The sequence below is a fragment of the Pavona decussata genome, unplaced genomic scaffold, assembly GCF_977016875.1.
Source record: "Pavona decussata unplaced genomic scaffold, jaPavDecu1.1 SCAFFOLD_100, whole genome shotgun sequence".
NCBI classification, from domain to species: Eukaryota; Metazoa; Cnidaria; class Anthozoa; order Scleractinia; family Agariciidae; genus Pavona; species Pavona decussata.
Genome location: NW_028145515.1, coordinates 3,661,783 through 3,733,871, shown reverse-complemented (window position 1 = coordinate 3,733,871; position 72,089 = coordinate 3,661,783). Strand labels below are relative to the sequence as shown.

At 39.0% G+C, this 72,089-nt stretch overlaps 5 protein-coding genes and 2 pseudogenes across 5 annotated transcripts; all 7 read right to left on the bottom strand.

The window, feature by feature from the left end:
- Positions 1-10,958: 10,958 nt before the first annotated feature.
- LOC146472403 (octopamine receptor beta-2R-like) lies at positions 10,959-12,551 on the bottom strand (annotated as a pseudogene).
- A 10,568-nt stretch (positions 12,552-23,119) lies between these two features.
- Positions 23,120-24,028, bottom strand: LOC146472402 (beta-1 adrenergic receptor-like). Its single transcript, XM_085119846.1, has one exon. The coding sequence runs from the start codon at positions 24,026-24,028 to the stop codon at positions 23,174-23,176; it is 855 nt and encodes a 284-aa protein (XP_084975972.1). The 3' UTR covers positions 23,120-23,173.
- Positions 24,029-33,061: 9,033 nt separating this feature from the next.
- LOC146472401 (histamine H2 receptor-like) lies at positions 33,062-34,917 on the bottom strand. The gene has a single exon (XM_085119793.1). The coding sequence runs from the start codon at positions 34,915-34,917 to the stop codon at positions 34,057-34,059; it is 861 nt and encodes a 286-aa protein (XP_084975919.1). The 3' UTR covers positions 33,062-34,056.
- Positions 34,918-38,441: 3,524 nt separating this feature from the next.
- LOC146472400 (beta-1 adrenergic receptor-like) lies at positions 38,442-39,565 on the bottom strand. The gene has a single exon (XM_085119845.1). It carries the CDS (start codon positions 39,531-39,533, stop codon positions 38,679-38,681), a length of 855 nt encoding a protein of 284 aa, XP_084975971.1. The 5' UTR covers positions 39,534-39,565; the 3' UTR covers positions 38,442-38,678.
- A 10,629-nt stretch (positions 39,566-50,194) lies between these two features.
- LOC146472399 (histamine H2 receptor-like) lies at positions 50,195-51,046 on the bottom strand. The gene has a single exon (XM_085119523.1). The coding sequence runs from the start codon at positions 51,044-51,046 to the stop codon at positions 50,195-50,197; it is 852 nt and encodes a 283-aa protein (XP_084975649.1).
- Positions 51,047-54,765: 3,719 nt separating this feature from the next.
- On the bottom strand, positions 54,766-55,977 carry LOC146472398 (octopamine receptor beta-2R-like). Its single transcript, XM_085119844.1, has one exon. It carries the CDS (start codon positions 55,943-55,945, stop codon positions 55,112-55,114), a length of 834 nt encoding a protein of 277 aa, XP_084975970.1. The 5' UTR covers positions 55,946-55,977; the 3' UTR covers positions 54,766-55,111.
- A 13,917-nt stretch (positions 55,978-69,894) lies between these two features.
- On the bottom strand, positions 69,895-70,747 carry LOC146472397 (trace amine-associated receptor 3-like; annotated as a pseudogene).
- Between the last annotated feature and the right edge of the window lie 1,342 nt (positions 70,748-72,089).

The following is a 72,089-nucleotide window of genomic DNA, read 5'->3' as shown; positions in this document are numbered from 1 at the left end:
TTTTATCGCAGTGAGTACAAAATTTCTTCAGTCATTGAAATTTACGTTCTATTTTCTTTTTAATCACGTATGTAGTTAGGAGATTCGTTGGAGGAAACGCGAGAAACAAATCTTTTTTTCATGCAAGAGTGTTACATTTAGCTGTCAAAACATTGAAACCCGCGATTGAACAGACGAGTATAAACATCACAACCTCGGCACGAATTTTGATATTTTTATCTCACCCTTTGGTCATTGAGATCTACATTCCATGAGCTCTCTAATCACGCATGTAGCCAAGAGATTTTTTAAAAGAAAGGCGAGAAACAAATCTTAGCTTTATTTTTGCAAGAGTGTTACATTATATTTGAATTAAGGCCGCGATTGAACAGACGAGCATAAACATCACAACCGCGGCACGAAAAATTTTGATATTTTTGTCACAGTGAGTTTAAAGTCTATTCAAACATTCAAATCTACATTCTATTAGCTTTCAAATCACGTTTATTACTAAGAGATTCGTTGCAAGTAACGCGAGAAACAATTTCTTTTATGGAAGTGTCTGATTGTGATTAGCCGTTGTAAAATTAACAACGGTGAAAGACACGTAACGCGCGAGGTAACATTATCCGCGAAAAATTCGATACCCTCTAAAAATAACTTCAGAGGGATTACGATGGGGATAGGGCCTATATGGGGGATTTCCTCTCTTACCTTCATCCTCTCTTGGTGCACCCAAACAACTTTTCAATTTTGGAATTTTAAAACGCCGCCGTAAAAGGGATATTTGTGTACGTTAGTACATTTTGATCGGTTCGGATTCTTTAGGGGAATTTCTCAGTTGCTGAATGTACCAGCTGCTGTTCGCTATCCGGCCAAAACTCCCAGCTAACTTTATTTTGCACTCGAAACGATCTTTTCAGTTCTGTCCTTCGAAAACGAAAGGGATTAATTTACACATGTTTACTTAAGGCTGACGTGACATTTTACGAAAGATATTACACTCTAGTTTTTCATCACAATTAGATGTTAATTGCTGTGGTCATTTAAGGCCTTCCAAACAGATATTGAGCAAAAAGATCCATTGAGTGTCTTTCAGTGAGTGGGTGAACCTAAACCAGATGTCCAACTGATGTGAAAGACTGGTAACGTAAGGGGATACAGAGGGTGGGTAGGGGGGGGGGGGTGCATTCATATCCCTAAATTTGTGTTATGGATGACTGTGGTTCCAACAAAGGTTTGTGTGCTAAATTCAATATTTGTAGCAAAACATTAGTTACTTTTTCGAGACTGAAGCCTGTATTAGTCAAAACAAATGCAAGACGGTATCGTAATGGGGTAGGGTAGAGCGAAATCTCACGATTCTGCAATTGGGCATTTTGACTAAGACAAAACTGAAATAAAATTCGACTAGCAGACAAAGTGAGACAAAGATTTCACTCGTCTTAGCAATTCAGTAAGGAACGTTACAGCGACAAAAAATCTCCAGACTTTTTTGCATTTCTTTCAGACTTGATCTTCATTTGGCCTGGAAAACTAGCGTTTACAGATTTCCACATTTTCCAAGAATTTTAGACTGTACGAGCCCCTTGGTCTCTCTTCTTTGGACTAGGTTTCGAGGATTTCAGTTTTTGAGAACCTTCAATAATTCACACTATTAGCAAATATAACAAAAGCAAAGCTAAATAAATATTTTAACCGGGTTTTCAACAAATTGTTGTCGAAAACGCCAAGCAATTTTATACAAAGACGTCAGAATACTGTAAATTTATGACGAGTTTACGTAGAGCGAATACGAATTAGCGTATCTTCCCTAAATCCAACTTTACTCGTGATTTCTAATGCGATTGCCGAGCGCGCTAGTAAAAATAAAAGAGAAACCCACAAAACAACAAGAAAAGAAAACAAATAAATATTCAAACAAAACACACATGGTTTCAAAAACTTTGCATTATCGTCGCCAAAATTCTAAAATCCCATCAGTTTCGAAACCCGACAAACGGCTCTGGACTGAGACACCTGGTGCCAGCCTTGTCCTCAGTCGTCCTTGGCGTGGCGCGCGGCCGAACTTGAAGTCATATGCTGAGCCACATGCAGCCCAAGCTCAATATCAGAGAACCGTTGAATTATAAGGATTTATATGGGAATACAACGGATTTGTGTAAAATGGTAGAAGATAACAGTGTTTTGTCAATAAAGTTAACTCACCCTGTTCCGTCTTGTATTCTTTGTCATTTATCAGCTTTTCAAGCCGATTCGGAGCGATTTCGGTGAGTTAGCGTTATTCGGGTTTCCACTGTTAAGTATAACGAAAGGCCGAACTCTATTTCAGCCATGCCCAAAGCGAGAAACGGAATAAATCCGTTGAAATCATCTCTGGTGTCCCAATTCCTTCATAGAATCAAAGTAGAGGTGAATAACTATCCTTCTAGCGCATTTCCGACTCGATTGAAGCCGTATCACGCTTGCTAGAAAGATTTTCTTTCAAGTCGGCTCGCTTCTGAAATTTTGAAAGATGCGCGGCCAGAGGGCCATGAACACATTGAACGTTCCATGACAGGACGCAGGCGGGCTCGACTGTAAGTTCCGCAAAGGAATGCTAGTAGAATCTACTAGCATTCCTAACATTCCTCAAATTAAGACTCACCCGGTTTCTTTTCTTTTGGGACTTGCAAGGTGTCGTAATCTGTTTTTATGTCATGGAGGATGTAATTAAATCGAAAACAAACCAGGCAGGGTATAGGAATATGATCTAGACTACATGTCACATCAAGAAGTGCCAAGAAATAAAAACGTGATCATGTGAAATTAGAGTAAATGCAAATGTACAATGTAATTGCGCTACTCGAAATGGCGGAAGCGGCCGACTAAAATAGCTCGCAAAGGCGGGCTATTTAGTGGCGCAGAGATACTCATGAAGAAAGGTTAAGGCAGAAGAGAGGAAGGAAAAAAAGAAGACGTGAGAGGGAAAGAGAGGCAAGAAATGCTGTAACGGGATCCTGCAAATGATTTGACAGTGTAAATATACGGTTTCTATTACGAAACAATCACGCGCATAACAGGACACAGGCGTTCTCTACTGTGAGTAACGTGGTGCAGAATTTACTAGCATTCCTAGATTATTCTGTTTTGAGACCACAAAATTGTATGCCGAAAGAATATGATCTAAATTTAATCATCGAGCGAATGATACGTTTTCTGAAATGAAGTGCAACATTTTTTCCAGAGTATATTCAAGAGGGCAGACATAAATCAAGCGCGCTATTAAATCACCTTGAGACACGGTTAGAAGATACATAAAAAAAGACATTGTGAGCTTGGGAGTGAAATCCTGAAAAAAGTGATCGCACGAGTGTTGTTGTCAACACAGTACAATGACAAATGCATTAATTATGGTGAATCTTGAAGAATATGCATATTCATAGAACTACCATAGTAAACAGTTCCTCTCCATTAGTTTAAATTTACTTTAAAGTATTATCATATTTGTAAGAAAAAAGTTGAGCCGGGTAAGGGAGTCTTATGTGGACAAAATTATCAGATCCCATGGCATTTGGCGAGCGGTCCTGTTAATGTTGTGACAAGTTGTCTCTCTTCACTTATTATCTGCGATACCAGATACACTAATTGTCTCGCGATTTTTCGAAGAGGCTAAAAGAACCCGAAAATTGAGTACGATATTTGCACCGGAAAAAAAGTTAACTTTTAGACGAAAGCAAAATGCACACGCACTTTTCCATAGAAGAAACACCAGACTGGCCCCGCAGAACAAGCGTTATTTTTCGTGTGTGTTTCGCGGACGAGCGCAAAACGCGAGGAAAAGGCGCACTACAAGTCACGCGCGACAGGAGTTGTGAGAAGAAAAGAATAGACATGTACATGTATATGCATACCTCTGTCTTGTTCCATCATATTAACGATGCTATAGTAAACTGTACAAGGAGAAACAACCTTCAGTCTTGTGGAAAAAATTACTTGATTTTATTTTAGAGCGTGTATGTAAGGGGGGAAGGGGGGGGGGGGGTATCCACCATTCTGATCGATATTAATTTGCCGATGCCTGGCTACACTGGTGACTGCATTGTCACATCATACCATTTAAAATTAAAGGCTGTGTTTCTGTATTAGCGTTTTTTTACGTTACATCAGACCGTGTCAGGTGGGTCACCCGCCGTTCTGATGGATAAAAAATGAAAGGCTGAGTTGCTGTATTAGCGTTTTTTACGTTACATCAGACCGTATCAGGTGGGACACCCGCCGTTCTGATGGATAAAAAATTAAAGGCTGAATTGCTGTATTAGCGTTTTTTACGTTACACCAGACCGTATCAGGTGCGTCACCCGCCGTTCTGATGGATAAAAAATTAAAGGCTGAATTGCTGTATTAGCGTTTTTTACGTTACATTAGACCGTATCAGGTGGGACACCCGCCGTTCTGATGGATAAAAAATTAAAGGCTGAATTGCTGTATTAGCGTTTTTTACGTTACATCAGACCGTATCAGGTGGGACACCCGCCGTTCCGATGGATAAAAAATTAAAGGCTGAGTTGGTGTATTAGCGTTATTTGTTTTGTTACACGAGACTATGACACCGATATCAACCACGACAGTGGCTGTGCATTTTTTTTCATTTTGCATTTAATTATTTTTACGAGTTTGCTTCATAGTCACTTCCTTCATTACTTCACCAGCTATATAGTTGCGTGTTTTTTATTGCTTTTTTGTAAAATACTGACCTCACTGATAAAAGTGTTCTATATAGTCCCCTGATTATGGTTTTGTCTGGTGTGAAAATACATATACAATTTGGACATTTCGAGCACAAAGTGGATTTGTCGTGCCCTCCGTTCTGAAAGTGAGTATCGATTGTTCCATTTCATTGTAAGTTCAGGAGTATAAATTTTAAGGGCCGCTCTGCTACACTATGAATGTTATGGCGCCTACCCCCGGAACAATAACCCGGATGATGCACAATGCAAGATCATGTTGGTCGTGTTTATGTTAAGCGTGAATATTCAAAATTGTGGTTGTCTAGGCAAATGCTCTTCTGTGATAACTTACGTCTTCTTGACTAAGCGAGACTTACCTTGGTTCTGTCCCTTGTATTTCCTTTGTTTCAATGCCTACCATTTCGCGTAATTAACACGCGCCAATTCCAAAGCAGAAGAATACGTCTCTCGGGTTTTGTCTTCGCATCTGTCCGGTTTCGCTTTCATTAGCGGCTCTTAGCAATCGCTTCCTTTTATTTCTTGCTTTGAGCATCTTCCTTTTTTTTCTCTCTAATGAACTTCCACGCGACTTTCGTGGCATGATCGATCACAATTTCGGAAGGGCGCGCTTCCTTCTCGTTCCCGCTAAACAGTGCCGTAATATAATTACGCGATCGCATTTCAAGATGCTTGTATATGTGCCCGCGTTCAGTTCCACACAGTGATAGTTATTATCCAAATTTGAAAAGCCAGCGGCTTATCGCAAAACAATAGAAACATTAGCTGGGAATGTTGTGTTCCGGAAATGAATGTACAACTAGTAGATCTAAAGGCCCGGTCAAAAAGGATGGCGATTAGTTTCCGAGCTTTGTGCACAGGACGCATCGTGCGAAATTCAGGCTAATATTTTTTTCATCATACAATTGCAGCGAAATTCGCGCAAATCGATCTTGTTGATTCATTACAAAACAAAGTACGTGGCCAAGCAAAGCGTCATAAAATCTTGGTATTTTGCCGACGGGTCCCTTTTATATAATTAAAGGTATATATACATATATATATTTTTTGATCGGTATGATCAACAATTGCTTGGTACCTCTCATCAGACGGTACGTACATAAGCACTGGCAGGCCACAGGCTTATTTAATTCGAATTTATCCTCGCCATCTTCTTATATGAGGAGTAATGCGGTAATTTTGTATCGAGTTACGATATTCAAAAACACTGTCCAGATCGCAAAGAAAGAAGTGAGAATAACATGAGCTGTTCATTCTCTGTCATATTGAATGAGATTACAGACGCCTCAAGGAACCACAAAGATTAAATCTCTGCGTGACGTCGTACTTACAGTAGACTTCCACTGCGTCCTCTCATGAACAGCACGCTGGGTAACAAAAGTTCCCTGGCACGGGTGGAACAGCGACCAGTTGTCCACAGGCAAACAGGTTCTCCTCGTGTCCTTTTTAGAACACCGTCAAGGGACCATTGTTTCCATCGACAAATCAAAATTACTATCGGAAGTGTTTCCCAAATTTAAGGGCACGATCTATTCAACCTAAATTTCCGGTACAGAATCAAATATATCGACAACCTGTTTTCCTTTTTCCCGGAAATTTGGAAATTCCGGGAATTTTCGGTTCCATTGGTCATACCATTTCGCCAGATGCTCAGCCCAAGTTTCTTACGGGATTTACAAATTACACTCGCGTTTTCTGAATAAATTTGCGATAATTTCTACTCATTTAGTTTGTGTAATGTGGCCGAACTATCCAGGAGCTAACGTCGTAGGAGCGGCATTTTTATTTCTGCGTAGTCCGCCGTTTCTGTAGTCGTTGAACGAGTAGAAATAATCGTGAGGCAGCATAAATAAAATAAAGTTATATTTTCAGGTGTCTTTTTCGTTATCGCTGGGACCTGCGGAGACGACGACGACCACAACAAGAACGTCAGAAAACAATAGTTTTAATTAGCAAAACACTGGCTCTGCACGCGCGTTATCAACTTTGGAACATCTCTTTGTCGACCTCTACAAAACAACGATGTGTAATCACCATTCAAGGTTTTATGGAGAACGTGGACGCTTGATGATTTATTTTCCTTTCCCTTTCTGAACTTTAAAGTCGCTCCTACGACGTTAGCTCCTGGATAGTTCGGCCACATTACACAAACTAAATGAGCAGAAATTATCGCAAATTTATTCAGAAAACGCGAGTGTAATTTGTAAATCCCGTAAGAAACTTGGGCTGAGCATCTGGCGAAATGGTATGACCAATGGAACCGAAAATTCCCGGAATTTCCAAATTTCCGGGAAAAAGGAAAAACAGGTTGTCGATATATTTGATTCTGTACCGGAAATTTAGGTTGAATAGATCGTGCCCTTAAATTTGGGAAACACTTCCGATAGTAATTATGATTTGTCGATGGAAACAATGGTCCCTTGACGGTGTTCTAAAAAGGACACGAGGAGAACTCGTGAACAAATCTGTTTGCCTGTGGACAACTGGTCGCTGTTCCACCCGTGCCAGGGAACTTTTGTTACCCAGCGTGCTGTTCGAACGTTCAATGTGTTCATGGCCCTCTGGCCGCGCATCTTTCGAAATTTCAGAAGCGAGCCGACTTGAAAGAAAATCTTTCTAGCAAGCGTGATACGGCTTCAATCGAGTCAGAAATGCAATAGAAGGATAGTTATTCACCTCTACTTTGATTCTATGAAGGAATTGGGACACCAGAGATGATTTCAACGGATTTATTCCGTTTCTCGCTTTGGGCATGGCTGAAATAGAGTTCGGCCTTTCGTTACACTTAACAGAGTAAACCCGAATAACGCTAACTCACCGAAATCGCTCCGAATCGGCTTGAAAAGCAGGTAAATGACAAAGTATACAAGACGAAACAGGGTAAGTTAACTTTACTGACAAAACGCTGTTATCTTCTACCATTTTAAACAAATCCGTTGTATTGCCATACAAATCCTTAAAATTCAACGGTTCTCTGATATTGAGCTTGGGCTACCTGTGCTGTATATGGGTTTTTTCTTGCTGTTGGCCATCAAGACAGCATGAAGGATCAGTTGAATAAAGCTATCCTGGCAATGCTTTATTTGCTTTCATTAAGGTGGGGGTAAACGTGAATTTGAATGGAATTTTAAGAGGTTTGAAGAAGAGATAAAAGAAAGAAAATGATTTTTAAAACACCAACAGACAGTTGATAACCACGCAAAAGCACCCCAGGTTGTTGTGGACTATTAAACTTGGTATCCGTCTATTAATTATTAACTACAAATTCTAATTTCAAAACTTCACTAAATCTTCTCTATTTCTTATTTCTCTTAATTTTACCAATCCTCCTAGAAAAACTATCTCCTCCCTAATATACCCAAAATTCACCTAAAATTTCACAAAACACCCCACAACATAGCTTTACGAGATAAGCAGAGAGTTTTTGGATTGCTTTAAACGTGAACGAGATATTTCCATTAAACTGACTTTAAGCGGCGTGGAAACGGCTTTCAGGCTTACCCCCGCCTTAAGATATACATAGTTTACTCAAGAAAGGTGCCCGCTCATCCTTCTCTTTTGTCCAATCTTATCTTTCAGCTGTTAACATATTCATATTATATTAATTTGCATTACCCTTCCATTTAACACAGTCCCGTCCCGTTAGAAATTCCGTTTCATGGCTTCTGTGTAATCCTTCCACCCCCCTTCTTCTAGCTTCCTACTCACCATTTTTTACCCGCTTTCCCACCCCTCCCTTAACAGATTTCTCTTAACTCAACAAACCGCTTCCACACGCCATGGCGGCAAACTTCGAGCCCTCCGTTGAGTTTCTGAATGTTTACAACGCCATCTAAACCTCATATTTTATTTATTAATTTATTTATTACTAGCTATTACTCGGGCCGTAAGGCGGCACGAGTTAAGGTTTCGGTAGCATTATCAAATTATTTTTTCTTTTTGGAGTCGCGATGGGCCGAGAGATAAGACTTCGGGCCACGAGTTATTGTTCTCGGTCTCGTTTTCTGTACTCGGCTGGTACGAGTTACGTTTTCGATCGTGAGGAGTGTTTACAATATGCGAGCCAGACGAGCGAGGCATGAGCAAAACATGCGAGGCATGCGAGGCATGAAAAACCCCAACATAAACTGCTAACCGTTAAGCTAACCGGGAGCTATTTAAGCTAACCTAAGTGCTATTCAGGCTAACTGGAGTGCTCTTTAGGCTAACCGGAGTGATTTTTAGGCTAACCTGAGTGCGACAAGGTTAGTTTTGTTTAACCGAAAATTTGGCAACTAAATCAGGTTATGCATGTCGACCTCGCCAAGATAGATAAAGATGTCTCACATTTACTATAGAAGAACAATCAATGTAGAAACGATTTCTGTCTTCAAATGAAAGGTGAATAACAAATGCTTTCCCCTGAATTTCATTTAAAAATATAAACAGCGAAACATTGAAAAACGTACAAGGATATAAACGTACGCGTGATGCGTAACGTTACTCTAGATCTCCGGGGCAGGGGGAGGAGTACTCAACAGATGCTTGGGTAGGGAGGTGCGGCCTGGGAGTTCAAACCCTGACCCTGTTTAAGACACAATTCTCCGATTTCCCTATCCCGTTTCGCGTTTAAGACAGAATTCAAAATTTTCAGGTCCTTTCTAAGACATTTAACCCAAAATCACATCCTGTTTAAGACTAGAATGAAATAAGAATACACTAGTTTCTCACTGTATTTTAATGCATTGGCAATTACAATCTGTTTAAGCCATTAGGTCATGTAGGGATACCCTGTTTAAGACAGAAAGTGATGAAATAGATACCCCGTTCAAGACAAAACACCCTGAAAACCATACCCTATCGGGCCGCACGTCCGCGTTAAGGTCACATAGATCATACTGAAAATTACGATCCGTCATTGACCCGGCGTCACATACATATTAGGACCGTACAAATGGTTTCTGTCTCTAAACGAAAGGTGAAAACGTAAGGATTAAAACCCGGGGATTATAAAAAGCATTCGTATGACAAATGTCGTTTTCCCCTGTATTTCATTCTGACTGCAAGAAATGCAATTCTATCTGGTGGTTACTTATTGCCTCACTATATTTCTGTATCTATCTATTTGGTAGCCTGCGAGCAAGCTCTCTTGGGGGTGGGTGGCGGGAGGGGGAAAGAGGATCAATCCCCAAGAGAGCTTGCTCGCAGGCTATCTATTTGGGGAATTGGCGATGCTGGAGGTTATCACTGATAAAAGATTGTAGGCTTTACGCACCACACAGTCAAATATGGCCCGAGTATAAGCTGGAAACAGCTTCTCGTTTAATATATATTTCTATTTACTAAAAAAGCTAAAAAGCTCTTTAACAAACCGGGTATTCATTTTGAGACGTGGTTCTAACTTCTGAGCCAGTGCATATTATTCTGTACAGGTGATTTCCAGATATTAATACTTTACTCACGGGCTTTTAGGCAACTCTCCCCTGGTTGCAATCGCGTGGTTTTACCTTTAAGTTTCAAAATTATAAAGTGTCACCATTCAAATGAAAGCTACTAAGCAGTACTTTCCTGTGGTGCTGTTTAATATACTGTGCAAGGTGGTTTTTAGTTTTAGTGGTTTATTTGCCTTTCTTTCTAATATATTTACAATTTATTGAGTGGTTAGTGTATAGCGAGGTGACCTCTAGAAACCACCAGGCTTATAGTTGAGGCCACCTTGTACCTAAAAAATATATGCTTATATAGTTTGTGCAACAAGTGTGCGGCTTTGCCAATTCAGTGTGATTATTTTATTAAAAACTCTAGCAGTTTATACTTAAAGTTGGGAAAACTTGTCAGAGAAGTGATTGTAACAGGAAGGGAATTCCAGATCTTTGGGCCTTGGTAAAGAATTGTAAATTTTTTCAGATTAGTTCGGCAATGATGCACGCGATAGTTGTTGGCAGTTCTGGTGCTATAGCCATGAATTTGACTGTTTGTCAAAAACAAGTTGAAAAACAAAGGAGGCAAAAGGTTGTTATGATAACAGTACATAAATTTCGCTATAAGAAACGTATTGATTTGATAAATGTCTAAAATTTTTAATTTGGAGAATAAAGGAGCAGAATGTGCTCTATAGTCTGAATTGGTAATAGCTCGCACAGTCCGCTTTTGCAAACAAATTCTATTTAAGTTAGTTATGTACGTAGACGACCATGTAGAATTACAATAGGTAATATAAAGATAAATTAGCGAGTAGTACAAAGTACGTTTAGTAGCACAAAGTAAGGTTCTAACTTTTGATCCTGTCGGTGAACTCGTAAAAGTGTGACCATATATTTAGATAAAAGCTACTGAGCAGTACTTTCCTGTGGCTAGATTTACATGTACAGGATCCCTGTAGTATATTTTAACATATAATTCTTTAATTTTTCTTCGACTAATTCTGTATGTTTCTACAAACTTATGAAACTTACTATTAATATTTATTACCCGGCGCACCCAACTGTTCATTTCCGTGAAATCTGTTGGAAGGCCTTAATCGCATAAGAAATTCGGATTGAATTCTAAAATCTAGCGTTTGCTTGGGTATAAACTCATAAAAGTTTAGTAAAAATTAAAAATTAATTCCTTTTAACTTGTTGTCGAAGGGATGAAAAATGTTGTTAAGAGATCTAAATAAGGTCTGCTAGCATTTTTGGAAAAACCAACCCGAGCAGCTTGTAAAATTCGGGAGATCGGGTTCTGTTCCCTAAAATTTTCTGCGACTGAGAAATTGAGCTAAAATATTCGAACAGATCAAACTGTGTTACGTACACAAATTGAATATGCCTTCTAACGCTTGTAAAAGGCCTTTGAAAAAAAAAAACACATTTGAAGTATTTCACTTACAATTTTAACGTTGGGCGCCCCGATATAACACTCAGTATAGTTTAAGAACCAATAATTACTATAAACGATAGATCATCTAGTTTTCCTTAGTGTTTTAATTTTGTAGAAGACCTCAAACAATTCATTGTGTTCATTTGTCTCGCTTGAATGTCACAACATAGGTCACTTTTTTAAACTCGTTATTTATGTCTCTCTTGAGAAGAGCATAAACAAAAGGGTTGACAGCGGAGTTTAAAACCAAAATAGGCAGTTTATATTCAACGTCGTCACAACTAGCGCTTCCGAAATAGTCAAAGAATGATACGATGGAACAACGTATGAAAATACCGTAACAAACAAGAAACAGCCCCACAACGATTCCCATTATTTTAACTGTAGCCTTCTCGTGAGTTTTAAACGGAACACGCTGGTTAAAACGTAACTCGTTAGCCAACATGCGTGCTGCCCGAACCCTACGCTGCTTCAAAACAACATGTACCATGGATCCGACGCAAAATATTAACATAAAACATGGCAAGAACTCAAAGAGTATCATGACCAGCCAAGTAAAAATATCAGCAAATATAGGCTTTGAAAAAATAAGTAAAGATAATGCTAAGATGTCAAAAACAACCGGAATTGCCCAAGAAAGGAAGATCATTTTTTAACGCGTCGGCTTGTCATGAAGGTCAAGTATTTTATAGGCTTCACGACGGCGATGTAGCGGTCCAGTACTAAACTGCATAAGTTCGTCACGGAAGCGTAACCGAACAGTCACCTTACCAGCTTCGGCCAAGACGCTCCAGCTTGAGACCATTTGCACCTACTACCGCAGAAGAATGGGAGTGGAATAACGCTCAATCCAACACAGAAATCTGCCAACGCAAGTGAAACGACAAAGGCGTTGGTTTTGGTGCGGAGCTGTCGTTTGCCGCAGACAAAGAAAATAATAAATCCATTTCCAGTGCTTGCTAGAATGGAAAGAAACCATCCTAGAATCCAAAACCAGGTATCCATTTGTTCAGTTAAGGCCCTTTATCCGTCGATGCTATCAAACGGTCGTTCCCGCAAATGAACGGGACATGATGTGAAAGCCATGTGCCCTTCTGTGAATTGAACTTCCTTGGCCGCTCAGTGTAGATTCAACTCATACACACAGCGGAATATATTAAATGCACATTCAGCTGTTTCGCGACTTTAATTGCTTCTTAACATTTACAAATTAGAAAAGGAAGAGCTTGTCCAACGTTTTTGATTGTGAAGATATTAAAAATACGTCAATGACAAATTATTATCGATAAAAGTCGTTGTTTGATCACTTACCGGCTGACATTTTCACTCCTTTTTAATTTGCTCCACCAATGAAAGAACCATCGCCCACCTTGGTTTCTCTCTGTGTTGCTTTTTATCTCTTTAATTACCAAATTAATGGTGGAATTAGTTTCAAAACTGAGCAAGCAAACTTGGCAGATAAAAATTTTCAAACCTACCTGATAAAAATGTCCAAGGCTTCCCAACCAACAGGTGGACCTAAACAACTTCCTCAATTTCGAGATTTTAAAACGCCGCCTTAAAAGTGCGTTAGCCCAGTTGATCTGTTCGAATGTTTTAGGTGAATTTCTCAGTCGCTGAATTTACGAGCTGCTGTTAGCTATCCGGCCGAAAATCGAAGCTAACTTTATTTTGCACTCAAAACGATCTTTTCAGTTCTGTCCTTCATAAACGAAAGGGATTAATTTACACATGTTTACTAAAGGTTGACGTGACATTTTACCAAAGATATTCCTGCCATACGGTCCGCGCGTCTAAAATTTAAATCAACCAATCAGATTTCAGCAACGGGTCAAAACTGAGTTTTCATACGTCATTGATATCTGCGCTCTGTGATTGGTTGTGCCAAGCAAGAGAAATTACATGAAGTGCTTATTGAAAGCGCAAGCAAAATATTTAGTATGGCCTGAACTGATGTTTTCTGTTTCGTCCTTTTGATTTTACCATATTCACGACGTAGCACGGCGACTATAAGTATCGATCGATTTACTGCGTCGTTTTGTTTTCGGTTGAATGACCAGTATAGAGCGATCTTCGCCGCGTGAGGTTCACAGTAAAGACTCCGACGCTTTGGCCGACTGGACTCGAATTCCCTCTCCCGATTTTCGCAACTTTGACCAGCATTGGATCCATTACTACTCTGGAGATCTCGCAATTTACGGACAGCCGTTGTTTACATTCTGGTTGTGAAAGATGCTTTTCAAATTGTTCTTACATTTCGGAGAGACTGATCTCGCCGGGTGGGAACTGTAGTGTTTAGGAGTATAAATCTTTGAGAGATTTCCAAGTCCTCTGATTGTAATCCTCCTACAGCACTAGTATTTTAAAACTCAAAAAGACACTTAAAGTGTGCGGCTATTTTCAGTGTCTGTAAAATGTTGAAAGGCAGCCCAGCAATAGCTCGGAACGGAATAAGAAGGCTACATCGATCAACTGTGGACTGGACTCTTCGCTCACCGACCAACATATGTGATTTCATTATAATTTAAATAATTTCATTAATTAACTTACTAACTTTGTGGCTAGTTTTATTGTCATTTATTGTCCCTACATTTTTTGTTGTGGTAATTGGTGATCTGTCTCAGTATGAGGTGTTTTTACGCTAAAATTTTACAGATTATCCTTATGGCTTTTTTAGACATAATTTGTTTACTTTTAATTTACCGATTTGTGCCTTTAAATTGTTGTAAGTAAAGAAATTATATAAATTGAATAACATTGGTAAATGTATTGCTAGTCAGATCCATCCCTTAGACAGGGTGCGTGGGTGGGAGAGTGTCAAATGCTAAATGTCTTGAAGGACGGTGCCTACTATTGTTACTGCGCAAACAATAGTACGCACCGAGATACTCGGGTTTCGTATGGGTAGTGCTCACTAATACAGGAATATTTTTACAAAGTTTAAAACTATGTGGAGAAAACAGAACTTAGCAAGTGCTCTTGGTATCCCATTGCATTTAAAAAAAAATGTTTGCAATTGGCGGAGCCCCAAACATCAGATTGAAAGGGGGGAAATAGACCCCCCACCACATTTGAGCTAGAGTAAGAATTTAAGGATGCCAAACATCAGACATTTTAAACAAGTTAGTGAATGCCATGAGTAAGAGGTGGAAGGTACGTGTAGGGCGAGTTTGAGATAAGGTAACAAAGAAACAACAAAAGTAAAAAGCCAGACAAAATATTAGAAGGAAATGCACGCCTGTGAAAAGTTCAACTTTTATTAACCGATTGACTAATAAAAAAGTGCCCTGAATAACCTATTTATTTTTTTATTATTGTTTTTTTTTCGTGGATCTTGTTGACTTTGTTTTCAGGGTGTTTATTCTCTTTCTTAGTTATATTGGAGCAGTTGTCAATTGGGACCCAGCTCTGTTACTTCCCCCTGCCATACCCCTCCTTCTTTTGTACTTGTTCTGTATCTGTTGTTGTTGTTGTTTTTTTTCTGTATATTTTGTTGGCTTCTGTGGCAATTCAATAAAAATAAGCAAAACTAAATAAAAGAAGAATGACTTTGGCAATTACAAGAGACTCGAAACAGTAGATGCAACACAGTAAATAGCCAAACATAAATAGATTCCATGTGATTGATAACATCTACAGTATATTTCATTGAATGAGGGATGGTAAACAGGAGCATGTGGAGAAAGCTACAATCAGTTGGGAGGCCGATAATGAGGTTGATGGGAATACTGGCTATGAGATGAATGTGTTAATTACCTGTCATAGCTGTTTCTAAGTAGCTTTTGTGGAGTACTGAAGGATATATCCTTGCAAAATCCCATCAAGGATTGGGCTTCATGATGTAGCCATTGTCAGAAATTTGGCATTAGCTCATCACATCCACAATTGTAGTTTGGGTTCCTTGTGCTTTGAGTTTCAACCATGATAAAAAATAATGAAGTGCCAAGAGTTGTCTGGACATGTAAGATTGATAACAATTGCTGAACACTTATATTAATATCAGTTAATATAATATGGTTTTCTTTAGTGTTGGCTTTCATAATGAGGAACAACAAAAAATGTTCAAAAACTCTGGGTCAAGAGGAACATATAATAATTGACAGGATTTAGAATTTTTAAATTTTAATATTCTTGATTTTTTGAAGTCTACTTGTCTGACAGGTGCGCAAAGTTTTAATAATAAGGGAAATAACGCGGATTTGGGGCTTAAACTTTATACTGTTTTGAATCAGGGTTCGGATTATCTTCATAAATCTGAATAACAAGAATAGGAATTAAGTCTAAATTTATAGGTGAAATGTCTAAATGTAAATAGCTGAAATTTTAACAACTAGCTACTAACTACTATAAACTAGCAAGAGAGTGATTTGAAAGTCTGGCCCGCCTCGATTAGCACTCACTACCTGCGGGCCAATTTACTACCTAATTGTTCTTCTTGGTTGGATTTTTGAATCTGAACTTGAAACTCAGAGCAAGAAGTAGATGTTTATAATATTTTAGCAAATATTAGAGATAAGCTTACATGTTGTGGGAACTCAGTTCCCAAATCTGGCCTGGAAATGTCTGTTGTGAGACTCAGATTCTCAGCTAAGAAAGATACTGACGGCTTACTCGCTGATAACTCACAACAAGCTCGGGGCGGTGACTCGAAAAAAGTGAGTAACGCATGCTATCAACCATTACAACCAAATGAAAAATAGAAATTGAAACTTTTTCGGGGATACATCATGAAGCCGCAAACTAAATTTAATAAAAATCATGCGTATACAGTCGTGTCAATAATTTTATTCTGTATACTTGTATACATATTTATTAATTGATTTAGTGTTATATTTTATATTTAAACGCATAGAATAGCGCAAACTGTTTAAGGAGTACCTCATTTCAAAGCACTGCCCGCGTCGGACGGCCGCGGTTGTCAAGGTTTTTCGCTCTGCTTCTTTTTAACGCTGTGAGGTGTTATTCACTAAGTGAAGCTAAGTGGCTGTGTGGAAAGCTCAAGAATGTTGGGGAAAGGTATCTAGTGGTTTCCGTTTGCTTTAGGTTGGAGAAATAGGCCATTCTCGAGAACTCTGAAGCGGCTGGAGCGGTGATCGAACAACAAATTTTATAGTATTATCATTTAGTCGACAGTGAAGTGTCACTTGCTAATGACGTAGGATAACCAGTTTTGACTGCCGCTCGTACTGCGGGCTCAAGCTCCGTATGGCAGGTTAAACTCTAGTTTTTCATCACAATTAGATGTTAATTTCTGTGGTCATTATTTTAAGACCTTCCAAACACTGATATTCAGCGAGAAGATCCATTAAATGTTTTTCAGTGAGTGGATGGACCTTAACAAGATGTCCAACTGATGCGAAAGACTGGTAACAGAGGGGGAGGGGGGTGGGGAGGTGCATTCACATCCCTAAATTTGTGTTATGGATGACTGTGGTTCGAACAAAGGGTGGGATGTAAAATTCGAGACTTTTTTCAAACCATTATTTTCTTTTTTAAGACTCAAGGTTATTAGTCAAAACAAATGCCAGAGAGTATCGTAATAGGATAGGGTGCAGCGACTTCCCACGATTCTACGATTGAACATTTTGAATAACACGAAATTAAAATAAAAATCGACTAGCAGACAATTAAGTGAGACAAATCTTTACTCGTCTCAGCAATTCAGTAAACACTGTAATTTTTTACAACGTTGAAAAATTTCCAAACTTTTTTACCTTTCTTCCAGACTTTATCTTCAATTTCCATACTTTTCTCAGGCCTGGAAGACCAGTGTTTACAGATTTTCACGTTTCTTCAAGAATTTTAGACTCTCTAAGAAGTCCAGTCTCTCTTCTGTGGACAAGTTTTCGAGGGTTTCAGTTTTTTGCGAACCTTCAATGATTCACACCATGAGGCAACATAACACAAGCATGCTTAATAAATATTGTAACCGAAAGCTGTAAATTGATAACGAGTTCATGTAGAGCGGGTACTACCGTATCTTACCTTACCTTCCCTACTGGCCCGGCTGTATTAGTCACAACACATGCCAGAGAGTATCGTAATGGGGTAGGATAGAGCGACTTCTTTCGATTCTGTGAATGAGCATTTTGACTAAGACAAAATTAAAATAAAATCCGACTAGCAGACAAAGTGGACAAAGATTTCTCTCGTCTTAGCAATTCAGTAAGCAATGTTACAGCGCTGAAAAAACTCCAGATTTCTTTGTCTTTCTTCCAGACTTTATCTTCATTTGACCTGAAAGACTTGTGTTTACAGATTTCCACATTTTCCAAGAATTTTAGACCCTTTACGAAACCCCCCGGTCTCTCTTCTGTGGAATAGTTTTTGAGGGTTTCAGTTTTATATATATTTCAACGATATTTCAACGATTCACACCATTAGCACAAGCAAAGCTAAATAAATATTTTAACCGGGATTAGACCGAATTTTTGTCGAAAATGCCAAGCAATTTTATACAAAGACGTCAGAAACCTGTAAATTGATAACGAGTTTACGTAGAGCGGATAGTAATTAGTGTATCTCCCTAAATCCTACCTTACTCGTGATTTCTAATGGAATTGCCGAATGCGCTAGTAAAATTTGTGTTATAGATGACTGTGGTTCGAACAGAAGTTTGTATACCAAATTCAAGACTTTTTTCAAACCATTATCTTCTTTTTCCCGGAAAAAGACTGATTGCCGAGCGCGCTAGTAAAAATAAAAGAAAAACCTACAAAACAACAAGAAAAGGAAACACACACGTTTTTTTATTATTTTTTTTTGTGGGGGGGGGGGGGGGGGATTGCCGAGCGCGCTAGTAAAAATAACAAGACAACAAGACAATTAAAAACAACAAAACAAGAAGAAAATCAAACACACACGGTTTCAAAAACTCAGCAAAATTGTCGCCCAAACCCTAACATCCCATCAATTTCGAAACCCGACAAACGGCTCTGGACTGAGACACCTGGTGCCAGCATTGTCCCCAGTCCTCCTTGGCGCGCGGACGACCACACTCTTTGTTTCTTTTCCTTTTTTCTTTTTATTTATTTATAAGAATGTATAAGTTTGGGCATTGAGGCTAAACGTTCTTAATTTTTTTTTTTTTTTGGCAATTTGAGGCTAAACATTATTTAGATGATTTTAAGTTATCTGTTAAAGTATTTCTATAAATATATGTGGACGTGACCACGACACCTGTTATTTGGGTTAATTGACAATATAGACTGAATTTTTACATGTATTATTTTGTCCGTATTTATACTGTTAATTTCAGAAACATTTGGTCGGAATAAAAATGTTGTTCACTGACTCTCAGCCCTGGTAATGTTCCTAGTATGTTCTTAAATTTTATTTAATCTCAGCCTCAAGGTTTTTAAAAAAGGTTCTTGTATTTAAAAAAAAAAGGAGTGTAATTAGGAAGACGCATTCAGACGCGTTACGGCGCTCGGTTCCAAGTCTCACACAGGCAGCTCGACTCGCTCGAATATCGTGATTGGGCTTGGTAACGACACTGAGCTGGTGCTTGTAAAGCTGTATGTGGGTTTTTTTTTTTCTGTTGGCCATCAATGAAACAGCATTAGGGGTCAGTTGAATAAAGTTATCCTGGCAATTATCCTGGAAACAGAACCTGTTGCCGCAAATTTAAGAGCTTCTGTTGGCTTTCTGAAAATCCCAGCTAACTTTGGGCGCGTTCTTTTGGGACTATTTCGGAATAGGAATACTCGGAATAGACGGTATTACGCCATGGGTATTGCGTTTCAGATTTTAGGAGTGTATTTTTCAAAATTGAAATTTCGTGTACTCTGTCAATAAGAATTGCTATAGAATAGCCCCAAAAGAATGCACCCTTAATTTTCCACTCGAAACGATCTTTCCTGTTTGCCCTTCGAAAAGGAAAGGGTTTAATTTTTACATGTTTACGAAAGACTGAAGTGATATGTTACCAAAGATATTAAACTCTAGTAAGTTTTTATCACAGTTAGATGTTAATTTCTGTGGTGATTAAGGCCCTCCGAAAAGATATTCATCGTAAAGAACGTTTGGGAGTCTTACAGCAGGTAAACCTAAACCAGATATCCAACTGATGCGAAAGACTGATAACGAAAGGGGGTACAGGGAGGGAGGGGAGGGAAGGGGAAGGTTGCATTCACATCCCTAAATTTGTGATTTGGATGAGTGTGCATGGTTCGAACAAAAGTTTGTAGGCAAAATTCGAGACTTTTTCAAACCATTACTTTCTTTTCCAAGAATCAACGTTATTTGTCAAAACACACACCAGACAGTAAAGTAATGGGGTAGGGAGGAGCGACTTCTCATGATTCTGCGATTGTACATTTTGACAAAGACGAAATTAAAATAAAATCCGAATAGGAGACAAAGTGAGACAAAGATTTCTCTCGGCCTAACAATTAAGCACTGTTACAGCGTTGAAAAAAAATTCCAGACTTTTTCGCCTTTTTTCCAGACTTGATCTTCAATTAAATTACTTTTCTCAGGAAGACTAGTGTTTTCAGATTTCCACATTCTCCCAAGAATTTTAATTTTAGACTCTGAGAGAACCTCGGTCTCTCTTCTGCAGACTAGTTTTCAAGGTTTTAGTTTTTGCGAACCTTCAATGATTCACACTATTAGCAACATAACACAAGCAAAGGTAAATAAATGTTGTAACCGGGTTTTGACTGAATTGTTCTCTAAAACGCTAAGCAATTTTATATAAAAGCGAGATCGGGTACTAATTAGCGTATCTTCCCTAAATCCCACTTTACTCATGATTTCTAATGGGATTGCCAAACGCGCAAGTAAAAATAAAAGAAAAAAACACAAAACAACAAGAAAAGAAAACCAATAAACAATCAAACAAAAGACACGCGGTTTCAAAAACTCAGCAAAATTGTGGCCCAAATTCTAAAATTCCGTCAGTTTCGAAACCCAACAAACGGCTCTGGTCTGAGAACCTGATGTATGTATGTATGTATGTATGTATGTATGTATGTATGTATGTATGTATGTATGTATGTATGTATGTATGTATGTATGTATGTATGTATGTATGTATGTATGTATGTATGTATGTATGTATGTATGTATGTATGTATGTATCTATGTATGTATCTATGTATGTATGTATGTATGTATGTATGTATGTATGTATGTATGTATGTATGTATGTATGTATGTATGTATGTATGTATGTATGTATGTATGTATGTATGTATGTATGTATGTATGTATGTATGTATGTATGTATGTATGTATGGTTTGGACAGGGACAGCCTTCCCTCAGAGTTTCTTAAGTTGTAAGCAGAGTGACGCTGAGAGAAAAGACTTTGTAGATATTCCGGAACAAGGTCATTTATGGTTTTATACATCATTAAGGCTTTTTGTTTCTTTCGCCGAAGAGATAGCCTCTCCCAGTCGAGGATGGAGAGAAGGTGATTTGAGCTTGTATTAAAAGGTAATTTAGTAATACCTCTGGCTGCACGATTCTGTAACTTTTTGAGATTATCACTCAACTAATCACTCAAACAGTCTCAAACGGGGCTGCAGTAATCAAACTGAGGCATATTTAAAGCGTTATAAATTTGGATTGCAGTTCCTTTGGATATAAAGGGCCGCACACGTTTAGGGCGCCTAAAGCTGAAGAGACTTTCTTGCAAATCTCTTCAACGTGTTTACCCCAAGAGAGTTGGGCATCTATGGCAAGACCCAAAGATTTGGTCTTATCGACTCTCTTGATAATTTGGTCATCAATTCTGATTTCTACATCGTCACATTGGGCAGATAGTCTTTTTCTTGATCCAATAATCATTGAGTGAGAGAGGGTGCGACGATACTAGCAGCCAGTTTCAACAATTTACTCGGAATCATATCAAGACCGGCGGCTTTCTTTTCATCAATTGTCGACAAAATGTTAGAAACAATGTCAACACTAGAAATTTGTAGAGAAAACGAATGATTAGTGGGCTCTAAATAAGACTCAGGATTAACATCGACAACAGGAATTTGTTGTGCTAATACTTGCGCAACGTTTGCATGAGGGATGAGTTGAATAAAGTTATCCTGGCACTGCTTTATTTACATAGTTTATTAGTACAAGAAAGGTGCCCGCTCATCCTTCTCTTTTGTCCAATCTTATCTTTCAGTTGTCAACATATTCATATGAAAATGTGCCGTATATGAATTTGCATTACTTTTCCATTCAACAAAGTCCCGTCCCGTTAGAAATCCCGTTTCCCGCTTCTCTGTAATCCTTCCACCCCTTTCTTCTAGTTTCCCACTCAGCATTTTCTACCCTTTCCGCGCCCACTAAGAAAAGCGCCATTTACTGTTTTCATTTTTTCTTTAATTTATAATTGTCGTTAGGTAGATACATTGTTAGGGGATTAATATATAATTATATAGCTGATGGAATTACCGTCTCTAAATAAAGTTATAGTATCGTATTCCTCCCTTAACGGTTTTTTCTTAATACAGCTTAGTAACAGCGCGGTAACGTCTTTGCAGTTGCCTATCCTATTTAAGATGCTGTTTCAGTTTAACCTAGGGAAGAGGTTTCTGGAAAACATACTTGTTGTTGGGTTAAGAGGGACTCCACAAACCGCTTCCTAACGCCATAGTGGCAAACTCCGAACCCTCCATTGTTTACTACGCCATCTAAATCTTATATTTTATTTATTAATTAATTTGTTTAATATGAATTTTTATTAACTGTAAAAGCTTAAAAGCTCTTTAAACACTCCCGGTATTCATTTTGAGACGTGGTTCTAACTTCTGAGTCAGTGCATATTATTTTGTACAGGTGGTTTCTAAATATTGATACTCTAGACTTATACCTTACTCAGGGGCTTTTAGGCAACTCTCCCTTGTTTGCAATCGCGTGGTTTTACCTTTTAGTTTGAAAATTATAAAGTGTGACCAATCAAGTGAAAGCTACTAAGCAGTACTTTCCTGTGGTGCTGTTTATTAAGCTGTACGAGGTGATTCTAACTTTGGAGCCTGTGGATGAATTCCTAAAGTGTGACCATTCAAATGAACTCTACTGAACAGTACTTTCCTGCGGCTAAATTTGCATGCACAGGATTCCTGTAGTACATTTTAACATATAAATTTTTGTCTTCGGTTAATTCTGTATGTTTTTACTAACTTATGTAACTTACTACTAATATTTGATAACAGGCGCACCCAACGGTTCATCTCTGTGAAATATGTTGGAAGGCCTAAATCGCGTCAGAAATTCGAATTCAATTTTAAAACCTAGCGTTTACTTGCGTATAGATCTCCTAACAGTTTTGTAACATGGAAAAATTAATTCCTTTTGTTGTCGAAGGGATGAAAAATGTCGTTAAGAGAGCTAAATAAGGTCAGCAAGCATTTCTGGAAAAACCGACCAGAGCAGAAAATTCGACTGTGACTGAGAAATTCAGCTAAAGTATTCGAACAGATTAAATTGTGGTAGCCCACACAAATTAAATATGACTTTTAAGGCACGAAAAAGGCCTTTGAAAACAGAAAACAGAAAACATTTTCTCTTGGGCGCCCCGATGTAACACTTAATATAGTTAGGATCAATACTCAATATAAACGACAGATCGTCTAGTTTTTCTTAATATTAATCGTAGAAGACCTCAAACAATTCATTGTGTTCATTTGGCTCGTTTGAATGTCACAACATAGGTCACTTTTTTAAACTCCTTCTTTATGTCTCTCTTGAGAAGAGCGTAAACAAAAGGGTTAACAGCGGAGTTTAAAACGAAAATAGGTATTTTAAATTCATCATCTTCACACATTGCGGAATAGACGACATATACGATGGTACAACGAATGAAAATACCGTAACATATAAGAAACAGACCCACAACGATTCCCATTATTTTAACTGTAGCCTTTTCGTGAGTTTTAAACGGAACGCGGTGGTTAAAACGTAACTCGTAAGCCAACATGCGTGCCGCCCGATCATGCTTCAGCACAACATGTACCATGGATCCGACGCAGAATATTAACATAATACATGGCGAGAACTCAAAGAGTATTATTCCCAGCCAATTGAAAATATTACAAAATATAGGCTTTGACGAAATACGTGAAGATAAAGGCAAAATGTCAAGAACAACTGGAATTGCCCAAGAAAAGAAAATCACTTGCTTAACGCGTCGGCTTGTCATGAAGGTCAAGTATTTTAAAGGCTTCACGACGGCGATGTAGCGGTCCAGTACTAGACTACATAAGTTCGTCACGGAAGCGTAGCCGAACAGCCATCTTACCAACTCCACCCAAGGCACCTCGGTTGGCGTGCGCCATTTGCAGCTATTACCACAGAAGTACTTTGAAGGAATAACGCTCAACCCAACACAGAAATCTGCCACTGCAAGTGAAACGACGAAGGCGTTGGTTTTGGTGCGGAGTTGTCGTTGGCTACAAACAAGGAAAATAATAAATCCATTTCCAGCGATTGCTAGAATGGAAAGAAACCATCCTAGAATCCAAAACCAGGTTTCCATTTGTTCAGTTAAGGCCCTTTAGTCGCTCCCGCAAATGAAACATGATGTGAAAACATCGTGGTCCTCTATGGATTGAACTTCCTTGGTCTCTCACTGTAGATTTAATCCATACTCACAGCGGAATATATTAAATGCACATTCAACTGTTTCGTAACTTTAATTGCTTCTTAATGTTTACAAATTCGAAAAGGAAGAGCTTGGGCAGCGTTTTTGATCATGAAGATATTAAAAATGCGTCAATGACAAATTATTATCGATGACAGTCGTCGTTTAATCACTTACCGGCTGACATTTTCACCCCTTTTTTTTATTTGCTCCACCAATGAAAGAACCATCGCCCACGTTGGTTTCTCTCTGTGTTGTTTTTTCTCTCTTTAATTACCAAATTAATGGTGGAACTAGTCACGAAACTGAGCAAGCAAACTTGGCAGATAAAAATTTTCAAACTGTACCTGATACAAATGTCCAAGGCTTCCCAACCAACAGGTGCACCAAAACAACTTCCTCAATTTCGAAATTTTAAAACACTGCCTGAAAAGGGATATTTGCGTACGTTAGCCCAGTTGATCTGTTCGAATGCTTCAGGTGAATTTTTCTGTTGCTGAAATTTTTAGGATATAGAGTCTGTTACCCCGAATTTACGAGTTGCTGTTGGCTATCTGAAAATTCCAGCTAACTTTATTTTGAACTCGAAACGATCTTTTCAGTTTGTTCTTCGAAAACGAAAGGAATTAATTTTCACATGTTTACGAAAGACTGAAGCGACCTGTTACCCGGCAAAGATGTATTGAAATCTAGTAAGTTTTTACCACAGTTAAAAAAAAATAATAATAAAAAAATTTAATCACAGCTAGATGTTAATTTCAATGGTGATTAAGGCCTTCCGAAAAGATGTTCATCGAAAGGAACTTTTGGGTGTACATGTCTCACAGGAGGTAAAGCTAAACCAGATGTCCAACTGATGCGAAAGACTGGTAACGGAAGGGGGTACGGGGGGGGGGGGGGGTAGGGGTGCATTCACATCCCTAAATTTGTGTTATGGATGACTGTGGTTCGAACAAAGGTTTGTATGGAAAATTCAAGACGTTTTTCAAACCATTATCTTCTTTTTCCAGACTCAAGGTTATTAGTAAAAACACATAAAAGACAGTATCGTAATAGGGTAGGGTGCAGCGACTTCTCACGATTCTTCGTTTGAACATTTCGACCCAGATGAAATTAAAATAAAATTTGACTACCAGACAAAGTGAGACAAAGATTTCAGTCGATGTAGCAACTCAGTAAGCACTGTTACAGTGGTGAAAAAACGCTAGACTTTTTTTCATTTCTTCCAGACTTTATCTTCATTTTCATACTTTTCCCAGGTCTAGAAGACCAGTGTTTGTGTGAACCTCCGTCTCTCTTCTGTGGACTAGTTTTCGAGGGTGTCAGTTTTTGAGAACCTTCAATAATTTACACTATTAGCAAATATAACACAAGCAAAGGTAAATAAATATTGTAACCGGGTTTTAACCGAGTTGTTGTCGAAAACACCAAGCAATTTTACACAAAGACGTCAAAAAACTGTAAATTGATAACGAGTTTACGTAGAGCAGGTAGTTATTAGCGTATCTTCCCTAAATCCCACTTTACACAAGATTTCTTATTGGATTGCAGAGCGCGCTAGAAAGAAAACTAAAGAAATCTGCCACCGCAAGTGAAACGACAAAGGCGTTGGTTTTGGTGCGGAGCTGTCGTTTGCTGCCGACAGGGAAAATAATAAATCCATTTCCAGCGATTGCAGGAATGGAAACAAACCATCCTAGAATCAAAAACCAGGTGTCGATTTGTTCAGTTAAGGCCCTTTATTCACTCCCGCAAATAAAACATGATGTGAAAACCTTGTGGCCTTCTGTGGATTGAACTTCCTTGCTCTCTCACTGTAGATTTAATTCATACACACAGCGGAATATATAAAATGCACATTCAGCTGTTTCACAACTTTAATTGCTTCTTAGCATTTGCAAATTAGAAAAGGAAGCTCGGTTTCCCTTTTTGATTATGAAGATATTAAAAATACATCAATAACAAATTATTATCGGTGACAGTCGTCGCTTGATCACTTACCGGCTGACATTCTGACTCCTTTTTAATTTAGTCCTCCAACCCTTCCACCAATGAAAGAACCATCGTCCACCTTGGTTTCTCTGTGTGTTAGTTACGAAAGTAAGCAAGTAAACTTGGCCTACAAAATTTTTTAAACTGTGCGTGAGAAATGCCCAAGGCTTTCCAACCAACAGGTGCACACAAACAACTTCTTCAATTTCGAAATTTTTTAAAAAACGCCGCCTTAAAGGGATATTTGTGCACGCTAGCCAAGTTTAATCTGTTCGAATGCTCTTGGCGAATTTTTCAGTCGCTGAAACTTTTAAGAAACAGAATCCGTTACCGCGAATTTAAGAGCTGCTGTTGGCTTTATGAAAATCCCAATTAACTTTGGGCGCGTTGTTTTGGCACTATTCCGGAACAGGACTACTCGGAATAGACCGTATTTGTGTTCTTTTGGGAGCTCCCGATAGCAGAATGAACAGAAGAAAGGTGAACATGGTTTACTCGGAATAGACAGAAAACGTGTTCTTTTGGAAAATTTTTGGCGGGAAGTCCTATGCAGCCGCTCGCGCGCAGATATAGTAGCTCTCAGGTCACCTCCGCCATGGGTATTCCGTTTCAGATTTTAGGAGCGTTCTTTTTAAAATTGTAATTCCGTCTGTTCTGTAATATAGCTAAACTGGAATAAGAATAGCTATAGAATCGCCCCAAAAGAATGCACCCTTTTATTTTGCACTCGAAATGACCTTTTCTGTTTGTCCTTCGAAAACGAAAGGGATAAATTTTTACATGTTTACGAAAGACTGAAGTGATATGTTACCAAAGATACTAAATTCTACTAAGTTTTCATCACAGTTAGATGTAAATTTCTGTTGTGATTAAGGCCATCCGTAAAGATATTCATTTAAAAGGAATTTTTTGGTTTCTTACAGCAGGTAAAGCAGATGTCCAACTGATGCGAAAGACTGGTAACGGAATGGGGTGCGGAGGAGGCGGGGGGGGGGGGGATTCATTCACATCCCTAAATTTGTGTTATGGATGACTGTGGTTTGAACAAATTGAACAAAAGTTTCTATGCAAAATTCGAGACTTTTTCCAAACCATTATTTTCTTTTTGCACACTTGGGGCTATTAGTCCCAGCACATGACCGACTTCTTACGCGATTCTGCGATTGAACATTTTGAATAAGACGAAATTAAAATAAAATTCGATTAGCAGGCAAAGTGAGACAAAGATTTTACTCGGATTAGCAATAAAACACTGTTACAGCGTTGAAAAATCTCCACACTTTTTTGCCTTTCTCCTGGTTAATCTTGAATTTCCATAGTTTGCCCAGGTGTTTAAGATTAGTGTTGGCAGATTTCCACGTTTCGAAAAGAATTTTAGACTCTGTACGAGCCTCGGTCTCTCTTCTGTGGACTAGTTTTCGAGGATTTCAGTTTTTGTGAACCTTCAATAATTCACACCCGAAGCAAAAATAACTCAAGCAAAGCTAAATAAATATTGTAACCGGGTCTTGATCGAATTGTTGTCGAAAACGCGAAGCAATTTTATACAAAGACGTCAGAAAACTGTAAATTGATAACGGGTTTACGTAAGCGGGTACTAATTAGCATATCTTCCCTTAATCCTACTCACTCATGATTTCTAATGGGATTGCCGAGCGCGTTAGTAAAAATAAAAGAAAAACCTACAAAACAATAAGAAAATCAAACAAACACGGTTTCAAAAACTCAGCAAAATTGTCGCCCATACTCCCATCAGTTTCGAAACCAAACAAACGGCTCTGGACTGAGACACCTGGTGCCAGCCTTGTCCCCAGTCATCCTTGGCGCGCGGCCGAACTTGAAGTCACCCGTTGAGCCGCACTCCTTTTTTCTTTCTTTCTTTCTTCCTTTTTTTTTTTTATTTATAAGGACGTATAATTTTGGGAGCTGAGGCTGAACGTTCTTCATTTTTTTTGGCAATTTGAGGCTGAAAAATTGTTAAGATGTTTTTAAGTTATCTGTTATAGTATTTCAATAAATCTATGCGGACGTGACCAAGACACCTATTATTTGGGTTAATTGGACAATATAGACTGAATTTTCACATGTAATATTTTGTCCATATTTAAACTGTTCATTTCAAAAACATTTGGTCGGAATAAAAATGTCCTTAACCGACTCAGCCTGGGTAATGTCCTTAGTGTGTTCTTAAATTTTATTTCATCTCAGCCTCAAGGTTTTTCTTTTTTCTTAAAAAAAGGTTCTTGTATAAAAAAAAAAAAAAGAAAGAAAGAGTGTAATCAGGAAGACGCATACAGACGCGCTACCGCGTTTGGTCCCATGCCTCACACAGCTAGCTCCACTCGCTCGAAAAGATTAGGCTGACCTGGTGTTAGTATAGCTGTATGTGGTTTTTGCTTGCTGTTTGCCAATCAAGACAGGATGAGGGATCAGGTGAATACAGTTATCCTTGCAATGCTTTGTTTTCTTTTCATATATTTGCTTTGATATACATAGTTTATCGGTACAAGAAAGGCGCCCGCTCATCGTTCTCTTTTGTCCAATCTTATCTTTCAGCTGTCAACATATTCATACGAAAATGTGCTTGCTATATCCCCGGAGTATCCAATCGATGGAATCGATAATCGATGACAATCGATATCAGTCGATACCAATCGATATCAATTAATCGATTGATATTGATAATCGATGACCAATCGATGGCGAAGATTCGTGTGGTTATCGATTGGTATCGATTATCAATACCATTCAATAGATAAATTGGTATCGATTGGTTGCAGATTGAGAACCGGAATCCACGCATAAAAAACACAACTTTGTACGCAGTAATTGTAAACACATTTCATTTTAATGTTAACAGGAGAACAATACTCTCCTTTTTCTCTTTAACGTTAACGCTCCGTCCACAGGAATTCGGTTTTTTTTTTTTTTTGACAAATTAAAAGTTTGTTCCATGGGCCAATCTATAGACTTCAAAAAACGGAAAGTGGTTGAATCGTGCCTTCACAGAAAAATTCTGGTAGCAAATAAAATAATATTATGAGAACAGTACACCGAAATAACAATGTATGTGTTTTCAATAATTTCATATTTGTTCGTCCGGATTGTTTGTTAACACAGAAATATCTGCATGTAGTGGCCAAAGAGGATCCACAAGGTCGGACTGTAAGTGGCCGAGCTGTCCACGATGGTTCACAACTTAAAACAACTTTAAACTTTGCAGTGAACACTTCACCGACGTTCCCCTCAAAACGCAAAGATGATAGGCTTTCACAATGCACCTTATATTTAGTACAGCCTCTACCCGACCGTCTTGCGTAGACATATTAGGGACTTTAAGATACGGCGACTACGGACTACGGACTACGGACGAGACGAAAATTAGGACTGGGACGAGACAAGTGTGCTCTCGCTTCTCACCGTCGTAAGCTGGCGACGGTGTGTAGGCGAGGAATTTCACGTACTGCGATCAAGGTGAGTACAGAGTTATAAATTATTGTATGAGAAAAGAAAGGTTTCGTTAGAATATGGTCTGAGGGCTTGATGCTTTCTATCACGAACACCAAAAAGCAGATATTTAGCAATTTCAAGCGCTTTTGAACTCCAAAAAGCGAAAAAATTTACGGCTAAGTCGTGTTTACTGATTTTGACCGCCAATTTGTGTTTACTTTTATTTACATGAGAAACAAAACTTACGAGTGAAACACGCTCTTTGCATTTTGTAGGCAAAAATGACTTCTCCCCAAGTGGAAATGTAAGTACACAGCCTTTTTATCTTTTACCAAAGTATTTGCAAGGAAATTATGATTGAAGTAGTATCTAACCTGTCTAACGTGTGCATTAAATTTTGACTTGCAGCGTCTACAGAGCACCTGAACTGTGGAGGAACCCCAAGAATCTCGGCTAAACGAGGAAGATCTTCCTTGTTCACTCTGAACTCAGTTAAACATTCACTTGAATCAAAGGAGTCGAGACAAAAACAACCGTACTCCCAGTATGGATATGATAGATTTACTGACTTATAGGCATCAAACAGAAGTACGAATTCTTCTTCGTCGATTATTTCGTCCACTAAAGAGTAAACCAGGGCATCTCGAACCTTTTCAAAAGACATTCTGGACGCAAAATATGAAAAAAGTAAGCGAGTTTTTTTCTTGAGTTTACTTCGCGCTTTGTTCGTAGTCCGGTGTCTGTAGTCTGCGATCTTAACTTCGTATTTTCGCACCACTGTTGTGTATTCGGCCCAGTCCTCCATAGCAAGAAAACCTTGCGTCCAACCGTAGTCCGTAGTCCCTAGGGAGCTTAAGATCCGACGACGGCGGGTGTCTGCAACGGTAGCTATGACCTTGGAAAACTGGCGAGAGGCCGCCGTCGTAAGGCGTGAAAAGTAAACCTTAAGAAACCGACCTTAGGACGGAGGACGGCTGCGAGTTGAAGAAAGGGTTCAAAAATTTTTATTGTAGTTATAGCTTCCTTTAGATCGGCTCGTGGCCCTCTCCTTGAAAGCTTCGACGACGGAGAAATTTCAGAGGACGGATTTCTTCACTTGTACGATTAAAATAAGTCGAAAAATCCAGAATGTTTCGTTTTCTTCTACCCATTCCATAAAGATTCTTTGAATGCAAGTAACAAGACAATGTGTAAATATGCGTACAGACAATTCAATACCAGATTTAAAACAAACTTGAAAATATAACAATTCGTTTAAAAAGGCGAGTCCGAGAATAGAAATCATCGCACCATTCCAGAGCCATAATCGCGTCGTGATACGACATGATTATGACTTTGGAATATAGTTGAAATATTCTATCTTCTTCATTAAATGCTGCATAGACCAAAACTTGGTTCTGCGATGATTTCTATTCTCGGACTCGCCTTTTTCCTTGTTAATTCAAAACTGTCGGATGGATCTGGATCAAAACAAGCTCGATTTTGTGTTGTCAACAAACTGAGCCGAGACTAATGTTGCATGTTGACTCGTTATTTCGATGAAGGACGACTCGTCTAATTTAGCTACAACACAACAGAATTCAAACAGGGTATTTAATGATTGACTTTTATACGTATTCCTAACAGTACATCAAGAAAAAAGGATAACTTACTGGTTTGCAATTGGCGGCTTCGTGACAGAGCCACAGCGGCTTTCCATGTGGTCATCGCGGACAGCCCGCCAACATCGACAAAATCAAACGGAGATTAGTCCTTTAAAATCTTTTTCTGTTCATGAAATACTCAAATAAAACGATCCACTAAGATTGAAAAATCTTAAACTATCGAAAGTATCAAAGAATTTTGCCGAATAAGACCTAAAATGGGATTATTTTACTCACGTTTCAGACGTGACGGCAAACTCCGCATTTTGACGTTGTAAACAACCCCGCTACGGCAGGAAACTTTTCACGACGGCTGTCCGGAAGTTATTTGGCAACTTATTTTACTTCCGCCCGCCGTCATAGACACCTGCCGTCGCTCGGTATTATGACACGGAAAGGCAATGACGGGCAAGTGGGTAATTCGTGTTCACGTGCAACGAGGTATATTCTTTGCGTTGAGAAGACTGGGTCGGAATTTGTTTCACCAATTTTGCCCCAGTGCTTCCTAAAAATGACGGATGATCAGACAGGTAGCGTGCATGACGTTTGTTCGAGGTTGCTGAGCCAACCGGTAGCAATCGATGAACAGTTTTTGTGTGGTTATCGATTGGTCATCGATTGGCCGATACCAATCGATACCAACAAGAGACTATGAGGTCAGAGAGCGAATCCCCCATACATGCCCCTCTTCCTATGAAAATTTTTTTCAATCTATTTTTGTTTGCGTTGCTATTTTAATGTCGACATCTTATTGGTCAGTTATTTGACGTCATTTAATTTTAAACTCAATGGCGGATTATAATTTCCCAAAATAGCATGGCGCGAACTAAAAAAAGATTGAAAATAATTATCATGGGGCACAGGGATTCGCTCTCTTACCTCATAGTCTCTTGATACCAATTAACTAATTTTATCGATTGATATCGATTGATCGATTGAATTTCCGATCATCGGTTTCTATCGATTGGATACCCCGGGTATGTATGAATTTGCTTTACCCTTAACTTTAAAAAAGTCCCGTCCCGTTAGAAATCCCATTTCATTGCTTCCGTGTATTCGTTCCACCCCTTTCTTCTAGTTAGTTCCCACCCACCATTTTCTACCCTTTCCACGCCCACCAAGAAAAACAGTTTTTTTTTTCTTTTATAATTGTAGTTAGGTAGATACATTGTTATGTGATGATAATTAATATATATAGCTGGTGGAATTACCGTGTGTAAATAAAGTTATCGTATCGTATCCCTCACTTAACGAATTTTTTTCTTAATTCAGTTTAGCAAGAAGGCGATAACGTCTTTGCAGTTACCTATCCTGTTTAAAATACTGTTTCATTTTAATCTATAGATTTTAATCTAGGAAAGTAGTTCTGGAAAAGATTTTTTGTTGATGTGCTAAGAGAGACTCAACAAACCGCTCTTCATTGTTTATTATGCCATCTAAATCTCATATTTCATTTATTATATTTTATTTACTATAAAGGCTTAAAAACTCTTTAAACTCCCCATCGTGGTTTTGCCGTTCAGCTTCAAAATCCTAAAGTGTGACCATTCAAATGAAAGCTACTGATCAGTATTTTCCTGTGGTGCTGTTTATTATGCTGTACAAGGTGGTTCTAGCTTTTGACTCTGTAGATGAAATGCTAAAGTGTGACCATTCAAATAAAAGCTACTGATCAGTACGTTCATGTGGTGCTGTTTATTATGCTGTATACAAAGTGGTTCTAATTTTTGAGTCTGTGGTGATGAAATAATTAGAAGTGTGACCATTCAAATAAAAGCTACTGATCAGTACGTTCATGTGATGCTGTTTATTATGCTGTATACAAGGTGGTTCTAACTTTTGAGTCTGTGGATGAAATAATTAGAAGTGTGACCATTCAAATGAAAGCTACTGATCAGTATTTTCCTGTGGTGCTGTTTATTATGCTGTACAAGGTGGTTCTAGCTTTTGAGTCTGTGGATGAAATGCTAAAGTGTAACCATTCAAATAAAAGCTACTGATCAGTACGTTCCTGTGGTGCCGTTTATTATGCTGTACAAGGTGGTTCTAAATTTTGAGTCTGTGGATGAAATCCTTCAGTGTGATCATTCAAGTGAAAGCTGCTGAGCAGTATTTTCCTGTGGCTAGATTTGCATGTACAGGATCCCTGTGGTATATTTTAACATTTTTTTTTGTCTTCAGTAAATTCTGTATATTTTCTACAACGTTGATGTAACTGACCATTAATAAATCAGGCGCACACAACGGTTCATTTTGGTGAATATCTGTTGGAAAGCCTTAATCGCGTCAGAAATTCGGATTGAATTCTAAAAATTAGCGTTTGCGTGCGTATAGTCTCCTAAAAGTTTAGTAAAATGGAAAAATTAATTTCTTTTGTTTTCGAAGAGATGAAAAATGTTTTTCAGGCGGGACGAAATATTACAAGTCAGCTAGCATTTTTGGAAAATTGTAAATTCAGTTCTAGCCAACCACGCAGTCGTTTTTTATAGGGAACTGGTATTACCTCCTTCCCAGAAAAAGACTGCGTGGGAGGCCAGTAAATTTCGAGAGATCGGGTTCTGTTCCCTAAAATTTTCTTCGACTGAAAAATTTAGCTCAAGTATTCAAACGTATCAAATTGTGTTAGCGTACACAAATATGCCTTTTAAGACACGAAAAAGGTCTTTGAAAACAGAAAACGACGTTTGTCACGAAGTATTTCACTCAAATATTCTCGTTGGGCGCCCCGACATAACACTTAGTATAGTTAGCACCAATACTTACTATAAACGATAGATCGTCTAGTTTTCCTTAATGTTTTAGTTTCGTGGCTAGAACACCTTAAACAATTCAGTGTGTTCATTTCTGTCGCTTGTATGTTACAACATAGGTCACTTTTTTAAACTCGATGTTTATGTCTCTGTTGAGAAGAGCATAAACTAAAGGGTTAACAGCGGAGTTTAAAATCAAAACAAGTAATTTAAATGCTTCATCTTTACACATTGCGGAATAGACGAGTGATACGATGGAACAACGTAAGAAAATACCGTAACATAAAAGAAACAGACCCACAACGATTCCCATTATTTTAACTGTAGCCTTCTCGTGAGTTTTAAACGGAAAGCGCTGGTTGAAACGTAACTCGTTTGCCAATATGCGTGCTGCCCGAGCCCTGCGCTGCTTCAGAACAACATTTATCATGGATCCGACGCAGAATATTAACATAAGACATGGCGAGAACTCAAAGAGTATCATGACCAGCCAATTGAAAATATTACGAAACACAGGCTTTGAAGAAATGACATAAGATAACGGTAAAATGTCAAGACCAACTGAGATTGCCCACGAAAAGAAAATCATTTGCTTAACGCGTCGGCTTGTCATGAAGGACAAGTATTTTAAAGGCTTCACGACGGCGATGTAGCGGTCCAGTACTAGACTACACAAGTTCGTCACGGAAGCGTAACCGAACAGCCACCTTACCAACTCCACCCAAGGTACCTCAGTTCGCGTACGCCATTTGCAGCTATTACCACAGATGTGCTTTAAAGGAATAACGCTCAACCCAACACAGAAATCTGCCACCGCAAGTGAAACGACAAAGGCGTTGGTTTTGGTGCGGAGCTGTCGTTTAGTGCAGACAAACAAAATAATCAATCCATTTCCAGCGATTGTTAGAATAGAAAGAAACCATCCGAGGATCCAAAACCAGGTGTCCATTTGTTCAGATAAGGCCCTTTCTCTGTCTATACCATCAACCGGTCGCTCCTGCAAATGAACGGGACATGATGTGAAGACCATGTGGTCTTCTGTGAATTGAACTTCCTTGCTCTTTCACTGTAGATTCAACTCATACACACAGCGGAATATATTAAATGCACATTCAGTTGTTTCGCAACTTTAATTGCTTCTTAACATTTACAAATTCGAAAGTAAGAGCTTGGCCAGCGTTTTTGATCATGAAGATATTAAAAATACGTCAATAACAAATTATTATCGATGACAGTTGTCGTTTGATCACTTACCGTCTGACATTTTCACTCTTTTTTAATTTGCTCCACCAATGAAAGAACCATCGCCCACGTTGGTTTCTGTCTTTGTTGCTTTTTCGCAAACTCGGCTTGGCAGATAAAAATTTTCAAACTATATCTGATAAAAATGTCCAAAGCTTCCCAACCAACAGGTGCACCCAAACAACTTCCTCAATTTCGAAATTTTAAACGCCGCCGTAAAAGGGATATTTATGTACGTTAGCACATTTTGATCTGTTTGAATTCTTTAGGTGGATTTCTCAGTCGCTGAATTTGCGAGCTGCTGTTGGCTATCCAGCCAAAACTCCCAGCTAACTTTATTTTGCACTCGAAACGATCTTTTCAGTTCTGTCCTTCGAAAACGAAAGGGATTAATTTACACATGTTTACTAAAGGCTGGCGTGACATTTTACCAAAGATATTAAAATCTAGTTCTTCATCACAATTAGATGTTAAATACTGCGGGCATGAAGGTCTTCCAAACAGATATTCAGCAAAAAGATCCATTGAGTGTCTTTCAGTGAGTGGGTGACTCTAAACCAGATGTCCAGCTGATGCGAAAGACTGGTAACGGAAGGCGATACGGACGGTGGGGGGGGGGGGGGGGGGATGCATATACATCCCTAAATTTGGGTTATGGATGACTGTGGTTCGAACAAAGGTTTGTATGCTAAATTCAAGACTTTTTGCAAAACATTAGTTACTCTTTTGAGACTCAAGCCTGTATTAGTCAAAACACATACCAGACAGTATCGTAATGGGGTAGGGTAGAACGACTTCTCACGATTCTGCGATTAAACATTTTGACTAAGACAAAATTCGACTAGCAGACAAAATGAGACAAAGTTTTAACTCGTCTTAGCAATACGGGAAGCGATGTTACATCGCTGAAAAAACTCCAGAATTTTTTTTGCCTTTTTTCCTTCATTTGGCCTGGAAGACTAGTGTTTACAGATTTCCACATTTTCCAAGAATTTTAGACCGTACGAACCCACCCCCACTCCCCGGTCTCTCCTCTGTGGGCTAGTTTTCGAGGGTGTCAGTTTTTGAGAACCTTCAATAATTCACACTATTAGCAAATATAACACAAGCAAAGCTAAATAATTATTGTTATCGGGTTAACACCGAATTGTTGTCGAAAACGCCAAGCAATTTTATATAAAGACGTAAAAACCAGACTTTTTTCCCTTTCTTCCAGATTTTATCTTCATTTGGCCTGGAAAACTAGTGTTTACAGATTTCCACATTTTCCAAGAATTTTAGACTGTGCGAAACCCCCGGTCTCTCTTCTGTGGACTAGATTTCGAGGGTGTTAGTTTTTGCGAACCTTCAATAATTCACACCATTAGCAAACATTACATAAGCATGCTAAATAAATATTGCAACCGGGGTTTTTTTTTACCGAATTGTTGTCGCAAACGCCAAGGAATTTTATACAAAGACGTCAGAAAAACGTAAAGTGATTTTGAGTAGAGCTGGCGCTAATTAGCGTATCTTCCCTAAATCCCACAAAACAACAAGAAAAGAAAACGAATAAATATTCAAACAAATCACAGACGGTTTTAAAAACTCAGCATAATCGTCGCCCAAATTCTAAAATCCCATCAGTTTCGAAACCCGACAAACGGCTCTGGACTGAGACACCTGGTGCCAGCCTTGTCCCCAGTCCTCCTTGGCGCGCGGATGAACTTGAAGTCACCCGTTGAGCTAATCGGGAAGATACGCCTAACCGCTCGGTCCTAAGCCTCACACACGCAGCTCGACTCGCTAGAAAAACGTGATTAAGGTTGGAAACGAGTCTAACCCGGATGCTAGTATAGCTGCATGTGTTTTTTTTCTTGCTGTTGGCCATCAAGGCAGGATGACTGATCAGTTAAATAAACGTATCCTGGCAATGCTTCATTTGCTTTTATCAAGATATACATAGTTTATTAGTACAATAAAGGCGCCCACTCAGCCTTCTCTTTTGTCCAATCTTATCCTTCAGCTGTTAACATATTAATATAAATATGTGTTATATATGAATTTACATTATCCTGCCATTAATAAAGTCCTGTCCCGTTTGAAATCCCGTTTCATGGCTTCTGTGTATTCCTTCCATCCCCTTTCTTCCAGTTTCCCATTCATCATTTTCTACCCTTTCCCAGTTTTTTACACACATCTCTCTTTATTCAGCTTGGCAAAAAGGCGGTAACGTCTCTGCAGTCGCCCATGCTATTCAAAATACTGTTTCATTTTAATCTATTGATTTTAATCTATGCAAGTGGTTTCTGGAAAACATACTTCTAGATGGGCTAAGAGGGACTCAACAAACCGCTTCCACACGCCATGGTGGCAAACTTCGAACCCTCCATTGTTTAATTCGTTCTCTAAATCTCATATTTTATTTATTAATTAATTTATTTATTTAATATATATTTTTATTTACTATAAAATCTTAAAAACTCTTGAAACACTCCATCGTGGCTTTGCCGTTCAGTTTCGAAATCCTAACGTGTGACCATTCAAATGAAAGCTACTGAGCAGTACTTTCCTATGATGCTGTTTATCCTGCTGTACAAGGTGATTCTAACTTTTAAAGCTTTTTGACTCTGTGGATGAAATCCTTACGTGTGACCATTCAAATGAAAGCTACTGAGCAGTACTTTCCTGTTGTGTTGTTTGGTGTGCTGTACAAGGTGATTCTAAACTTTGAGTCTCTGGTTAAAATCCTAAACTGTGACCATTTACATGAAAGCTACTGAGCAGCACTTTCCTGTGGTGCTGTCTATTATGCTGGTAAAGGTGATTCTAGCTTTTAAATCTGTGAGTGACATCCTTTTGTGTGACCATTCAAATGAAAGCTACTGAGCAGTACTTTCTTGTGGCTAGATTTGCATGTACAGGATCGCTGTAGTATATTTTAACAACATTTTTTTTGTCTTCGGTTAATTCTGTATTTTTCTACAAACTTGTATAACTTACTATTAAAAATTAATAACATGCGCACACAATGGCTCATTTCCGTGAAATCTGTTGGAAGGCCAAAATCGCGTCAGAAATTCACATTCAATTCCAAAAACTAGCGTTTGCTTGGGTATAGTCTCCTAACAGTTTAGTAACACGGAAAAATTAATTCATTTTGTTTTCGAAGGGATGAAAAATGTCGTTAAGAGAGCTAAATAAGATCAGCTAGCATTTGTGGAAAAACCAACCCAAGCAGAAAATTCGACTGCGACTGAGAATTTCAGCTCAAGTATTAGAACAGATCAAATTATGTTAGCGTACACAAATTACATATGCCTTTTAAGGCACAAAAAAGGCCTTTAAAAACAGAAAACGGATTTTCTCGTTGGGCACCCCGATGTAACACTTAGTATTTAATAGTTAGAATCAATACTGACTATAAACGAGAGATCGTCTAGTTCTCCTTAAAATTAATTGTAGAACACCTCAAACAATTCATCGTGTTCATTTGCCTCGCTTGAATGTCACAACATAGGTCACTTTTTTAAACTCCTTCTTTATGTCTCTCTTGAGAAGAGCGTAAAAAAAAGGGTTAACAGCGGAGTTTAAAACCAAAATAGGTATTTTAAATTCATGATCTTCACACATTGCGGAATAGACGACAGACACGATGGTACAACGAATGAAAATACCGTAACATAGAAGAAACAGACCCACAACGATTCCCATTATTTTAACTGTAGCCTTCTCGCGAGTTTTAAACGGAACGCGGTGGTTAAAACGTAACTCGTTAGCCAACATGCGTGCCGCCCGATCATGCCTCAGCACAACATGTACCATGGATCCGACGCAGAATATTAACATAATACATGGTGAGAACTCAAAAAGTATTATGCCCAGCCATTTGAAAATAGTCATAAATACAGGCTTTGATGAAATACGTGAAGATAACGGCAAAATGTCAAGAACAACTGGGATTGCCCAAGAAAAGAAAATCATTTGCTTAACGCGTCGGCTTGTCAGGAAGGTCAAGTATTTTAAAGGCTTTACGACGGCGATGTAGCGGTCCAGTACTAGACTGCACAAGTTCGTCACGGAAGCGTAACCGAAGAGCCACCGTACAAACTCCACCCAAGGTACCTCAGTTGGCGCGCGCCATTTGCAGCTATTACCACAGATGTGCTTTAAGGGAATAACGCTCAACCCAACACAGAAATCTGCCACCGCAAGTGAAACGACAAAGGCGTTGGTTTTGGTGCGGAGCTGTCGTTTAGTGCAGACAAACAAAATAATCAATCCATTTCCAGCGATTGTTAGAATAGAAAGAAGCCATCCGAGGATCCAAAACCAGGTGTCCATTTGTTCAGTTAAGGCTCTTTATCTGTCGATACCATCAACCGGTCTCTCCCGCAAATGAACGGGACATAATGTGAAAACCATGTGGCCTTCTGTGAATTGAACTTCCTTGCCCGCTCAGTGTAGATTCAACTCATACACACAGCGGAATATGTTAAATGCACATTCAACTCTTTCGCAACTTTAATTGCTTCTTAATGTTTACAAATTCGAAAAGGAAGAGCTCGGCCAGCGTTTTTGATTATGAAGATATTAAAAATACGTCAATGACAAATTATTATTGATGACAGTCGTCGTTTGATCACTTACCGGCTGACATTTTCACTCCTTTTTAGTTTGCTCCACCAATGAAAAAACCATCGCCCACGTTGGTTTCTCTCTGTGTTGCTTTTATTCTCTTTAATTACCAACTTAACGGTGGAACTAGTTACGAAACTAGGCAAGCAAACTTAGCAGATAAAAATTTTCAAACTGTACCTTATAAAAATGTCCAAGGCTTCCCAGCCACCAGGTGCACCCAAACAACTTCATCATTTTCGAAATTTTAAAACGCCGCCTTAAAAAGGATATTTGCTTACGTTAGCCCAGTTGATCTGTTCGATGCTTCAGGTGAATTTTTCTGTTGCTGAAATGTTTAGGAAATAGAATCCGTTACCCAGAATTTATGAGCTGCAGTTGGCTTTTTGAAAATCACAGCTAACTTTGTTTGGCTCTCGAAACAACCTTTTCAGTTTGCCCTTCGAAAACAAAAGGGATTATAATTTTCACATATTTACGAAAGACTGAAGTGACCTGTCACCTGGCAAAGATATATTGAGCTCTAGCAAGTTTTCATCACAGTTAAAAAAAAAGTTTTCATCACAGTTAGATGTTAATTTCTGTGATAATTAAGGCCCTCCGAAAAGATATTCTTTGAAAGGAACTTTTAGGTGTCTTACAGCAGGTAAACCTAAACCGGACGTCCAACTGATGCAAAAGACTAATACCGGAAGTGGGTACGGGTGGGGGTGCATTCACATCCCTAAATTTGTGTTATGGATGACTGTGGTTCGAAGGAAGGTTTGTATGCAAAATTCAAGACGTTTTTCAAACCATTATTTTCTTTTTCCAGACTCAAGGTTATCAGTCAAAATACATAAAAGACAGTATCGTAATAGGGTAGGGTGCAGCAATTTCTCACGATTCTGCAAATGAACATTTCGACCAAGACGAAATTAAAATAAAAATTTAACTACCAGACAAAGTGAGAGAAAGATTTCACTCGATGTAGCAACTTAGTAAGCACTGTTACAGCGGTAAAAAACTGTAAACTTTTTTCCATTTTTTCCAGACTTAAGAGCAATTCTCCAGGAAAGTGAAGCAAAGTTGGAAATGAAAAATTTTAACCCCTCTTCAATTTTTGTGTGTAGGTAGGTTACCTTGGGGGATATACAAAAACAACCATATTTGGATCGGCAGATGTATCGTTGCCATGGTAACCGCACTATATGGAGTCGGCCTTGGGACCATGTTTTGAGCAAAAGTTCCACTCTCAAAAAGTAAAAGTAAACTAGTCTGGTTCTCGGGTGCATGTGAACCAATTCAAATGAAATTCATACAGATGTTAGAACCATTCTCCCAGTTTATAAAATTCGCCGTTACAATAATTTGGGTTTTATAAACAAGAAGAAAATGCTCGTCCTACTATGTTCCCTGTCAGCCATTTAGACAAGCAGGAAAAACAAGCACAACGATATTCGTTATTTCTCCGAAAGTACTCTTTCCACATAAACCAAATTAGCAGCAGAGATTACATAGATATTGACGTTTCTAAATATCATAAAATCAATTTGGGGAAAACTATACTCTGGCCATGGGTGCTGAAGACACGTGGGACAAATTGCAAAAAATTGCAAAATTGGTAATTTTGTGAGCTCTAGTATTTAGCTCAAACAGGCTTTGGAGAGAGAAAATCAGCTTCAAAAGTATCTTTTATCATCTTATCTGCTACCTACATTTAGTAAATAAGGTTTTGGCCGACAAATTTGATGAAATATAAATTGATACAAAACCTACCTTGAGGGTTTAGGGAATTTCTTCAGGATGCTTTCGTCGCGTGGTTCTCTCCAGTGTCTCTCGGCGCAGACTAACAGTTTCTCCCCTCGGATATCCAGTTTGCTGTGTTTCAGACCAGGGATGATGATACGAGTAGCCCGCATACACTTGATGACAAAGAATAGTTGACAAAGTCCAAAACATGGTCGTATTAAATCCTTGCGATTTCTGCCGTCGAGCACCTAAATTCATCAATATTATTCAGCCAGGAAGTAAAGTAAATGTGTCGAGATCGATGTACAAAGCAAATGCATGCCTTTGAACAATCCAAAGTAACGTCTTTGGCTAAAATCGAGTCAGATATTGCGATAGTCGACAAGCCAAAAACGGTAAATAAGCTGAACGCATAGACCGGAAGTCCGAGAAGCACGACTGCTGACCGGATGTAACACAATGTAATGGGATGTAACACCGAATGTATGTGTAATGATATCCTCTCGTAATGGGGTTGTTTCACAATGGCAATGGTGAAGAAAGCCAAAAAAAAAAAGAAAAAAAAAAAAAAACAGAATAACCGAATGAAAACAAAAACAAAGGAAATTAAGCTGAACTGAAGCTTGGGTGAAAATTGAACGCATGATCATGATAGCCACAAACCTCCCCTGCCTCCCCCCCCCCCCCCAAAAAAAGATTGCTCTTTAGATTGTGAAAATGCAATTACAAATTCAGTTATGATAAACTATTCGTGAAGAGAGAATGAAAAATTCGCGGGTGAAATGTTACATTTATTTACCTGCACGGCAAAGAATAAGATCCATTTCGTCGCTGATTTCATCACGATTTATACTGAGTCCGTAGGCTTGCACGTGCCTGGAAATATCCTTTTGACATTGACTGAGTTTTGTATTGTTTCCACTGCACTCACAAACCGAAACGTCCCTTTTGGGATTTGAAAGAGACCAACTTTCCATCGTCCCGACCAGGATATTTTCCTTCGCACGACGATATGCAAATTTCCCTTACAGTGTTTTTGATCGATGGCACAAATTTACGTCCGGTCACCCCTCCCCCCACCAAAAAAAAAAAACAAAAACAGCAAAAAATAAATAAATAAATAAATAAATAAATAAACAGAAAGAATGCCAAAATTTGGGCAGGTATTAGGTACTGAATGTGAAAATTTATCAGTTTGGAGAGGACTTATTTATTTCTGGAGGAGAGGTGGGTCAAACATTCCAACTTCGTAACTTCTAATGTGTACGCTAATGCCCCAGATCAGCAACGTATCTTACATGCAGGCCATCCTTAACATCCAATAAGCAATGAATTAAAACAAACAAACAAACAAACCCAGGAAACATGGGCGGCTTATGTGGTTGCGTAAAACGATCAGTGAAGCGCTTTTATTTTGTCCTCTTTATTCACCACTGTAAAACAGTCATAAAAGCGGATCAAAAGTCGTCCTTTTATTCCCCTATCAATGATATATTGTACCAAAAATATCTAAAGAAGAGATAATGCCATAGGCGACAATGTCCGCTTTACCTGAACCTACAAAAACAAACAAACAAACAAACAAAAAGCGCGTATATCGCATTTAAAACTAAATCCGGTCAGCAGTTTTGCTACTCGCATTTCCGGTCTACATACGTTTGGTCGTAAACAGGTCGTAAGCAACGATTTCTTCGCTTCTCAACCATGCACCACGGAATGTACGGCTCGATTTAGCCAAAGACTTTATTCAGAATCGTCGCAGACATGCATTTGCTCAGCTGTGATCTTGATGCATCTATTTAACTTCCAGGATGGATTGTATTGATGAATTATTTTGATCCTCGACACACGACTGTGTTTGACCTGTTCGACTGTTCTTTATTCTGGTTAATGCATCATCATCTTTGGTCTAAAAGTAGATGTTCGGCGAGGCTAGGCAATTAGATTTGTCCTTTCCGCTAGAGTCTGTGCAAGATTTGGTCTAGAAAATGGAGCGAGGGAACTGAGGAGAGACACATCCTGTACGACAAAAGCATCCTGAAGAAATTCCCAAAAGTTGCAACGTGGGCTTTGTTCTAATTTATATTTCATCAAATTCGTTGGCCAAAACCTAATCAATCAAATGTAGATAACAGATAAGATGAATGAAAAAACCTCTGAAGCTAATATTCTCTATCTAAAGCCTGTTTGAACCAAATACTGGAGACCTCAACATTTCCAATTTTGCAATTTTCTGCAACTTGCCTCGGATGTCTTCAACACCCATGGCCAGAATATGATTTTCCCCAAATAGATTTTATAATATTTATAAACTTCAATATCCATGTAAGCCCTGCTGCTAATTTGGTTTATGTGGAAAGAGTACTTTCGGAGAAATAACGAATATGGTTGTGCTTGTTTTTCCTTCTTGTCAAAATGGCTGACAGGCAACATAGTAATACGAACATTGTCTTCTTGATTATAGAACCCAAAATACTCTAACAGCAAATTTTATAAACTGGGAGAGTGGTTCTACCATCTGTATGAATTTCATTTGAATTGGTTCACATGTACTCGAGAACCAGACTCGTTTAAATTTACTATTTGAGAGTGAATTTTTCGGTCAAAACATAGACCTCAGGCCGACGTGATCAAGTGCGGTTTCCATGGCAACGACGCACCTGCCGATCCAAATATGACTGTTTTTGTTCATCCCTCCAGGTAAACTACCTCCACACAAAAGATGAAGGGGGGTTAAAAATTTTCATTTCCAACTTTGCTGCACTTTCCTGGAGAATTGCTCTTAATCTTCCGTTTTCATACTTTTCCCAGGTCTGGAAGATCAGTGTATGTTCGAACCCCCGTGTCTCCTCTGTGGGCTAGTTTTCGAGGGTGTCAGTTTTTAAGAACCTTCAATAATTCACACTATTAGCAATTTTACAATAACTGTTCAAATTCCCCACGCGCTGATTGGCTTGTAGCTATTGTCTATAAGAGAACAAACAATAAAAATGACGTCAGATGTAACGCCGGCGCTTTCTCAACGAAAAAAATAGCCAATTCTGCTCGTACTTTCTCTATGTTATTGTAAAAAACAAATCGACGGCAGTTTTCTATGGTCTATACCCTTATAGACGATAAAATGACGCCATAAAATGTCCAAAACGTGGCAGTAAAACCACTCGCCTGCGGCTCGTGGTTCCACTTGAGTTTTGAACATTTTTTGACATCATTTTATGGTCATAAGAGTATAGACCACAGAAAACTGCCGTCGATTTGTTAATTAGCATACCTCAGTGCCGACTATCACGTAACGCGCAATCTGATTGGCTACACAGGTGCCGTCTATCGATCGATAGACGGCAGTTTGTCAGAGCGCGCGCGATTTAGCATGCATCATTGTACAAATATATCAAAATTTATGAAATAAAAAGATTTTTTTGCTTCGTAGGTCGATCACTGAGGAATGCTAAAACAATTAGACGGCTCGCTCTTGTTTCTATCGCCTTTGATAGTTGGCTCGGAGCTTCGCCCCTCGCCAACTATCAGCCGATAGAAGCCTCGAGCTCGCCGTTTAAATATAACACGGGCAAAGGTAAATAAATATTGTAACCAGGTTTTCACTGAATTGTTGTCGAAAACGGCAAGCAATTTTATACAAAGACGTCAGAAAACTGTAAATTGATAACGAGTTTATGTAGAGCGGGTGCTTATTAGCGTATCTTCCCTAAATCCCACTTTACACATGATTTCTAATTGGATTGTCGCGCGCGCTACAAAGAAAACTAAAGAAATCCGCCACCGCAAGTGAAACGACAAAGGCGTTGGTTTTGGTGCGGAGCTGTCGTTTTCTGCCGACAAGAAAAATAATAAATCCATTTCCAGCGATTGCTAGAATGGAAAGAAACCATCCTACAATCCAAAACCAGGTGTCCATTTGTTCAGTTACCTAGGCCTTTATTCGCTTCCGCAAATGAAACATAATGTGAAAACCATGTGGCCTTTTGTGAATTGAACTTCCTTGCTCTCTCACTGTAGATTTAATTCAGGCCGTCGATAAAACCCGGAACATGGAACATTCCGGAACATCCCGGAACATCCCGGAACATTCCGGAACATCCCGGAACACACACAAAAAAAAATAATAATAAAAATAAAGGGACGGTTGTGTAAATGGGGTATGTACTTCAATGGTATGTACTTCATGTATCCCTAATTATAATAGGGAATATATGAAGTACCTACGATAAATGGGGTGTTGTAACTGACCACACTGAATGAAGGCGCAAGTACTTTCCCGCCATTTGCAGCACGTGCTTATCGTCCGCTACGCCAGAAATGGATCAGTTCCGGCTCGGCTGACCAAAAAATCAATTTCCTACTGTATTGCTAGATGTTCGGAGTGGAACTAAAAGTCGTTCGCGCAGTCTTTTTACCAAAAGCCTCCCGGGCTTCCCGCGTCTTCGCCTAGGGCCTCACGTTCCGTATTTGTACTCCTTTGTTAGTCGTTCGGGAGCTTGGACCCGTTTCTCGAACGAAAGCCACGAAACTTTCTCTGCCCTTCCATGCTATTTTCAATGGATTTTACCTTAAAAACAAACAGGCCTGACAGGAAACTTTGTTTATATGAAAAATAGTTATAAGCGTAAAGACCAGCTTTGTAAAAGCAAACAATCTGCAAGGAACAGCACAACGAAAATGCTGCAAGTATACGCAGGATCTGTGATAGATCTAATCAGCCAAAAATATGAATGACTCAAATTTCTGCAAGGCTGATCGGACTGCGTAGAAAACTTAACACGACAGCGACATGATAGAGGTTGCAGCATTCTGTAGACACTTCATATATCCCCTATTATAATAAGGGATACATGAAGTACATACCATTGAAGTACATACCCCATTTATACTACCGTCCCACCTACTCCGTATTTCTTCTTACATGAATTTTTTTCGGATACAATGTAATTTCATTTGATATAAATATACACACCTTTTTTTTTTTTTTTTTTCATTTTTCCTTTATTTTTATTAATGTTTTTTTTTTCGTGTTCCGGGATGTTCCGGGTTTTATCGACGGCCAATGCACATTCAGCTGTTTCACAACTTTAATTGCTTCTTAACATTTGCAAATTAGAAAAGGAAGCGATCGGTCTCTCTTTTTGATTATGAAGATATTAAGAAGACGTCAATAACAAATTATTATCGATGACAGACGTCGCATGATCACTTACCGGCTGACATTTTGACTTATTTTTTAACTTAGTCCTCTAACCCTTCCACCAATGAAAGAACCATCGCCCACCTTGGTTTCTCTTTTTGTTGTTTTTTCTCTCTTTAATTACCAAATTAATGGTGCAACTAGTTACGAAACTGGGCTAGCAAACTTGTGAGATAAAAATTTTGAAACTCTGCCTGCTGAGAAAGCCCAAGGCTTCCCAACCAACAGGTGCACCCAAACAACTTCTAAATTTTGAAATTTTAAAACGCCGCCTTGAAAGAGATATCTGTGTATGTTAGCCCAGTTCGATCTGTTCGAATACTCTAAGTGAAATTTTTCAATTGCTAAAATGTTTAGGAAACAGAATCTCGTTACCCCGAATCAACAAGCTGCTGCTGGCTATCTGAAAATCCCAGCTAACTTTGGGTGCATTCCTTTTGGGACTATTCCGGAATAGGAATACTCGGGATAGACGGTATCTGTGTTCTTTTGGGAGCTATTCCGTTTTTGGAATAAACGGAATGTCATTCTAATCATTCTCCTCCCGATAGCAGAATGAATGGAATTGAAGGAATACGGTTTACTCGGAATAGACAGATTTATAAGCGTTCTTTTCAAAATTGCAATTCCGTGTATTCTGTTATTCTTAAATCGGAATAAGAATAGCTAGAATAACCCCAAAAGAATGCACCCTTTATTTTGCACTCGAAACAACCTTTTCTGCTTGCCCTTAGAAAACGAAAGGGTTTAATTTTTACATGTTTACGAAAGACTGAAGTGATATATTACCAAAGATATTAAACTCTAGTAAGTTTTCATCACAGTTAGATGTTAATTTCTGTGGTGATTAAGGCCCTCCAAAAAGATTATTCATCGAAAAGAACTTTTGGGTGTCTTACAGCAGAAAAACCTAAACCAGACGTCCAACTGATGCGAAGGCCAGGACTGGTAACGAGAGCGGTTCGGGGGGGGGGGGGGGTGGGGGGGGCATTAACATCCCTAAATATTTGTTATGGATGAGACTTTTCAAACTATTATTTTCGTTTGACAGACTCGGGGTAATTAGTCCATTGCAAACAAATGAGCGACTTCCCACGTTTCTACGATTAAACATTTTGACAAAGTCGAAATTAAAATATAATTCGACTACCAGACAATGTGAGACAAAGATTTCACACGTCTTAGCAATTCAGTAAACGCTGTTACATCGTTGAAAAAACTCCAGACTTTTTTGCCTTTCTTCCAGACTTTATCTTCAATTTCCATACTTTTTCTCAGGTCTGTAAGACTAGTGTTTACAGATTTCCACTTTTTCCCAAGAATTTTAGACTCCGTACGAACCCCCGGTCTCTCTTCTGTGGAGTAGTTTTGGAGGATTTCAGTTTTTGCGAAAATTCAATGATTCATACCGTAGGATACATATCACAAGCATGCTTAATAAATATTGTATTCGGGTGTCGTCCGAATTGTTGCCAAAACGCCAAGCAATTTTATTAAACAACGACAGAAAAATGTAAATTGCTAAGGACTTTACGTAGAGCGGGTACTAATTAACGTATCTTTCCTAAATCCCACTTTACTCATGACTTCTAATGAGATTGCTGAGCGCGCTAGTAAAATGAAAAGAGAAACCCACAAAACAACAAGAAAAGAACCGAAATAAACATTCAAAGTGAAAGAAAACACACACGGTTTGAAAACCTCAGCATAATCGTCGCCTAAATCCTAAAATCCCATAAGTTTCCAAACCTGACAAACGGCTCTCGACTGAGACACCTGGTGCCAGCCTTGTCCCCAGTCGTCCTTGGCGCGCGGATGAACTTGAAGTCACCCGTTGAGCTAATCGAGAAGATGCGCTTAAGCGCTCGGTTCCAAACCTCACAAAGGAAGCTCGACTCGCTTGATCAGCGTGATTGGCACTTGCGAATGAGGCTGACCTGGATGCTAGTATAGCTGTATGTGTTTTTTTCTTGCTGTTGGCCATCAAGACAGCACGAGAGATCAGTTGAATAAATTTATCCTGGCAATGCTTTATTTGCTTTCATAAAGGTATACATAGTTTATCAGTACAAGAAAGGTGCCCGCTCATCGTTCTCTTTTGTCCAATCTTATCTTTCAGCTGTTAACATATTCATATGGAAATGTGCTATATATGAATTTGCATTACCCTTCCCTTTAAAAAAAGTCCCGTCCCGTTAGAAATCCCGTTCCATGGCTTCTGTTTAATCCTTCCAACCCCTTTCTTCTAGCTTCCCACTCACAATTTCTTACCCGCTTTCCCAACCCTCCCTTTACATATAATTTGTAATTCAACTTGGGAACAAGGCGGTAACGTCTTTGCAGATGCCTATCCTGTTTAAAATGCTGTTTCGTTTTAATTTAGGGAAGTGGTTTCTGGAAAACATACGTGTTGATGGCCAAAAGGGGATTTAACAAACTGCTTCCAAACGCCATGGCAGCAAACTTCAAACCCTCCGTTGAATTTTTAAATGTTTACTACGCCATTTAAAGCTCGTATTTTATTTATTAATTTGTTTATTTAATATATATTTCTATTTAATAGAAAAGCTAAAAAAAGCTCTTTAAACAACCTGGGTATTCATTTTGAGACGTGGTTTTACCTTTAAGTTCCAAAATTATAAAGTGTAACCATTCAAACGAAAGCTACTGAGCAGTACTTTCCTGTGGTGCTGTTTAATATACTGTACAAGGTGGTTCTAACTTTTGAGCCTCTCGGTGAACTCGTAAAAGTGTGGCCATATATTTAGATGAAAGCTACTGAACAGTACTTTCCTGTGGCTAAATTTACATGTACAGGATCACTGTAGTATATTTTAACATATAATTTTTTTGTCTTCGGTTAATTCTACATGTTTCTACAAACTTATGTAACTAACTATTAATATTTATTAACCGGCGCACCCAACGGTTCATTTCGGTGAAATCTGTTGGAAGGCCTTAATTGGATCAGAAATTCGGATCCAATTCTAAAATCTAGCGTTTGCTTGGGTATTGCCTCCTAAAATGTTAGTAAAATTTAAAAATTAATTCCTTTTAACTTGTTGTCGAAGGGATGAAAAATGTCGTTAAGAGAGCTAAATAAGGTCTGCTAGCCGTTTTGGAAAAAACCAACCCAAGCAGCTTGTAAATTCGGGAGATCGGGTTCTGTTTCCTTAAATTTTCTGCGACTGAGAAATTCAGCTAAAATATTCGAACAGATCAAATTGTGTTACGTACACAAATTAAATATGCCTTCTAACGCCTGTAAAGGGCCTTTGAAAAAAACCATATTTGAAGTATTTCACTTAAATTTTCTCCTTGGTAGACCCAAAATAACACTTAGTATAGTTAGGACCAATGCTTACTATAAACGATAGATCGTCTAGTTTTCCTTAATGTTTTAATTTCGTAGACGACCTCTAACAACTCATTGTGTTCATTTGTCTCGCTTGAATGTCACAACATAAGTCACTTTTTTAAACTCCTTCTTTATGTCTCTCTTGAGAAGAGCATAAACAAAAGGGTTAACTGCGGAGTTTAAAACCAAAATAGGTAGTTTAAACTCTTCATCTTCACACTTTGCGGAATAGGCAGCTGATACGATGGTACAACGTATGAAAATACAGTAACATACAAGAAAAAGACCCACAACGATTCCCATTATTTTAACTGTAGCCTTCTCGTGAGTTTTAAATGGAACGCGGTGGTTAAGACGTAACTCGTTAGCCAACATGCGCACCGCCCGATCATGTTTCAGCACAACATGTACCATGGATCCGAAGCAGAAAATTAACATAATACATGACGAGAACTCAAAGAGTATTATGACCAACCAACTGAAAATATCCATAAATACACGCTTTGAAGAAATAAGTGCAGATAATGGCAAAATGTCAAGAACAACTGGGATTGCCCAAGAAATGAAAATCATTTGCTTAACGCGTCGGCTTGTCATGAAGGTCAAGTATTTTAAAGGCTTCACGACGGCTATGTAACGGTCCAGTACTAGACTGCATAAGTTCGTCACAGAGGCGTAACCAAACAGCCACCTTACCAGCCTCGGCCAAGACGCCCCAGCTTGGGACCATTTGCAGCTACTACCGCAGAAGAACGGGAATGGAATAACGCTCAACCCAACACAGAAATCTGCCACCACAAGTGAAACGACGAAGGCGTTGGTTTTGGTGCGGAGCTGTCGTTTGCTGCCGACAAGGAAAATAATAAATACATTTCCAGCGATTGCTAGAATGGAAAGAAACCATCCTAGAATCAAAAACCAGGTGTCCATTTGTTCAGTTAAGGCTCATTATCTGTCGATACCATCAACCGGGTCACTCCCGCAAATGAACGGGACAAGATGTGAAAACCATGTGCCCTTCTGTGAATTAAACTTTCTTGGTCGCTCAGTGTAGATTCAACTCATACACACAGCGGAATATATTAAATGCACATTCAGCTGTTTCGAGCTTTAATTGCTTCTCATCATTTACAAATTAAAAAGGGAAGTGCTTGGTTCCCCTTTTTGATTATGAAGATATTAAAAATACGTATTATTATCGATGACAGTCGTCGTTTGATCACTTACCGGCTGACATTTTGACTCCTTTTTTAATCTAGTCCTCCAACCCCTCCACCAATGAAAGAACCATCGTCCACCTTGTTTTCTCTGTGTGTTGCTTTTGCTCTCTTTTATCACCAAATTAATGGTGGAACTAGTTACGAAACTAAGCAAATAAACTTGGCAGATAAAATTTTTCAAACTGTGCCTGAGAAATGTCCAAGGCTTCCCAACAAACAGGTGCACCCAAACATCTTCTTCATTTTCGAAATTTAAAACGCCGCCGTAAAAATGATATTTGTGTACGCTAGCCCAGTTTGATCTGTTCGAATTCTTTAGGTGAACTTTTCAGTCGCTGAATATACCAGCTGCTGTTGGCTATCCGGCCGAAAATCCCAGCTAACTTTATTTTACACTCGAAACGATCTTTTCAGTTCTGTGCTTCTAAAGCGAAAAGGAATAATTTACACATATTTACTAAAGGCTGACGTGACATTTTACCAAAGATATTAAACTCTAGTTTTTCATCACAATTAGATGTTAATATGTGTGGTCATTTAAGGCCTTCCAAACAGATATTCAGCAAAAAGATCCATTGAGTGTCTTTCAGTTAGTGGGTGAACCTAAACCAGATGTCCAACTGATGCGAAAGACTGGTAACTGAAGGGGATACAGGGGGTGGGACGGGGGGGGGAGGGGTGGGGTGCATTCACATTCCTAAATTTGTGTTGTGGATGACTGCGGTTCGAACACAGGTTTGTATTCTAAATTCAAGACTTTTTGCAAAACATTAGTTCTTTTTTCGAGACTCCAAGCCTGTTTTAGTCAAAACACACACCAGACAGTATCTTAATGGGGTAGGGTAGAGCGACTTCTCACAATTCTGCGATTGCGCATTTTCGCTAAGACAAAATTAAAATAAAATTCGACTAGCAGACAAAGTGAAATAAAGATTTAACTCGTCTTAGCAATTCAGTAACCAATGTTAAAGCGCTGAAGAAACTCCCAATCTTTTCCTTTCTTCCAGACTTTACATTCATTTGGCCTGGAAGACTAGTGTTTGCAGATTTCCACATTTTTCTACGAATTTTAGACTGTACCAACTCCCCGGTCTCTCTTCTGTGGACTAGATTTCGAGGGTTTCAGTTTTTGAGAACCTTCAATGTTTCACACCATTACCACAAACAAAGCTAAACTAGAAATACGTGACTCGCAAAACCTCGCGAAGCGGGGCTGGATGGAAACCCCTCTTTACTCGTATTGTAGCATCAAATGAGGAGATTAAAAGGTTTCTGAACATAGCAACTATTTTCATGAGCATGGTCTTTTCGAGGTTCCACAGGCTAATTTGCGGTTGAAAATCTATTTCTGACGCGACGAAATGAACAACGTGCGTGAAGCGCTGTCGTGTTCGATGAATTTATTTCCCACGGATAATTATTTTACTGCGGCCACAAAACGTATTATTTCTTCAATGTAATCTTTCACAAAAAAAGATTTCTGGAAGAAAGGGAAAAGATTCTGGAGAGATAGTTCTGTATCCAGTGAATATTGATGAACATTGCAGTTGAAATTTGACCCGGCACGCAAGCTTTCCCGATGTATGCAAAATTTTGCTCCAGACGACGCCAGACAGTCTGACGTCATTCATACTTTGTTTTTCACTGTTGCTAGGCAACAGTGCGGACACCTTCAACGAAGTATATAAATATATTTTTCGCTCGAATAGCTCCGCTCGGGCCGGCTCGGCCGGCTCGGCCCGACAAATTTATTAACCTCGCTTCGCGAGGAATAAATATTGTAACCGGGATTCGACCGAATTGTTGTCAAAAACGCCAAGCAATTTTATACAAAGACGTCAGAAAACTGTAAATTGATAACGAGTTTACGTAGAGCGGGTACTAATTAGCGTATCTTCCCTAAATCCCACTATACACATGATTTCTAATGGGATTGCCGAAGGCACTAGTAAAAATAAAAGAAAACCCCACAAAACAACATGAAAAGAAACAAATAAACATTCAAACAAAACACACATGGTTTCAAAAACTCAGCATAATTGTCGCCCAAATCCTAAAATCCCATCAGTTTCGGTAACCGACAAACGGCTCTGGACTGAGACACCTGGTGCCAGCCTTGTCCCCAGCCATCCTTGGCGCGCGGCCGAACTTGAAGTCACCCGTTAAGCTAATCAGGAAGACGCGCTACCGCGCTTGGTCCCAAGCCTCACACAGGAAGCTCGACTCGCTCGAAAAGCGTGATTAGGCTTGTAAACGAGGCTGACCTGTATGCTAGTATAGCTGTATGAGGTTTTTTCATGCTGTTAGCCATCAAGACAGGATGACGGATCAGTTAAATAAACTTATATTGGTAATGCTTTATTTGCTTTTATTATTAGTACAAGAAAGGTGCCCGCTCATCCTTCTCTTTTGTCCAATCTTATCTTTCAGCTGTTAACATATTCATCTGAAAATGTGCCATATATTAATTTGCATTACCCTTCCATTTAAAAAAGTCCCGTCCCGTTAGAAATCCCGTTTCATGGCTTCTGTGTAATCCTTCCACCACTTTTCTTCTAGCTTCCCACACACCATTTTTACCGCCTTTCCCACCCCTCCCGTTACAGATTTCTCTTAACTCAACAAACCGCTTCCACACGCTATGGCGGCAAACTTTGAGCCCTCCGTTAAGTTTGTGAATGTTTACAACGCCATATAAATCTCATATTTTATTTATTAATTTATTTATTTAACACATATTCCTATTTACTAAAAAAGTTAAAAAGCTCTTTAACAAACCGGGTATTCATTTTGAGACGTGGTTCTAACTTCTGAGTCAGTGCATATTATTCTGTAAAGGTGGTTTCCAGATATTAATACTTTACTCACGGGCAACTCTCCTTTGTTTGCAATCACGTGGTTTTACCGTGCAGTTTCAAAATTATAAAATGTCACCATTCAAATGAAAGCTACTGAGCAGTACTTTCCTGTGGTGCTGTTTAATATACTGTTCAAGGTGGTTCTAACTTTTGAGCCTGTCGGTGAACTCGTAAAAGTGTTACCATATATTCAGATGAAAGCTACTGAGCAGTACTTTCCTGTGGCTAAATTTACATGTACAGGATCACTGTAGTATATTTTAACATATAATTTTTTTTTTCCGGCTTATTCTGTATGTTTCTACAAACTTATGTAACTTACTATTAATATTTATTAACCGGCGCACCCAACGGTTCATTTCGGTGAAATCTGTTGGAAGGCCTTAATCGCATCAGAAATTCGGATTGAATTCTAAAATCTAGCGTTTGTTTGGGTATAATCTCATTAAAGTTTAGTAACATGAAAAAATTATTTTTTTTTTTGTTTTTGAAGTCAGCTAGCATTTTTGGAAAATTGTAAAATCATTTCGAGCCTACCACGCAGTCATTCCAAGGGAACTTGTATTAACCTCCTTCCCAGAAAAAGACTGCGTGGGAGGCCAGTAAAATTCGGGAGATCGGGATCTGTTCCCTAAAGTTTTCTTCGACTGAAAAATTCAGCTCAAGCTTTCAAACGTATCAAATTGTGTTAGCGTACACAAATATGCCTTTTAAAGGCACGAAAAGGTTTTTGAAAGCAGAAAACGGCGTTTGTCACGAAGTATTTCACTTAAATATTCTCCTCGGGCGCCCCGATATAACACTTAGCATAGTTAGCACCAATACCTACTATAACTGATAGATCGTCTAGTTTTCCTTAATGTTTTAATTTCGTGGCTAGAAGACCGCAAACATTTCAGTCTGTTCATTTCTGTCGCTTAAATGTTACAACATAGGTCACTTTTTTTAAACTCGTTGTTTATGTCTCTCTTGAGAAGAGCATAAACTAAAGGGTTAACAGAGGAGTTTAAAACCAAAATAGGCAGTTTATATTCAACGTCTTCACAGCTTACGGAATAGACGACGGATACGATGGTACAACGAATGAAAATACCGTAACATAGAAGAAACAGGCCCACAACGATTCCCATTATTTTAACTGTAGCCTTCTCGTGAGTTTTAAACGGAAAGCGCTGGTTAAAACGTAACTCGTTTGCCAACATGCGTGCTGCCCGAACCCTGCGTTGCCTCAAAACAACATGTGCCATGGATCCGACGCAAAATATTAACATAAAACATGGAAAGAACTCAATGAGTATCATGACCAACCAACTGAAAATATCCATAAATACACGCTTTGAAGAAATAAGTGCAGATAATGGCAAAATGTCAAGAACAACTGGGATTGCCCAAGAAATGAAAATCATTTGCTTAACGCGTCGGCTTGTCATGAAGGTCAAGTATTTTAAAGGCTTCACGACGGCTATGTAACGGTCCAGTACTAGACTGCATAAGTTCGTCACGGAAGCGTAACCGAACAGCCACCTTACCATCGCCCCAGCTTGAGACCATTTGCAGCTACTACCGCAGAAGAATGGGAGTGGAATAACGCTCAACCCAACACACAAATCTGCCACCGCAAGTGAAACGACGAAGGCGTTGGTTTTGGTGCGGAGCTGTCGTTTGCTGCCAACAAAGAAAATAATAAATCCATTTCCAGCGATTGCTAGAATGGAAAGAAACCATCCGAGGATCCAAAACCAGGTGTCCATTTGTTCAGTTAAGGCTCTTTATCTGTCGATACCATCAACCGGTCGGTCCCGCAAATGATGTGAAGACCTTGTGGCCTTATGTGGATTGAACTTCTTTGGTCGCTCAGTGAAGATTCAACTCATACACACAGCGGAATATATACAATGCACATTCAGCTGTTTCGCAACTTTAATTGCTTTTTAACATTTACAAATTAGAAAAGGAAGAGCTTGGCCAGCTTTTTTGATTGTGAAGATATTAAAAATACGTGAATAACAAATTATTATCGATGACAGTCGTCGTTTGATCACTTACCGGCTGACATTTTCACTCCTTTTTAATTTGCTCCACCAATGAAAGAACCATCGCTCACGTCGGTTTCTCTCTGTGTTGCTTTTTCTCTCCTTAATTACCAACTTAATGGTGAAACTAGTTACGAAAGTGAGTAAGCAAACTTGGCAGATAAAAATTTTCAAACTGTATCTGATAAAAATGTCCAAAGCTTCCCAACGAACAGGTGCACTCAAACAACTTCCTCAATTTCGAAATTTTAAAACGCCACCTTAAAAGGGATATTTGCGTACGTTAGCCCAGTTGATCTGTTCAAATTCACGCTTTAGGTGAATTTCTCAGTCGCTGAATTTACGAGTTGCTGTTAGCTATCTGGCTGAAAATGGAAGCTAACTTTATTTTGCACTCAAAACGATCTTTTCAGTTCTGTTCTTCGAAAGCGAAAGGAATTAATTTACACATGTTTACTAAAGGCTGAGGTGACATTTTACCAAAGATATTAAACTCTAGTTTTTCATCACAATGAGATGTTAATTTTTGTGATCATTAAGACCTTTCAAACAAATATTCAGCAAAAAGATCCATTGAGTGTCTTTCAGTGAGTTGGTGAACTTAAAGCAGATGTCCAACAGATGCGAAAGACTGGTAAGGGAAGGGGAAACAGGGCGTGTGGCGGGGGTGGGGGGTGGGTGCATTCACATCCCTAAATTTGTGTTGTGGATGACTGCAGTTCGAACACCGGTTTGTCTGCTAAATTCGTGACTTTTTGCAAAACATTAGTTACTTTTTCGAGACTCCAAGCCTGTATTAGTCAAAACCCGTACCAGACAGTATCGTAATGGGGTAGGGTAGAGCGACTTCTCACAATTCTGCGATTGCGCATTTTGACTAAGACAAAATTAAAATAAAATTCGACTAGCAGAGAAAGTGAAATAAAGATTTAACTCGTCTTAGCAATTCAGTAACCAATGTTACAGCGCTGAAAAAACTCCCAATCTTTTCCCTTCTTCCAGATTTTACATTCATTTGGCCTGGAAGACTTGTGTTTGCAGATTTCCACATTTTTCCACGAATTTTAGACCCTTTGCGAACACCTTGGTCTCTCTTCTGTGGACTAGATTCCGCGGGTTTCAGTTTTTGAGAACCTTCAATGATTTAAACCATTACCACAAGCAAAGCTAAATAAAAATGATGTAACCGGGATTGGACCGAATTGTTGTCGAAAACGCCAAGGAATTTTATACAAACACGTCAGAAAACTGTAAATTGATAGCGAGTTTACGTAGAGCGGGTACTAATTAGTGTATCTTTCCTAAATCCCACTTTACTCATGATTTCTAATGGGATTGCGGAGCGCGCTAGTAAAAATAAAAGAGAAACCCACAAAACAACAAGAAAAGAACCGAAATAAACATTTAAAGTGAAACAAAACACACACCAAATCCAAAAATCCCATCAGTTTCGAAACCCGACAAACGGCTCTGGACTGAGACACAACCTGATGCTAGCCTTGTCCCCAGTTCTCCTTGGTGCGCTGCCGTACTTGAAGATGTGTTACCTCTTTCGGTCCCAAGCCTCACACAGGCAGCTCGACTGGCTCGATAAGCGTGATTAGCGCTTAGGAACGAGGCTGACCTGGATTCTAGTGTACCTGTACATGGTTTTTCTTGCCGTTGGCCTCAAGACAGCATGAGGGATTAGTTGAATAAAGTTATCCTGGCAATGTTTTATTTGCTTTCATTAAAGGGTAATGAAGATATACATATCTTAATTCTTTTTTGTCCAATCTTATCTTTCAGCTGTTGACATATTCGAATAAAAATGTGCTATATATGAATTTGCATTACCCTTCCAGTTAATAATGTCCCGTCCCATTAAAAATCCCGTTTCATAGCTTCTGTGTATTTCCCCCCCCCCCCCCCCCCTTTCCCCTTTCTTCTAGTTTCCCGCTTACCATTTTACAACCTTTCCCAATTTTAAGTAGGAGTTCAATTACGGCCTCCAAGAAAAGGAGCTTTTATTGTTTTATTGTTTTTTCTTTTTTAATTGTAGTTTTAATAGGTAGATAGACAACAAGTTGGTGAAGATTAATATATAGCTGATGGAATTACCTTGTCTAAATACAGTTATCGCATCGTATCCCTCCCTTAACAGATTTCTCCTAATACAGCTTAGCAACAAGGCGGGAACGTCTTTGCATTATCAATCCTGTTTAAAATGCTGTTTCGTTTTAATCTAGGGAAGTGGTTTCTGGAAAACATGCTTGTTGATGGGCAAAGAGGGATTCAACATATAGCTTCCACACGTTGTGGCAACAAATTCCGAACCCTCCATTGAGACTTTAAATGTTTATTACGCCATGTAAACCTCACATTTTATTTATTAATTTAATTATTTAAAATATATTATTATTCACCATAAAAAACCGTCTTTTAAAACACGCCTCAAGAACGGAGGGGGGGATGGGTGGGGGAGAGAGGGGGTTTAGTTTAAATAATAACATTACATTATTTTTCACGTGCGTTTATAGCACAAACTAAATATTACTATAGTTTCTTTTAAATTTTTTTTTTGTCTAACTATAATTTACTTTTTGACATAATCATTTCACCTGACCAACAAAACCTAATTCAGTAGTGTGAAGTGGTTCTAACTTTTGAGTCTGTGGATGAAATTCTAAAGTGTGACCATTCAAATGAAAGCTACTTAGCAGTGCTTTCCTGTGTTTCTAACTTTTGAGCTTGTGAGTGAACTCGTAAAATTTTGACAATATATTTAGATGACAGCCACTGAGCAGTGCTTTTCTGTCGCTAGATTTGCGTGTACAAAATCCCTGTACTATATTTTAACATATAAATTTTTTTGTCTTCGCTTAATTCTGTATGTTTCTACAACCGTAAGGTTGTAACTTACTACTAATGTTTAAAAACCGGCGTACACAACGGTTCATTTCGGTGAAATCTGTTGGAAGACCTAAATCGCGTCAGAAATTGTTATTCGAATTCAATTCTTAAAACTAGCGTTGCTTGGGTATAGTCTCGTAAAAGTTTAGTAACATGGAAAAATTAATTCCATTTGTTTTCAAAGGGATGAAAAATGTCGTTAAGAGAACTAACTAGCATTTTTAGGAAAACCAACCCGAGCAGCTTGTAAAAGTCGGGAGATCGGGTTCTGTTCCCTAAAATTTTCTTCGACTGAAAAATTCAGCTCAAGCATTCAACCGTATCAAGTTGTATTAGCGTACACAAATATGCCTTTTAAGACCAAAAAAGATCTTTTAAAACAGAAAATGACATTTGAAGTATTTCACTTATATTTTTAACGTTGCTGCCCCGATATAACACTTAGTATAGTTAGCACCAATACTTAGTATAAACGATACATCGTCTAGTTTTCCTTAATGTTTTAATTTCGTAGAGGACCTCAAAAAATTCATTGTCTTCATTTGCCTCGCTTGATTCCCATTATTTTGAGAGCAGCCTTTTCGTGAGTTTTAAAAGGAACGCGGTGGTTAAAACGTAACTCGTTAGCCAACATGCGTGCCGCCCGATCATGCTTTTGCACAGCATGTACCATGGATCCGACGCAGAATATTAACATAATACATGACGAGAACTCAAAGAGTATTATTCCCAGCCAACTGAAAATATCCATAATTATTATATGGCAAGGTAGTCTTGAGGTAAATCCGCGCGTTCTGATTGGTTCTTTCTTGGTCGGGATTTTACCATACGGACCGTTTCCGTGGATACGGTCATAAGCCGTGTATTTTTGTTTAGGACAAGCGGCAAATTTGAAAATTTGCAGCTAAAACTGCGAAAAGAAAATCTGAAAATACTTTCATTCTTTGCAAAGAAACTACCCAAAAGACTGATTCCAACATGGACGAAAAAGAATATCATTTACAAAGCAAATTTTACTATCCCAAAGATCTAGAAACCTCTAAAAACAGGCATCAGCGAAGGCCACGAAGCCATTGACGATTTCGTAAACAAACAGAGAAGTGAAAACACACAATGAAGACGTCTACTAATATGATCACACTACTCCGTTTTATTGAAGCTAATGGCTTAAATAGTCAAACAATTGAAAGCCTACCTGCGTCCGAGCTTGACCACCTTTCGCCAATTTTTTTTATGAACGTACGCAGGAAAAGGTGAATACGAGCCAGCAACATTTTCCAGTTTTCAGCGCAATATACAGCGATACTTATCTGAGAAGAAATATCCATTCAACATACTCAAGGACAATGAGTTTGAAAACTCAAGAAGCGTTCTAGCTGCAAACCACAAGTCACTAGTTCACAACTGAACACGACAGAAGAAACAAGCTGCAAGCCGCTCAGGCGATTGACGAAAACGAAGAAGATGCTCTTTTTGAGGCAGGAGAATTCGGCGACTCCAATACAGTTGCACTTCGAAGAACTGTGTGGTGGTTTTTATCCCTACACTTGGGTTTCCAAGCCAGAGATGAGAGCGATGAGGACGATTGACTTAATGCTCCTTCTTTTAAGGTTGAATGTGATTTTCACAGCAACCTTTTCTTGATCCGTATTTTGTGATGGGCTAGTAAAGTTTCGACGAAACCAGTTTTGTGAGTTTCAAAAAACAAACCGCAGCTGTTAAGATTTTCGTCAAATTCCGCTACAAATCGTTCTTGATGTCTTTTCTATAATCAACATAATTACATGTAAACGTTCAGTAAATTTGCTTTCAAACTCGTGGTACCTGGGTTGCTCGCGTCATCAAAAACACGTCACCCGGGAAACCCTTTGAATTCAAGTGACCGGAAGTGCGTTTTTATAAATAAAAAAGTTTGCTCCGAGTGCCATATAATAAACTACTTACTAACCTAGCTTGCTCGGGCCATACTGGGGAATATTGGCCCTCGGTCGTTTTTGTACGGACTTCGCTGCGCTCGGTCCGTACTGCCACGACCTCGGGCCAATATTCCCCAGTACGGCCCTCGCGCTCGGTTAGTAAGAGGTTAATACACGCTTTGAATAAATGACAAAAGATAACGGTAAAATGTCAAGAACAACTGGGATTGCCCAAGAAAAGAAAATCATTTGATTAATGCGTCGGCTTGTCATGAAGGTCAAGTATTTTAAGAGCTTCACGACGGCGATGTAGCGGTCCAGTACTAGACTGCATAAGTTCGTCACGGAAGCGTAACCAAACAGCCACCTTACCAAATCCATCCAAGGTACCTCACCTTGAGTGCGCCATTTGCAGCTATTACCACAGAAGTGCTTTGAAGAAATAACGCTCAATCCAACACATAAATCTGCCACCGCAAGTGAAATGACAAAGGCGTTGGTTTTGGTGCGGAGCTGTCGTTTGCTGCCGACAAGGAAAATAATAAATCCATTTCCAGCTATTGTTAGAATGGAAAGAAACCATCCGAGGATCCAAAACCAGGTGTCCATTTGTTCAGTCAAGGCCTTTTATTCGCTCCCGCAAATGAAACATGATGTGAAAACCTCGAGGTCTACTGTGGATTGAACTTCCTTGGTCTCTCACTGTAGATTTAATCCATACACACAGCGGAATATATTAAATGCACATTCAGCTGTTCGCAACTTTAATTTCTTCTTAACATTTACAAATTAGAAAAGGAAGAGCTTGGCCTCCTTTTTTGATTATGGAGATATTAAAAATATGTACAATAACAAATTATCATCGATGACAGTGGTCGCTTGATCACTTACCGGCTGACATTTTGACTTCTTTTTAATTTAGTCCTCCAGCCCCTCCACAAATGAAAGAACCATCGTCCACCTTGTTTCCTTTGTGTGTTACTTTCCCTCTCTTTAATTCCAAATTAATGGTTAAGCTGGTTACGAAAGTAAGCAAGTAAACTTGGCCGACAACATTTTTTAAACTGTGCGTGAGAAATCCCCAAGGCTTCCCAACCAACAGGTGCACATAAACAACTTCCTCAATTTCGAAATTTTTAAACGCCGACTTAAAAGGGATATTTGTGTCGGTAGCCCAGTTTGATCTGTTCGAATGCTCTTGGCGAATTTTTCAGTCGCTAAAACTTTTAAGAAACAGAATCCGTTACCGCGAATTTAAGAGTTGCTGTTGGCTTTCTGAAAATCCCATTTAAAGTGCCCAAAACGGAATTTTTTTTATTTTTTTCTAAATCTTTACATTACGCGAAGAACGTCCGCGAAAAAAACTGTCGATTTGCATGAAACGCGATTTTTTTAAGAATTTTACAAATCTTTAAAATGCTTTTTTATTGCGGTCCACCCGCCCCGCTGATGAGAATGCCGACGGGCTCACAATAGGACCACGTGACATGGTCGGTGACGTACATTCAGGAACTCTCGTGTCTATGCACTGACTTGACCTTCAGTTTAAAGTACATTCGCGGCAGAAAGAAAATTGTCAGATTCACCGGTAAGAAGGAAAAACTTAGCTCCAAATAAGTGTATTCCATGGCAGAAAACTTATCTGACACGGAAAGTGAGCAAATCGCTGAAGAAAGCAGCTAGGACGAATTTGAAAGCGTCGAAGTCGAGGTGATAAATGGCGTCCACGAAACAAGTAATACGTGTGAAGATGATGATACACTCGAACCGTACGCAGACGATAGCAGACGAAGAATGGCTAAAAAGATATCGCAAGGAACAAGAGGAGAAGCGATGACTTGAGGAAGATTTAACGAAACGCTTGGAGAATAGAGTGCGTGTTAGTAGATGGTAAAGTTCTCACCTTGCATTTTGCATACGCGCTCTTCATTATCATCTGTCAAAACTATGGCCAAGTACTCACATACATTCGAACGAATTATTTTCCATGTAGATGTACTTGTGGTAACTGTAGCCGTGATCTGCTAGCAAATATCAGCGAGTGCTACTGCTGCAAGGAACTAGAAGGCAATTGGGAAGCGCTGACTAGCGACATTGTTCTCGCAGAACTACAGGAAGGACACGTGTTGAACTGTGATAATAATAGCTCGCCTCGTTCTCTAAATTTCGGCCGTAAATTTAATTGTAGGATGGAAGTTGTTAGCTTGTCCAATGAACAGGTTAATTTCCTTTTTGTCACTGTCCCACAGTTTACGAAATCCATTGTATCTTTTAGTTGCATACGTCTTGCGAAATGTTCGAAGTCTAACAAGAGTTGGCGTCTAATGTAATTCGTGTCTGTCACCGGTGTCGGGACAAATTTGAGCCCTTTAGAAATAACGCTAACAGGCTGTCGCTAAGTTGTTTGTTTGAAGAATTCTTCATGAATTTTTCGTGTTTTCCTCTTTGTGTCTCAATCCGTTTTTTTAGGCAATTTTTTTTCTGCGCTCTTTGCGCTTGTTATTTGTTTTGTGCCCTTTTTTATTTTGAGCCCCCGTTGTGGTGGTTAGGTTTTTAGAGATAACGCTGTTATACTTTTCAACATTTTTATTGTTTGCAGAATTCTGCAACACATGTGTGTACAATATTTGTTTGAGCTCGTTGAATTCTTGCTGCAGTTTATCTACCTTATCTACATCGTGGTTTACAATGTTTTCTGTGTTCGCCGAGTGCGACTGTTCTCGCATCGATCTATTTACATAAGTGGTAGCATTTGTGCTAGTATTTTGAGAGCTTGGTCTCAACGAAACTTCGCGGATCTCACGATCTATAAGAATATATACCAAAACAATTACGCCATATTTTATAAAACTTGCGACTGAGTTAACACTGAGGTCAAACTATAAACCTCAGAAGGTTACAACGCTTTGAATGTCACAAGCGGGTGTGAATATTCAGCATCGAAAGCTTACCATTCGCTTTTCCCTGCTCCTCTTCGAAGGTGGCTCTTGGTCTTCGTCTTCCTTTCGCTTACCTGTTTTAAAGGATAAACACAAATGCGATGTCATCCTACTTCAGTTCACGTTTTAAGTTTAAACCTGAATTCATCAGCCTTGTGAAATCCTCGTCATTAAAGTGCATCGAGCACAAGGACGAGGTCTTTCCAGGCGCGCGTCCACATCTTCCTCCGCTCCAGCATAAAATCGACCCATTTCTTTCGCCTCCTCAGTCTTTGCGGGCATGTGGTGCCAAAGAAAGGAATCCTGTGCATGCTTATTCCATTCGCTTCGTCTTTGATGTTTCCACATCTCGCTGCAACACATCTTTCCGGCATTTTCGAGAAACGTGCAGAAATACCGCGACTTGTTTTCAATGAGATCCAGAGAAAGGCTGAAGTCACGTGTTCCTGAATCTACGTCACAGCTCTTGCTAAACCGAGAGGAGACTAATGCGAATGATGGGCCAAAATGGCGGCAAATTTGAACGTCTTATAAAATTCATAAAAAATTCGCGTTTTATGCAAATCGAAAAATTTTTTCACTGAAGTTCTTAGGGTGATGTTTAGATTCAGATAAGAAAATAAAGAAAATTCCGATATGGGCACTTTAACTTTGGGCGCGTTCTTTTGGGTATCTTCCGGAATAGGAAAACTCGGAATAGACCGTATTCAGGCCTGTAGCAAGGCTAAAACAACTGAGAGGGCTTAGCAAAATGGTTAAACAAAACTACCCACCACCCCTCGCCTCGTTACTCAAAAAAAACCCAGACTGATTAGGGAGTAGAGACTGATTGGGGAGTTTCTAAGATGCAACGAGAACATAAAAAAAACCCAATAGATTTAGTAACTAAAACAATAACTTTGCACCTGTATCACCCTTTTTGGTACATTTTTTGCCGTTTCTTTTACGTGGACTACCACCTGAAGTTTCCTAATTTAACGTTTGAAGAAGGACGTAAACGAACGACGGCAAATTTTTCCTTCTCTTTTAAAATTTGGCCTGAACCGGGCAGTCAGAATCCGACTGCTGGAGAATGTTTTCTCTAGCTCTTGAGAGGACATATTTGTGTGGCTTTCGACAACGCGCGAACACTAAATTGTTATACACAAAGGAGGTCTAAGGACATTGTATTGTTGTAAATGAGCGGATGTCTTAGAAAACAAGCAGTTTATTTCAACAGCTTTTACGGCTTGAGATTGGTTGATTTCGATCCATTTTGGTTTTTATTTCCGATTCACAAGGTAGGAGTGCCTTTGTTGCTGTTGTATATAAAACAAACTGTTCGCGGAGGAAACTGAAAGGTAGTAAACAACTTTAACTTTTTAAAGGTTGTGAAAAGGCACTTGCAGCGTTAGAGTTCAAGACTGATTGCTGCAGATTAATTTGGTTTAATTATTATTTTTTGGCACATCGTTTTTTAACTATTCTGGGGGGGGGGGGAAAGCCCCCCCTGCCTCTCCCCCTGCTACGGGCCTGGTATTTGTGTTCTTTTGGGAGCTATTCCGTTTTCGGAATGAACGGAATGTCATTCTGATCATTCTGCTCCCGATAGCAGAATGAACAGAATGGAAGGAATAAGGTTTACTCGGAATAGACAGAAAACGCGTCCTTTGGGGAAATTTTTGGCGGAAAATCCTACGCGGCCGGTCGCGCGCAGATATAGTAATTCTCAGGTCACCACCGCCATGGGTATTTAAAACTGACATTCCGTGTTTTCTGTTATTCCTAAACCGGAATAAGAATAGCTAAAATAGCCCCAAAAGAATGCACCCTTATTTTGCACTCGAAACGCCTTTTTGTGCTTGTTATTCGAAAACGAAAGGGATTACTTTTTACATGTTTACGAAATTTTGAACTGATATGTTACCAAAGAAATTAATCTATTGTTTTTCATTACTGTCAGATGTTAATTTCTGTGGTGATTAAGTCTCTCCGAAAATATATTCCTCGAAAAAAAGTTTTTGGTGTCTTACAGGAGGTAAACCTAAACTAGATGACCAACTGATGCGAAAGACTGGTAACGGAAGGGGTCACGGGGAGGGAAGGGTGCATTCACATCCCTAAATTTGTGTTATGGATGAGTGTGGCTCGAACAAAATTTTGTAGGCAAAATTCGAGACTTTTTTCAAACCGTTTTTTTTTTTTGGGGGGAGACTCCAGGTTATTAGACAAAACACATACCAGACAGTAACGTAATAGGATAGAGAAGAGCGACTTCTTACGATTCTGCGATTGAACATTTCGACAAAGACGAAATTAAGATAAAATTCGACTAGCAGACAAAGTGAGACAAAGATTTCGCTCAGGTTAACAATTAAGCAATGTTACAGCGCTGAAAAAACTCCAGCCTTTTTTGCCTTCTTCCAGACTTTATCTTCATTTTCCATACTTTTCCCAGGCCTCGAAGACTAGTGTTTGCAGATTTCCACATTGTCCCAAGAATTTTAGACTCTGTACGAACCCCGGTCCGTTCTATTTTCTGTGGACTAGTTTTCGAGGATCTCAGTTTTTGCGCACCTTCAATGATTCACACCATTAGCATAAGCAAAGCGAAATAAATGTAAGTTGTAACCGGGATTTGACCGAATTGTTGTCAAAGCAAAACCAACCAATTTTATACAAAGACGTCAGAAAAATGTAAATTGATAACTAGTTTACGTAGAGTGGGTACTAATTAGCGTATCTTCCCTAAATCCCACTTTGCTCGTGGTTTCTAATGAGATTGCTGAGCGCGAAAGTAAAAATTAAAGAGAAACCCACAAAACAACAAGAAAAGAACCGAAATAAACATTCAAAGTGAAACAAAACGCACACGGTTTCAAAAACTCTGCATAACCGGCGCCCAAATCCTAAACTTCCATCAGTTTCGAAACCCGACAAACGGCTCTGGACTAAGACACCTGGTGCCAGCCTTGTCCCCAGTCCTCCTTGGTGCGCTGCCAAACTTGAAGTCACCCGTTAAGCTAATCGGGAAGACGCGCTACCGCGCTCGGTCCCAAGCCTCACACAGGCAGCTAGACTCGCTCGATAAGCGTGATTCGCTCTTGGGAACGAGGCTGACCCGGATGCTAGTTTACCTGTATATGTTTTTTTCTTGCTGTTGGTCATCAAGACAGCATTTGGGATCAGTTGAATAAAGTTATCCTGGCAATGCTTTATTTGGTTTGATATACATAGTTTATTAGTACGTGCCCGCTCATCATTCTCTTTTTTCCAATCTTATCTTTCAGCTGTTAACATATTCATATGAAAATGTGCTGCATATGAATTTGAATAACCCTTCCATTTAACACAGTCCCGTCCCGTTAGAAATCCCGTTTCATGGCTTCTGTGTAATCCTTCCACCCCCTTTTTTCTAGCTTCCCATTCACCATTTTTTACCCGCTTTCCCACCCCTCCCTTTACAGATTTTCATTAATTCAGCTTGGCAAAAAGGTAGTAACGTCTTTACAGCTCCCTATCCTGTTTAAAATGCTGTTTCATTTTAAACTAGGGAAGTGGTTTGTGGAAAACATACTAGTTGGGGGCAAAGAGAGTAGTGAGGGGGGATGTTTTAGTCCGGATTTTCGCGGGGGAATCTCATTTATACTCGGGGGAATAAATTAACGACGATGACGTCATCGACAGTTGTCTTGATCACTCCTTATAGGATGACGTCCTATTTTATTTTAGTCTTACCAACAGGTTATGAACTGGTTTGACAGGTTAATCAATCAAATATCTCTATCTATCGATGTCATGCTCTATTTTTAACTTATGGCAGTCATGGGTGGTATCACCGGTTTGACAAGGTTTTACAGTTATTTTTTGGATACATGAAGTCATATAGTACATACATACATACATACATACATACATACATACATACATACATACATACATACATACATACATACATACATACATACATACATACATACATACATACATACATACATACATACATACATACTTGTATTCTGGGTAGAATGTGTTTCGTAGAGCGCTCAATTCGTTTGATTGAAGAGCAATGTATAATTCTTGACAGAAGTTCAGGCTTCAGGTGTTTTCATCGTTTATTGCTACTGTTTCGTATGGTTCGAAGTTATCGGACCACACTCATCAGGCAATTTTTAAAACGTTAAAAATTGCCTGATGAGTGTGGTCCGATAACTTCGAACCATACGAAACAGTAGCAATAAACGATGAAAACACCTGAAGCCTGAACTTCTGTCAAGAATTATACATACATACATACATACATACATACATACATACATACATACATACATACATACATACATACATACATACATACATACATACATACATACATACATACATACATACATACATACATACATACATACATACATACATACATACTTTATTGTATAGCTCCTCTTTGGAGGCCCTTCCGCCATACGTGAAAATAAAAAATAATAATAGTGAAAACTATTCACATTTGGATGATAATATGGAGAGAAAGAAAAAAAAATACGATAAGCTCCAGAATCTGCAATTTCTAAGCTAAAGAATCTGCATTCGAAAGTCTTTTTAGAAAAAACAAAAATGAAATACGCGCGACACCCACGCGTGTGTCTGAGAAAAATAAAGACACATAACTACAAATAAATGGCCCGTTTGTCTCATTTTGTCCGTTTTGGCGTGGTTTTGGCCTTTCTGGCCTGGTTATGGCCTTTCTGGCCTGTGTTTGGCCTTTTCTGACACTCTATATAACTTGACTTTTCCCGAAAACTCGGAAATAATGAAAAATATTTGTCGTCTGTGTTTCTCGCCTAAATTAACTAAGCACCTTTCCCGCCTAATGACTAAAAAACGATTCGTTTCATTTTGAGCTCTGTTGAGGATTAAAGAGTTAAAGAGTCTTTTGTTGTCTTTGTTTCAGTGCTCGGAATAAGAATAATCTGCATACAGAGATTTTGCAATATGTATATCACATTAAAGTCGGTTATGTTTGATGTTGACTCTCCACCTTTACTTACGTTAACAAGGGTCAATACGCTTTTGGCTTTCAGATCAGAGACTTAAGCTCTTGTGCAACCTCTCTTCACGGTCCGTTAGCCACTAATTATGCAGAAGCAGTGATCCGACTGAAACCTGAATTTGCATAAAAACTCTACGGAAAAAGCCAATTAACTTATCTTAAACAATAGACAGCTTAAGTTCATAGAAATAATCAATTAAAACACAATCGAAACACGCGACTAGTAAAGGCTTGCTATTAAACAAGGTACATTTCCTGAGAGACCTGACTAAATAACTTACTGTCTTTGACTTGCGAATACCGAAAAAGATTTAAACACTGGAGATTTCGAATGAATAAAAGTAACTCTCAGTTCTATTTCTGAATCGCCGAGTTTGCCTTCATATGCCTTCATATATGTGACCATTCAAATGAAAGCTACTGAGCAGTACTTTCCTTTGGTGCTGTTTATTATGCTATACAAGGTGGTTCTAGGTTTTGAGTCTGTGGATGAAATCCTAACATGTAACCATTCAAATGAAAGCTGTGGGTGAACTCGTAAATGTATGATAATTTATTTAGATGAAAGCTACTGAGCAGTACTTTCCTGTGGCTAGATTTTCACGTACACGATCTCTGTAGTATATTTCCGTGAATTCTGTTGGAAGGCCTAAATTGCGTCAGAAATTCGAATTTAATTCTAAAATCTAGCGTTTGCTTGGGTATAGTCCCCTTAAGTTTTTAAAGCATTATGTATTTTTTTTAAGCAGAAAACGACATTTGAAGTATTTCACTTAAATTTTTTCGTTGGGCGCCCCGATATAACACTTAGTATAGTTAGGACCAATACTCACTATAAACGATAGATCGTCTAGTTTTCCTTAATCGTAGGAGACTTCAAACAATTCATAGTGTTCATTTTTCTCGCTTGAAGGTCACAACATAAGTCACTTTTTTAAACTCCTTCTTAATGTCTCTCTAGAGAAGAGCATAAACAAAAGGGTTTACAGCGGAGTTTAAAACTAAAATGGGTATTTTAAATTCATCATCTTCACACTTTGCGGAATAGACGACATATACAATGGTACAACGAATGAAAATACCGTAACATAGAAGAAACAGACCCACAACGATTGCCATAATTTTAACTTTAGCCTTCTCGTGAGTTTTAAATGGAACGCGGTGGTTAAAACGTAACTCGTTTGCCAACATGCGTGCTGCCCGATCATGCATCAGTACAACATGTACCATGGATCCGACGCAGAATATTAACATAATACATGGCCAGAACTCAAAGAGTGTTATGCCCAGCCAATTAAAAATAGTCATAAATACAGGCTTTGAAGAAATACGTGAAGATAACGGCCAAATGACAAGAACAACTGGGATTGCCCAAGAAAAGAAAATCATCTGCTTAACGCGTCGGCTTGTCATGAAGGTCAAGTATTTTAAAGGCTTTTACGACGGCGATGTAGCGGTCCAGCACTAGACTGCATAAGTTCGTCACGGAAGCGTAACCGAACAGCCACCTTACCAGCTTCGGCCAAGACGCGCCACGGCCATGCCATTTGCAGCTACTACCGCAGACGAATGGGAATGGAATAACGCTTAACCCAACACAGAAATCTGCCACCGCAAGTGAAACGACGAAGGCGTTTTCTTTGGTGCGGAGCTGTCGTTTGCTGCCGACAAGGAAAATAATAAATGAATTTCCAGCGATTGCTAGAATGGAAAGAAACCATCCTAGAATCCAAAACCAGGTGTCCATTTGTTCAGTTACTTAAGCCTTTTATTCGCTCCCGCAAATGAAACATGATGTGAAAACCTTGTGGCCTTCTGTGAATTGATCTTCCTTGCTCTCTCACTGTAGATTTAACTCATACACGCAGCGGAATATATTAAATGCACATTTAGCTGTTTCGCAACTTTAATTGCTTCTTAACATTTACAAAATAAAAAAGGAAGAGCTTGGCCTCCGTTTTTGATTATGGAGATGTTAAAAATATGTACAATAACAAATTATTATCGATGACAGTCGTCGCTTGATCACTTACCGGCTGACATTTTGACTCTTTTTTAATTTAGTCCTCCAACCCCTCCACAAATGAAAGAACCATCGTCCACCTTGGTTTCTTTGTGTATTATTTTCCCTTTCTTTAATTACCAAATTAATCGTGGAACTAGTTACGAAATTAACCAAGTAAACTTGGCCGACAACATTTTTTGAACTGTGCGTGAGAAATGCCTAAGGCTTCCCAACCAACAGGTGCACCCAGACAACTCCCTCAATTTGGAAACTTTAAAACGCCGCCTTAAAAGGGATATTTGTGTACATTAGCCCAGTTTGATCTGTTCGAATGCTTTTGGCGAATTTTTCAGTCGCTGAAACTTTTAAGAAACAGAATCCGTTACCGCGAATTTAGGAGCTGCTGTTGGCTTTCTGAAAATCCTTATTAACTTTGGGCGCGTTCTTTTGGGACTATTCCGGAATAGGAATATTCGGAATAGACGGTATTTGTTTTCTTTTGGGAGCTATTCTGTTTCCGGAATGAACGGAATGTCATTCTGTTCATTCTGCTCCCGATAACAGAATGAACAGAAGAAAAATGAATACGGTTTACTCGGAATAGACAGAAAACGTTCTCTTTTCGGAAATTTTTGGCAGAAAGTCCTACGCAGCCGCTCGCGCGCAGATATAGTAGCTCTCAGGTCACCTCCTCCATGGGTATTCCGTTTTAGATTTTAGGAGCGTTTTTTTGAAAATTGAAATTTTGTCTGTTATGTTATAGCTAAACTGGAATAAGAATAGCTATAGAATCGCCCTAAAAAAATGAACTTGCACTCAAAACAAAAAATATGTCCCAAACATAATTACATTTTTGCATCGGGATACCTGTTGTTATCAAGCACTGGCTGTGTGAACTGGGTACTAGGGAACACGTGATCGAGGATTTCTTTACAGTATGTTGCGCAAATAGGAGCGCCCCTTTCTACCTCTACACCATCGTGTGGCAAGCTATCTGTTCAAATTTTCCCATCTACCTCCCCCCCGCTTCGCCAGCCAGTGTTTAGTTCTCTCTCGGAAGGCGCTTATTTCTTCCCCACCTTTT

Bases quoted from the DNA above. Each gene is read 5' to 3' on its own strand.
- LOC146472402 (XM_085119846.1), bottom strand. From the start codon at position 24,028: ATGGAAACCTGGTTTTGGATTCTAGGATGGTTTCTTTCCATTCTAGCA.
- LOC146472401 (XM_085119793.1), bottom strand. From the start codon at position 34,917: ATGGACACCTGGTTTTGGATCCTCGGATGGTTTCTTTCTATTCTAACA.
- LOC146472400 (XM_085119845.1), bottom strand. From the start codon at position 39,533: ATGGACACCTGGTTTTGGATCCTCGGATGGCTTCTTTCTATTCTAACA.
- LOC146472399 (XM_085119523.1), bottom strand. From the start codon at position 51,046: ATGGACACCTGGTTTTTGATTCTAGGATGGTTTCTTTCCATTCTAGCA.
- LOC146472398 (XM_085119844.1), bottom strand. From the start codon at position 55,945: ATGGACACCTGGTTTTGGATCCTCGGATGGTTTCTTTCCATTCTAGCA.